Raw genomic sequence first — 72,089 nt, 5'->3', positions numbered from 1 at the left:
CTGTGACATCACTGTGTGTATTATCTCTGTACTGTGACGTCATTGTGTGTATTATCTCTGTACTGTGAAATCACTGTGTGTATTATCCCTGTACTGTGACATCACTGTGTGTATTATCCCTGTACTGTGACATTACTGTGTGTATTATCTCTGTACTGTGACATCACTGTGTGTATTATCCCTGTACTGTGACATCAATGTGTATATTATCTCTGTACTGTGACATCACTGTGTTCATTATCCCTGTACTGTGACATCACTGTGTATATTATCCCTGTACTGTGACATCACTGTGTGTATTATCCCTTTACTGTGACATCAATGTGTATATTATCTCTGTACTGTGACATAACTGTGTGTATTATCCCTGTACTGTGACATCAATGTGTATATTATCTCTGTACCGTAACATCAATGTGTATATTATCTCTGTACTGCGACATCACTGTGTGTATTATCCCTGTACTGGGACATCACTGTGTGCATTATCCCTGTACTGTGACATCACTGTGTGTATTATCTCTGTACTGTGACATCACTGTGTGTATTATCCCTGTACTGTGACATCACTGTGTGTATTATCCCTGTACTGTTACATCACTGTGTATATTATCCCTGTACTGTGACATCACTGTGTGCATTATTCCTGTACTGTTACACCTTATGAATAAAACACTAGCACAATTCCTACCATTTATGTATCTGGGAAGGTATGAGCACATATGATGTTATTGGCACCGATCTCCTCATGATTGCAGTGGTACTTGAGAGCGGATGTCTGAATACCGTCACTGTACTCCTCAGGCACATAAGTGTGAACGCGCCTGTCACCTCCTATAGGAGCCTCTGTTTCTGGCATGTACAGATGGGCCCTTTACATGCTCTGCTATTGGACTGACATCTGTAACATCTAATAAGGGTATGCAGACTGTGCAGGAGAAGCCAAAAAGGCAATCAATGGCCGAATAAACGTTTGTTTCACCAGTTGTCTATTTTGCACCTTCTGTAGCCATTCCGGCTGCAGCCCGCCTCCTGCTCAGCACCCAGCTATGGTTAGCAGCTCTCCTCTCATTTTATTTTTAGACCTTCAGCAGGTTCCTCACCGTCTATGACAATATCCTTCTCCCCTTGACATAACCATAATATCATCAATTCATGCCTTAAGCAAAGAAGCATTTTTCAGCAGCATTCACACACAGGCACAACGTTACAGGCACATCCCGCACCCACACACCAGAAATGCTCACAATTTGATGCTTTCAGATTAGACCAAATTGCTGCAGCTCAACTAAGCGAAGAAACACGGCACCAGAATGTTAAAAGAATCCCGTCCAGACCGTAAACTTTCAACATTTTATTGGCCTTGAGCCTCGCAGCGTTACCAGGTGATTTCAACTTTTATGGCAAAACATTAAAATTACGACTATTAAAAATAATTGGAGGCAAATGGCAAGGAAAAAAATATATAAAAAAATTAGATAAAATCCGAGCAGCTCTGAAAAATTATATTCAAAACAGACAATTTGGTCGTTGAAACAAAAGGGTTATAACTTAGTTGCCTTAGGAAGCTCCTGCTCATGTGTCCTTAAATCAAAGAAGTCCCCAGGTCAAGACCCTCAACTATTAGGTAAAGGAGAGAGTAGTTACAAAAAGTGTTTCTTAGTGGGAAAGGTTGAGTGGATTTTTCAGTAGTTCAAGTGAATAAAAATATGTTTATAATGTATCTTATCAGAGAAATGTTGCTTTTTCTTGTTTTTATCTATCTTAAACAGAACCCATCACCAGGTTAAAAGTCCCCAGTTTTTGCTCTTTTTTTGTTCCTACTGTTCTCACAAGTTTTCCATTTTTTGTTTCATTAAAATCCACCATATGGTTCCAGAGATATGGGCCTCTTTACTTAGTTCTTAATGCTGTACTTACAGGGTAAATATGCAAGCAGCCTAAGGGCATGCCCCAGAGGACCCTAAGTGGAGATGGGCGAACCTGAACAGTAAAGTTTGGCCTACGTACTGAACGCCAAGTGTTCGGGGAAGGACACCAAACCTGGACTTCACCAGGAAGTCCATGCTACTGTTCGGGTTCGGCTCCCGGGACACTGGGTGTTTGTCGTGCTGTCACAGAATGCCGTGGTTCCCACACTGTCAAATTACTGACGTTGGCTGAAAGGATTACTGCTTCCATCAGGAAGTCCATGCTACTGTTCGGGTTCGGCTCCCGGAACACTGGGTGTTTGTCGTGCTGTCACAGAATGCCGTGGTTCCCACACTGTCAAATTACTGACGTTGGCTGAAAGGATTACTGCTTCCATCAGGAAGTCCATGCTACTTTTCGGGTTCGGCTCCCGGAACACTGGGTGTTTGTCGTGCTGTCACAGAATGCTGTGGTTCCCACACTGTCAAATTACTGACGTTGGTTGAAAGGATTACTGCTTCCATCAGCTGACGCCTGCTGCCTCTTATAACAGCAAGAGCAGGAGCGGCTGACAGTATTCATCAGCCAGCGTAAGTAAATAATTGAAAAAAAAAATGGCCTGAGTTCCCCTATATTTTTGATAACCAAGCAGGCAAAACTCACAGCTGCGGCTGCAACCCCTCAGCTATCAGCTATAGCAAAGCTGGTTATCAAGAATAGAGCAAAAATGCCTTTTCTGGGTGGCTGAAGGCTGCTATTTTTAGGCTGAGGGGGCAATATCCATGGCAGTGATGCAGCAGCAAAAAAGGCAAATGCAATTCTAGGATGTATTAACAGAAGCATACAGTCTAGATCACGTGAAGTCATTATTTCCCTCTACTCCTCTTTGGTCAGACCTCATCTGGAATATTGTGTCCAGTTTTGGGCACCACATTTTAAAAAAGACATCAACAAACTGGAGCAAGTTCAGAAAAGAGCGACCAGAATGGTGACCGGTCTGCAAACCCTGTCTTATGAGGAAAGGTTGCAGGATTTGGGAATGTTTAGTTTGCAAAAGAGAAGACTGAGAGGAGACTTAATAGCTGTCTACAAATATCTAAAGGGCTGTCACATTGTAGAAGGATCAACTTTATTCTCATTTGCACAAGGAAAGACTAGAAGCAATGGGATGAAACTGAATGGGAAGAGACACAGATTAGATATTAGAAAAAACTTTTTGACAGTTAGAGTGATCAATGAGTGGAACAGGCTGCCACGAGAAGTGGTGAGTTCTCCTTCAATGGAAGTCTTCAAACAGAGGCTGGACAGACATCTGACTGGGATGATTTAGCGAATCCTGCTTTGAGCAGGGGGTTGGACCAGATGGCCCAGGAGGTCCCTTCCAACTCTACGATTCTATGATTCTATGATTCTATGAATTATTTATATTGCTATAAGCCATCCATTAGCTGTTTTGATTGCTTATGCTTACGCAGCCTTTGTTCCTTGCCCTTCATGCTGCTTTACATGTTGTCATTAGTTTATATGGTTTATTTCCTTTCTTATTTTCTATTGATACTTTCTTCATCATCCTATTTTGAGACTTTTCTATCTCAACCATCTATATAAGTATCTCTATTGTCTCCTCTCAGGAAACAAGACCTCACACAGCTACATCAAAGACAAATGCAAAGTTATGGCACCTGGAAAGTGACAAAGAAAAAAATGCAGGGTAAATTAGGTCCTTAAGTGGTTAAATAGCAACTAGGGGTTATAGATTAGGTTATGATTAGGAGAAATAGAAGTATTTATTATCCATTGTCCTATGTGGAGGATGAAAAAAAAACATGCTTTATTGATACTCTGTCGGGAGATGTTTATGTCATGTTTCTTATATGTCGCCACCTAAGTGTTTTTTTATGTAAATTTCAGCCTATCAAGAGTTTTGTTATCAAGTTTTGGTAATATATTGATCTTGTGATGTGTTACATTGGCAGGTAATGGTAGACAACATTTGTTACCCTATAAGGGAGCGATTTGTTTTTGATTTTTCGAAATAATCTAGTTCTGTCAGCATGCAACAATCCCAAAGGGAAGTCAACTGATTATAGACTTTTGCAGTTTTATTGAAATCAATGAGAGCAGTAAAAACCTGTATGAAGCTCCTTCTCCTAATGACAAAAGGCATTGTGACTACAGTAGCTAGCAGGCAAGCGGTTTAGTGCGGGCCCCCTCTTTTAGTACAAAACCAATAATGATCATCTAATGCAATAAACAGAGAACCCTTCAACACAAGGTACCATAAACTTATAGAGATATAGATGGAAATACACGATCAGAAATAGTAAAATATAACAATTTTATTAGATATATCATATAAAAATACAGTATGTATCACATATAAATACATATATATAAGAAATATATATTCCAAACAGATGTATAAAGTAAGACAGGGGTACGGTATACGCTGTCACTCGTGGAACATGTAAACAGTGACAGAAAAATAAAACATGAGACCATTACATCAAGAGAGAATAATAACTTAAATGGCTCTATGAATGTACTGTATATCTCAGCATATCAATGCATAGCAAAAATAGTCACCAGTTAAATGCTGAAAAATTCATTCATAGATATATATACTCTCTCAATGGCAATAACATGTGAACAGTTATCCACAGTATTGTCTGTAGTATAGGTATAAAAGTTATAAACTAAAGTGGCACATTAAGACCGAAACACTTTGGAGTAAGCGGTGAGTTACCTGTAGCCATGATATAAAAAGATGTATGGTCCGTGACTGCACCTCGATGCGCGTTTCGCCGCCTCTGCAGTTTCTTCAGGACCATATAAGGTGTACCGTGATTAGCAGCATGGAAGGTAAAAAAAATCCAGCATCGGGAGGCAATATTCATATACAATTGATATATAGAGGTGGCAATGTATCTTGTAGTTTCAGCCCAGATCGTGAAGCAATGGCGTTACTGTGTTTAGAGAAAAGGGTGTTTCAGCTGTACACGCACGGTTCCCCGGCCGGTGGCATGACCTGTGTTTTTACGGTTCTGTGTATCCTAGATCTCGATTTATATTAAACTAGCTGAAGAGCCCGGCGTTGCCTAGGCATAGTAACCAACTGTGGTTAGTTATAACAAATTATAATGATTATATTGCACATAAAAACCGTGCATCTAATCCTATCCTGTGTGATACTGACTGCTGAGTCGTGTATCTAATCCTATCCTGTGTGATACTGACTGCTGAGTCGTGTATCTAATCCTATCCTGTGTGATACTGACTGCTGAGTCGTGTATCTAATCCTATCCTGTGTGATACTGTCTGCTGAGCCGTGTATCTAATCCTATCCTGTGTGATACCATCTGCTGAGCCGTGTATCTAATCCTATCCTGTGTGATACTGACTGCTGAGCTGTGTATCTAATCCTATCCTGTGTGATACTGACTGCTGAGCTGCATATATAATCCTACCCTGTGTGATACTGACTGCTGAGCTGTGTATCTAATCCAATCCTGTGTTATACTGACTGCTGAGTCGTGTATCTAATCCTATCCTGTGTGATACTGACTGCTGAGCTGTGTATTTAATCCTATCCTGTGTGATACTGACTACTGAGCCGTGTATCTAATCCTATCCTGTGTGATACTGTCTGCTGAGCCGTGTATCTAATCCTATCCTGTATGATACTGACTGCTGAGCTGTGTATCTAATCCTATTCTGTGTGATACTGACTGCTGAGCTGTGTATCAAATCCTATCCTGTGTGATACTGTCTTCTGAGCTGCATATCTAATCCTATCCTGTGTGATACTGTCTGCTGAGCCGTGAATCTAATCCTATTCTGTGTGTTACTGACTGCTGAGCCGTGTATCTAATCCTATTCTGTGTGATACTGACTGCTGAGCTGTGTATCTAACCCTATCCTGTGTGATACTGTGTGCTGAGCTGCATATCTAATCCTATCCTGTGTGATACTGTCTGCTGATCCGTGTATCTAATCCTATTCTGTGTGTTACTGATTGCTGAGCCGTGTATCTAATCCTATTCTGTGTGATACTGACTGCTGAGCTGCATATCTAATCCTATCCTGTGTGCTACTGACTGCTGAGCTGTGTATCTAATCCTATCCTGTGTGATGCTTACTGCTGAGCTATGTATCTAATCCTCTCCTGTGTGATACTGTCTGCTGAGCTGTGTATCTAATCCTATCCTGTGTGATACTGACTGCTGAGCTGTGTATCTAATCCTATCCTGTGTGATACTGACTGCTGAGCCGTTTATCTAATACTATTCTGTGTGATACTGTGTGCTGAGCTGTGTATCTATTCCTATCCTGTGTGATACTGACTGCTGAGCTGTGTATCTAATCCTATCCTGTGTGATACTTACTGGTGAGCTATGTATTTAATCCTCTCCTGTGTGATACTGTCTGCTGAGCTGTGTATCTAATCCTATCCGGTGTGATACTTACTGCTGAGCTATGTATCTAATCCTCTCATGTGTGATACTGTCTGCTGAGCTGTGTATCTAATCCTATCCTGTGTGATACTTACTGCTGAGCTATGTATCTAATCCTCTCCTGTGTGATACTGTCTGCTGAGCTGTGTATCTAATCCTATCCTGTGTGATACTGACTGCTGAGCTGTGTATCTAATCCTATCCTGTGTGATACTGACTGCTGAGCCGTTTATCTAATACTATTCTGTGTGATACTGTGTGCTGAGCTGTGTATCTATTCCTATCCTGTGTGATACTGACTGCTGAGCTGTGTATCTAATCCTATCCTGTGTGATACTTACTGGTGAGCTATGTATTTAATCCTCTCCTGTGTGATACTGTCTGCTGAGCTGTGTATCTAATCCTATCCGGTGTGATACTTACTGCTGAGCTATGTATCTAATCCTCTCGTGTGTGATACTGTCTGCTGAGCTCTGTATCTAATCCTATCCTGTGTGATACTTACTGCTGAGCTATGTATCTAATCCTCTCCTGTGTGATACTGTCTGCTGAGCTGTGTATCTAATCCTCTCCTGTGTGATACTGACTGCTGAGCTATGTATCTAATCCTATCCTGTGTGATACTGACTGCTGAGCCATGTATCTAATCCTATCCTGTGTGATACTGGGCTCCCCCTGCAGGCTGTGTCAGAGGGTGGTCTGTGTTGGCACGGTAATAAATTGTGTTATTTCCAGCTTTACAGAAGGGTGATTACACCATAGAAATGATAAGAATAATAGGCCTCAGTTACCACAACTGTCTACAAAGAAAACTGTTGCTGATAGCGACCAATCACAGCTCAGCTTTCATCTTTTAAACAGCTCTGGGACAGCGTGGCGAGTTTTGAGTGGCGACTTTTGTGTTTCGACTTTTGTGTGGCGAGGTTGGTGTATGTGTGGTGAGATGTGTGCTGAGGGTGGTATATGTGGTGAAGCACGTGGTAGTGTGTGGCGCATTTTGTGTGTGTGTTCATATCCCCATGTGTGGTGAGTATCCCATGTCAGGCCCCCACCTTAGCAACTGTACGGTATATACTCTTTGGCGACAGCGCTCTCATTCTTTAAGTCCCCCTTGTTCACATCGGGCAGCTGTCAATTTGCCTCCAACACGTTTCCTTTCTCTTTTTCCCCATTATGTAGATAGGGGCAAAATTGTTTGGTGAATTGGAACACGCAGGGTTAAAATTTCATCTCACAATATAGCTTAGGATGCTCTCGGGGTCCAGACGTGTGACTGTGCCAAATTTTGTGGCTGTAGCTGCGACGGTGCAGATGCCAATCCCGGACATACATACATACATACACACATACACACATTCAGCTTTATATATTAGATTGCACATTGTCTATATTAGTGCTACATTCCCTAACCGTCCCATTATCGGCTCTAGTGAGGCGCGAATTATACAGATTATTTATATCTCTAACTAGACAAATGGTGGCATCTGCCTTTATTTGCTGCTCGTAGAACCTTAGATACGAGCGCCACTGTGTCACCTACATCTCCAATTTTATACCATGATAAATTCGCAAAAATTACATCCAAAGTTGAAGTATATGAGATGAAACCAAGGCTTGTCTTCCTTCTTACTACTGCCATAGGGGATACAGCATTTGGCCATTATTTTAAGCCTATGTGCTATAAATTCGATATCTTGATGAACTGTAACTTGCTGGTGAGACTCCTGTGTTTAGAAAGTAGGTTACGTTGACTCTTGGGCTCCCGTGTCGTAGTTTGCTTACTGAACGTTACCGTCTAGTCTAGTTGTTCTCATGAAGGTTTAACGTTTATCTTGCACCCCAGGAGTATTCCAGTTACTGCGCAGCAGGCTCATCCATCACCGTTGTGCCGGAGAATGATGCCTCATTTATTACTGACCTCACACGTTACAACTCCTTTGCTGCAAATCCAAGCATGGCTGCCGTGTCAGCATGAAATCTCCTCCTAATTTACAGACTTAAAGGTCTCCCAATCTAAGTAACTATAATGAGCAATTCACTCAGATTCTCTTCCAGTAAAGAACAGAGCCGGGGATATTCTTCATTTATCCTTGTCATGTCATACACATGTACTGCGACGTGGATTATAACATGTTAAATTGTATACATTGCACAAGATACATGGAAGGTAATTAGGGAAGGACGGTGGTGGGCCATCGCAGAAGCTTCCGCTGCATGTTATAGCTGACACCCACCGCTGTTGGCACAAGCCCAGCGTCAGATGTCGATTTCCAATGAAGCCCACCCGTCCATCACGCCAATGTAAACCATGGAATAGAAGGGTATAACAAATGCCCTAGATTAAGCTCCAGCAGTGGGAATATGGTGTGTGGGAAGAGGAAACTATTTGGAAATGTTGATAATACAAATTGTGCTTAGATTAGCTCATTGCTTGCGGTGAATCAAGCATTTTGCAGGGCAATTCATTGCCAATCCACCAAAATGGCTGCCTACTCGATTAAAAAATAGCAAGGAGGGGTTCAAGAAAAATAATAAAACTAACCTTTACCATCACCTTGTCTGCACAGGTCCCCTCTTGATTATTTGGCCTTCATGCACAGATAACTAATTTTCTTCATGATAAAGCATCCTGGTCAGGACTTTCGCACCTTTGGTGTCCAGTAGACTTTGTAATGTCATAAAGTTGTGGTTCGACACACATAATTACATTGTATGAGGCCTGTCAATCTAGACAGAACACAATATCCCCTATGCTGCTGCTGTTATTGGGCATGTTTCACTTCTCTATATCCCCTATCCATACCTAACAGACCGGACATTCAGCGTCTCCCACTCACACACCACCTCCTCACCTCGCCCCCTATCTGTCGGAGTCCCACAAGGTTCAGTCCTTGGGCCCCTGCTGTTCTCTATTTACACCTTTGGCCTGGGACAGCTCATAGAATCTCATGGCTTTCAGTATCATCTTTATGCTGATGACACACAGATCTACATCTCTGGACCAGATATCACCTCCCTACTAACCAGAATCCCTCAATGTCTGTCCACTATTTCATCCTTCTTGTCCACTAGATATCTGAAACTCAACATGGACAAAACAGAATTCATCATCTTTCCCCCATCTCACGTGACCCCCCCTACGAACCTATCAATTACAGTAAATGACTGCCCACTCTCCCCAGTCCCACAAGCTCGCTGCCTCGGAGTAATCCTTGACGCTGATCTCTCCTTCAAACCACATATCCAAACCCTTTCCACTTCCTGCCAACTTCAACTCAAAAATATTTCACGCATCCGTTCATTCCTCACCCAAGAATCTGCAAAAACCCTAGTCCATGCCCTCATCATCTCTCGCCTTGACTACTGCAACCTCATGCTCTGTGGCCTCCCCTCAAACACTCTCGCACCCCTCCAATCTATTCTAAACTCTGCTGCCTGACTAATCCACCTGTCCCCCCGCTATTCCCCAGCTTCTCCCCTCTGTCAATCCCTTCACTGGCTCCCAATTGCCCAGAGACTCCATTACAAAACCCTAACCATGACATACAAAGCCATCCACAACTTGTCTCCTCCATACATCTGTGACCTCGTCTCCCGGTACTTTCCTGCACGCAACCTCCGATCCTCACAAGATCTCCTTCTCTACTCCCGTCTTATCTCCTCTTCCCACAATCGCATACAAGATTTCTCTCGCGCATCACCCCTACTCTGGAACTCTCTACCACATATCAGACTCTCACCTACCATCGAAACCTTCAAAAAGAGCCTGAAGACCCACCTCTTCCGACAAGCCTATAACCTGCAGTAACCACCGATCGACCAAACCGCTGCACGACCAGCTCTACCCTCGCCTACTGTATTATCACCCATCCCTTGAAGATTGTGAGCCCTCGCGGGCAGGGTCCTCTCTCCTCCTGTACCAGTTATGACTTGTATTGTTTAAGATTATTGTACTTGTTTTTATGTATACCGCTCCTCACATGTAAAGCGCCATGGAATAAATGGCGCTAGAACAATAAATAATAATAATAATAATAATAATAATAATAATAATCCCCGCTTCTCTATGTCCAAGATTTCCACTTCTCTATATCCAGGATCTCCACTTCTCTAAATTCAGGATCTCCACTTTTCTAAATTCAGGATCGCCACTTCTCTATGTCCAGGATCTATACTTCTCTATGTTCCGGATCTCTATCTCTGTCTCTGGGATCTCCCCTAATCTATGTCTGGAATCTCCACTTCTCTGTGTCTCAGATATCCCTTTATTTACGTCTGGGGTCTTTATATCTCTGTTTCTGGGATCTCCACTTTCCTATATCTGCGATCTCCACTCCTCTATGTCTGGGATATTCACATCTCTATATCCAGGATCACAACTTCTCAAAGTTTGGGATCTTCACATCTCTATGTCCAGGATCTCCACTCCTCTGTATCCATAATATTCACATCTCTATGTCCAGGATCTCCACTAGTCTGTATCCATGAAGTTCACATCTCTATATCCAGGATCTCAATTTCTCCATGTTCGGGATCTCCACTTCTCTATGTCCAAGATCTTCACATCTCAATGCCTGGGATCTCCACTTCTCTGTGTCCGAGATCTCCCCTTCTCGATGTCCAAGATCTTCACATCTCAATGTCTGGGATCTCCACTTCTCTATGCCCAGAATCTCCACTTCCCTGTGTTCGAGATCTTCACATCTCAATGTCTGGGATCTCCACTTCTCTATGCCCAGAATCTCCACTTCCCTGTGTTCGAGATTTTCACATCTCAATGTATGGGATCTCCACTTCTCTATGCCAAGGATCTCCACTTCCCTGTGTTCAAGATCATCACATCTCAATGTATGGGATCTCCACTTCTCTATGCCCAGGATCTCCACTTCCCTGTGTTCAAGATCATCACATCTCAATGTATGGGATCTCCACTTCTCTATGCCCAGGATCTCCACTTCCCTGTGTTCAAGATCATCACATCTCAATGTATGGGATCTCCACTTCCCTATGCCAAGGATCTCCACTTCCCTGTGTTCAAGATCTTAAAATCTCTATGTCCTGGATCTCCACTTCTTTATGTCTGTGATCTCCACTTTTCTGTGTCAGTCATATCCACTTCTCTGTGTCCAGCAGGTAAGAAAATTTGCTTCATCTAGTCTCCACTCCTGAGTTTAGGGAAATCTGAGAATTACAGCTTTTAAACATTTATTGTAAAATGACTCAGGAGTTATAACTTCCTTCAGGCCGTGTCCTTAAGGAACTGTGCAAATGCACAAATGGTGAACCAATAGGTATCAATGTCAAGTCTCCATGTTTTCTCTGACTACTTGAGTTGATACACTTTACGACAACTACATAAGACAAAGACCCCTCCATGCTAAGGGAATAATATCCACATAAATGCCTGCATAGCGAATGAGAGCCGACAAGTTACCTTCCCCATCACGGAATGCAATTTTTACATGAAAATTAGTCCTTTATGGCTTCTCCTAAAGCAGTAAAACTTTGGAAAATTACCAGTGATCAAATTAGCACGTCTCAAGTAAAGAATAAAAGAAAACATGTAACGAAAAGTTTGGTAGGAAAAATAAAAAAAAATTCAGATGAGAGGCAAACATTCATTTCTAAAATACGATCCCCGGCCATTCGGGCAGCCGTAAAGTAATTTTTACAACTTGAACTTGGTTACCTAGTGAATTAATATATATCACCTGTGTTCCCCAGAATTACATCATTATATGTCTCTCAGGATCTGAGTTGACTGGATCATGGAATCTAACCTCAAAATGAATCCACCATCTGCCCTTAATGCCATAAAGTTGACTTCCTTCGTTCGATAACCCAATGACAGTTTAAGAAATAAGTAAGACGAAGATACATAAGTGCCCTACAGCCTGTCTTCCTCTTTCAAATCCAAAACACGCACACCCTAAAGACAATATGCTGTCAAATAACAATTCAATTAAATGGGCAAGTCATCTATCATCAGAGCCCTGTGATTAAAATGTCGTCTGTTATCAACGCTATCATCCATTAGTGAAGAGTCAGGCTACATTTCAACGCGGCATCTCAGCAAAATGAGGTGTGGCAAGTCTGATTAATCAGATCTTATTTACTCAAATCTGGCAGAACGCTTCAAAACAAGAGCAAACTAGCATGACAACGCAGAGATGAGAAAAATGAGAGGCCGACCGGCGGCGGGGAGGTGCGCTATCAGGTGGTAGAGGTGACATTTGAAATCCACAGGCGTCTGCTTTGGGTATTAACCTTTTCATATCGTTTAGACGCCTCTCACATCTTTATGTCTAACGAGAGATAAAATTTAGAAGTTTTTGCTTTTCCTTAGAACTGCGCAAGCGATTTAACGAGTAAAGCAAATTAGATACCGGATCTTCACTCCTCAAAACTCTGTATGGCGGCAAGAAAAAGTTTTATAATGTTCCATAAATTCATTCTCTTTCTTTCTTCTTCATCATCCTTTCTCCTCTCCCCTCCTGTTTCTTCTTCCTCCTTCTTTATTCTTTTCACTTCCTTTTCTTTATTTTTCTTCTATTTCTTTCTTTCTTATTTTCTTTCTTTCTTTCTTCTTCGTCATCCTTTTTCCTCTCCTCTCCTTCTTTCTTCTCTTTACTTCTTTTTCTTTCTATTTCCTCTTCTATTTCTTTTTATTCATTCTTCTTTGTTTTCCTTCTTTTCTCTTCTTCTTCTTCACTTTTTCTTTCTTCTTATATCCTTTTTCTTATTTTTTTATCTTCCTTTCTCCTTCTCCACTTCATTCCTTGTTCATTCCTCTTTTTTCATTATTTTCTTGTTCTTCTACCTTCTTTATCTTCTCTTTTCTTCTTCCCTTCCTCTTTCTTACTTCTTCTTTTCCATTCTTCTTTTACATTCTTATTTTTCTTATCTTAATTGTTCTCCTACCTTCCTCATCCCTGTTTCTTTATTACCTTTATTCTTGGCAATAATTGTCCATTCGGTCCCCAGTTATCCCTGTATCACCATCCTGTTGATCATTGTCAATCCTGCAATAAATATATGAGGTGAATGGGCAATAGACATGATGTTATCACTTTAGGACTGGAGCGTCTGCGCTGGAGCAGCTGTGCTGGAGCGGTGGGGATTGTATAGGTAAGAAATATATATATTTTTTTTTTATTTCAACCCATCATAAAATTCATGGACAACCCTAAAGAGAAGAAATGGAAAACAAGTCAACATCAAGAATTTCAGACACCAGAACTGGAGATGGCAGTGGTCTTGCTCCGTCATTGGATTTAGATTGACTACTCTAAACCACCACGACCAAACTATTTCCAAATAGCTTATCTTCTTTGGAAAAGATGTTTTAATTTTTATCAGAAATTTGTAAATTTTACAAGAATATACAGTATTTGTCTGATTTTCTCAAATCGATTAGCTGTCTGTATAAGTTTGGTGCGAATCAAAAGAGCTCAAAAAAGGCGTTATTATACTTTGAGATCTCTCCAGACCACAAAGTATAAAAAAATGAAGAAGAGGGTTAAAAAATATAAAATAAAATTGCACTAACCTTTCCTAGTTACACCCTTTTCCTGTTCTGCCATCACAGGTCCTAGCCTGGCCCATGACTTGATCCATCCAGTCTTGATATAAATGAAGTGTGCAGCGCCTTGGTTAGCACTGGAAGATCTGAAGAGGAAATGAAGCAGAGCGCCTGGTGAAAAAAATCCCAAAAATACTGGATTCTATTGATGCTGGAATTTTGGGGAAAACTGTATAAACTTATGTGAAAATGTTTAGGATTACATAGAAAATTGAATTCAAGAACCTCATCTAGTAGCCAGATTGTCAACTACAAAGAGCGTTTATTCCCTAAGATGACCTGGAATGTCCATCCATCACATGGACATCCATTTGTTTCAATGATGGGTGCATGCACTTTTTAATCTCCTCTGCGGGGGGGACTGCAGAAGAAATAACACCTGATGATGCTGATCATAGCAGTGGACCTTCTTCAGAAGTATGTGAGAGCCTTAGTTTGGTAAAAGTTGACTCGACCTTTAATGAGTATTTTTCTCCTAAGATGACCTGGCATGTCCATCCATCACATGGACATCCATTTGTTTCAATAGGCGCATGCACTTTTTAATCTCCCCTGTGGGGGGGGTGCTCCAGAAGAAATAACACTTGATGATACTGATCATAGCAGTGGACCTTCTTCAGAAGATTGTGAGAGGCTTAGTTTGGTAAAAGTTGACTCCCCCTTTAATGAGTATTTTTCTCCTAAGATGACCTGGCATGTCCATCCATCACATGGACATCCATTTGTGTCAATGGGCGCATGCACTTTTTAATCTCCCCTATGGGGGGGGGCGCTCCAGAAGAAATAACACTTGATAATGCTCATCATAACAGTGGACCTTCTTCAGAAGATTGTGAGAGTCTTGGTTTGTCAAAAGATGACTACTAATTTAATGATAGAAATAACATATCCAGATCTCCTGAAGAGTTTTCATGTCGTTTGACAAAAATTAAGAAGTTCTAGATTTCACTCTAATTTTTTTTCTCCCTAAAGACAATGAATATTTGCATCTATTTAAAGTAAGAAGCAATTTCCAAAATAAATGTTTGCGAGAACCTTCCCCTCTGTGTCGAATGTTCTCATTGTTACTTCCGCTAACAAATTATGGCTGGTAATTGAGCTCGGTGCGAAGACGTGAAACTTTACTTGATGCACACTTCAAACATCCACCCAGCAGCTAAAACACATGGGAAGCTGGAGGCTTCATTGTGCCAGCTCTGCCGGCGCGAACGTAAATGTGTTTCAAGGAGATTTTTGTGCTCTCATGAGCTATAAGTAATGACAGAAAAGTAACAATTACTTCTTGGGGAAAAAGGAAGAAAACATTATGGCTCGGCTATATAAATCTGTACTCTCTGCCTGCGAGGGATAGTATTTAACGGCCTCTCACCTCACTATCTCATCTGGCCAGGAGGCCAATTTCTAATAACTGCTTTCTACATCATTTTTCCTAGATTTTGTTTTTAACCCAAAGGCTGCAGAATTGCCTGTAGTAAAATAAATAGTTGTCATGTGATGTCAAGGCAAAATTAAAGGTAAAGAATGGTTGCAGCTAACTTCTGGGGAAGGAACATGGAGCAGCTACTTTCTGATACTTGGGTGTTAGGCACTATGGAAGCTTCATACACATTAAAGATTACTATTTTTATTAGTGGCAGTCCTAGACAAATTCACAAATAATATTTTTTTTGCAATGTGTGGATCAAAAAGGCAAACGCCTGAAGGTGCAATGAAGTCTTTACTTTTTCTTACCAAGAAACAGAAGGATTCTCAATGATTATGGCTCACCGGAGCACAAAGGTTGGCAGTCAGCTCAGGTGGTGGCACAGTGCAGCTCTACGGCCAGTCTTGGCTTCCAGCTCTTGGTTTGGAACCAGGTTGGAAGTTCACTGGGGTAGACACAACATTGGTGTAAGCTGTACAACTTCATAGGGACCCATTTCCGCCTCCAAAGGAAAAAGAAACTTCTGTCAGAAACACATAAAAGGGCCCTTGTACTGATCTTGCACAGGGGTCCTATTCGGTCTGTGTCCGACTCTTATCAGTGACCTGGTTGGAAGTATGGTGGTGGCTGTTCTGGTTCAGTTTGAAGAGAGTTTCTCTGTGACTTTTTGACTCTGAGCTATCCAAGCGCTTCGACGAGTCATCCCGGGTGACCCGTCAAAGCGCTTGGATAGCGCGAAACGATCGTTGTCAGCTCCCTCTGCACTCCTGTTGTCACTCCCCCGGCCCGACATGTGTAACATGTGCCAATAAATCAAGCAATATCTTCACCAGCTCGTTGAGTGCGGCCTCATTTCTATTTGGATATGTCAATGTATACATTTGATAGTCTACTGGTTGATCCAATATTGGTTCGTTTGGCCAGCCAATACGTTCATCTTTCAACTTTCATCTCAAGTGAATGGGGGCTTCTTCTCTGTTTGATGGAATGTTGCACAAGAAATGACTTACACCCAACTGGCTCTACAACAATTGGCCAACTTAATTATCACTTCTCTTTGTCCAACTCACCAGAACATCGTGGTGTTTGCATAAAGTGCCACTTCATTCACAAAAAGACCACCATAAGTTTCCCAGTGTAGATGACCTTGTGGGTGACCAACATCCTCCAAAATGATCCAAATGAGAAAAGTGAGCTACACATAAGAGACACCTTAAACTGTTCCGCCAAAAACATCATATTCCCCCGTATAACTCATTCCCAAAGATATACTTACCTGATCCCATCACATGCTTCCCACAGGTGCAGGCCATTTACCGATAAAGCTCATATACAAATTAGATTAATTTAGTAATAGTTGAAGAATCTAATGTGCATGGGGCCTCATGACAGATGATGTTAGGAGACAGAAGGATCAGCGCATTGGAGTTCGAATGGCCAAACCTTTTCATTCTTTTGTTGCACCAAAATAAGCCTGGCAGTGGATGTCTCATAGAGAGCACAGAAGTCCTTGGTCAAGCCGAGTATTTCTGCATAATGGGGAGTTGGAGAAGATAGCTGCTGAAAGATCATTAGATTGCCAACTATCTAATGTGTATGGGGGCCTCTTGACAGATGATGCTGAAAGAGAGATAAATTGGCATATTAGAGTTCCAATGGAGGATCCTTTTGTTGCGCCAAAATAAGCCCCTGTCAATGGAGTTTGGCAGTGGCTCTTTCACATAGAGGTTTTTGGTCATGCCGAGCATTTCTGCGTTTGGGGAGTCGAGGAAGACAGTTATCTGCAGAAAAGTCTATCAACTGACAGCTATCTAATGTGTATGGGTGATTAGACCGTCTGAAAACAAAAGTGGGCAGTTACCATGAAGAGAAGAACCTTTCGGCTGGAATGGGCACCTCAACTCTTGGCAAAAAGTATATTTTGAGAGATTGCCTAATGGACCACTAATGCAATTTACCGAGCAATCTCCAATCATCAATGGAAATTGTATCCCTATAGAGTAACAAAATGAAAAATTAAACGTTTTTACCACTTAAATATGGAATGCAAATTCTTCTTTTGTGATATTAGGGTTAAGTGTTTTGTTACAGCAAAGAAATCCACCGGCCAAGTTTTATGGAAGAGGACAAAGAGCGCCTCTTACAATGACATTTTTTTTCTTGGTGATATTAATCATTTATAATGCTGGAACTTATAAGGCAGCCAAAGTCAGAATCAGGATGTGGCGGGATTAGGTTATCTCGAAAGTCATTTCTGAGAGAATGAAACAGTCTCGTCTCTCCATCAGCAGAGGAAATTAAAGACATAAGGTATGATACATCGTGAGGACGTCATCTGGAACTTACTCGCCCATCTCTGTCTCCCATTTATCTTGTCTTGTATCGCAAGATTTATCTTCCATTTTGCTCATTTTCGATTACAGCTCCCGTTCTTCCTCTCTCTACTGCATGGATGGCGTCTAAATGAACATTATGCTATATTGACATCAGCTATTATGTAACAGATATTTTTTTTTTCACTGAAAGATCAGAATCATCATTCTATAGAGCCAAAATTTACCTCGACACAGAGAAGGATCCTACAGATCTGTCCTTACCAAACCGCAAATTTGTGTAGACACGTGATTCAAATACTAGAATATATCAAAATGTTTTTGCAAAACACATAAACAGACTGCAGTTCACATCAATACCACTGGGTGGCCAAATGTTGACACATATAGCACAAATGTCACCCGACAGAGTATCACAAATTTATTTTTTTCAAAGCTGGTAATCTCATATTATACTTCTTGGGACATGTCAAGTTAAGAGGGATTTGCCTAACTTGAATGTTGACGGATCCGATCATTTCCAGTGGTCACCCAGTGATTGTGATGGGGGTTTTAGTCTGTATGGGGTTTGGTAACATGGTGAGATAACGTATTTAGTTTATATCACCAGGAAGAAACTAAACTTTTGTGAAATTTGCCAAAAGGTAAAGCCTAAACATCAAGCGGGCAGAATTTTGGTGCAGCGTTTCGCTCTACCTCTTGCGGTTAGCACCGGCTCCATTCCAGCATTGTAAAATCCCAGTGGGGTCTCTCTCTCTGCTTTTTGATTTTTGCTCCTCACCTTTCAAGAGCTACATCTTTTTTTTTTTTAATTTTTAGTTCTATAGGATTGTACAAGGGCTTCTTTTTTTTTTTACGGTATAAGCTGTAGCTTTTATCGTTACGATTTTGAAGCTCTAATGACTTTTTGTTCTTTTTTGTTTTATTTTTTCATAAGGTGACGTGACACGACCAAAACATTGTGATTTTGTCATTTTGATTTTTTTTTTTTGTAATTTGGGCGTTCACAGTATGAAATATATATTATAATATTTTGCTAGGTTAGATGGGAACATCAGTGGTGAAACAAGCCACATACTTTATGTTATGTTGGATTTTTTTATTTTTTTGGTTAACATTTTTTTTAGGTCCCCAAAGTCGGAACCTGCAATCCCTGGTACAATACTGTAATATTGATGGGTATCGTAACATTACTGATCTCCTAGCCAAGCCACAGATAACCAGGTAAAAAAAAAATATGGCAGACATGGAGGTCTTCATCAGCCCCCTGGCTGCAATGACAATGCCATTGATAACCCTTCTGTGATTCCTTAACTGTCACTGTCACAATTGACAGCAGCATCTTATTGCATTAAATTCCTGCAAACTGAGCTAGCTTCAATCTCAGCGGTTAGGCTCAGGTGCCGACTACTGGGGTTTAAACTGCTGTAATAATAGCTCTTGTGCCAGCTGTGCAACACAGCTGGCATCCATGCTGCATAGAACTTAGCTACTGAACCTAGTCAATGCATACTGTGAGCACAGGGCTGAATGGACCCCTCCGGATGCAATGGGTCCTGTTCTGCCCATTCATGTGCAGCAAGAAATTTCTTAAGCGCATAGTTGTCCTCTCTTCCTATTCATGGATGTAGAAGCCTTTCCCTTTAATAGTTGTTCTGTTTAGAACCACCCCTTCATCTTTCCCAGGCTAGGGAAGTTGTAGCCATTTTCTCCCCGGATCTCTGAGCTACACACACGTCCTGCTCTCTGCAAATCACTGCTTCTCTCAAGCGGATTCCGGTGAGGGTTTAATACAATTATGTGTTGTGCTATGTATCTGTGTTAGCTAGCCATAAAGCAGTCCCCATGATATGTGCAATGTATTTCCAATTCATTGTAATGTTCTTGCACTGCATATAGTTAGATACAGACCTGTTCAGGTAGTGCAATGCTGGCAGCCTAAGTTGCTTAGATATCTCTCTTCACTGCATTGTGTGTTGTATTACTCAACCTCTACAATAATGCTTGCTACTGATATAATAGCACTCTGTATCATTGCCTTTACTGATGTAATAGCACCCTGTGTAACTGCTGTTGTTGTTATCTGCCAGTACTGATATACTGTACTGTCTATTTTCTTTGTAGTTTTTACCCGATATCATCCACTATATCATCCAATCTCATCCACCATTGTATTCACTGTTATCATCTACCATTGTTATTCTCTGTTACTAAGTTCATCATCATCTCAATAAACATAGACTTAAGCACCCTGTGGAGGAATGCACACAGACCCGTTCCTCCCACGTCACCACCGTGACGTAACTACACAGGCACAGCTCTCCAGCGCCCCCTTTGTCTCTCAGGTCAGTAAGGGAACTGCACCTAGAGCAAATGGTCGCCGGGGAGGAGGTCCTGTTACCCGCTGGGGGTTCTAAGATTCGTGATCAGAGTAAAAGCATCAGCCCAAGATTAAGTTTATAGTTTAATTGCCTTAAGGGCGCACTAGATAATTACAGAAATATACAGTAAATTTGAAGTCAGAGAAAAGATATAACAATAAGGGTACAAGACTTAAGATATTAAGCTGGAGGTCAATTTACCAGATTGTAGGGTCATGTGGGTGCTGGGGAGCTCTGCAGTCCACAGGTACAAGAATCTTAGTTGCCGGACAGACCCCCAAAGCATGGGCCGCTGCTCCCCTCGGCAGGTCTGTCCCCAGGTCCTTCTTAGATCGTCATCATCTGGATCTTCTGTGTGAAAGAATGAATATCTGCCAGGGGCTGCTAGTCCTTAAACATGCTAGGTTCCTCCCCCTGTTTCAGAGGGTGGGCTAATAATCTCCACCCTTTTAGCTCTCTACACTTTCTACAGCATGATCGGATCAGAACATGAGAGGTACCAGTGAATGCGGTTTGTTTTGCCTGTCGTGTGGAGTGGTAACATGGCCCCATTGGGTCACTGTAGAGGGCCAATCTCTATATCTCAGGATTCAGTGCTCTAATCGACTCGGGAGTCACACTGCCAGATGCACAATTTCCTCGGGGTCACCCGGATATTTTTATGTGTCCATAACTCGAAAGATGAGTTCATAATCCATGCTCCTAGGATGGAGCCAAAGCGTCTGGGACACACAAAGGACGTATATTCCCGCGTCTGCTAGCAGGTACATTCTAATTGAAGCCCTAGGCTTTTTTCCAGCCCCCTGCTGGCACAGCTCCGTACCTGAGCTTTGAAGCTCTGTTTTGGGCCTATCCTCATTATCACACCAATGGCCCTGGCTATTTAGCATTGGAACACTAAATCCTGCATGTATTTACTAAGTACACAGCACCTGGGGGTATAGAAGCCATTAGCTGCCTGTAATTCCTGTAATGTGGCCCCATATCTAAGATGGCGGCTGCTCCTTCATCACACACCCATACAGTCTTTTTACTGGGAGTGCATGAAGGGTTTAGCCGTATGCTGGAATCCACACAGCGTCATATGTGGAAGAAGGCAGAACAGGTCCTTCGCACCTTCCGGATTTCACCTGGGCACTGACTGTGTAATACAGTTGAGTTTAACTCCCCACTGAGCCAACATCTACATAGATTTTTATGCTCCCAGTGTACCTATTAGTTTTCTCTTAAACCCAATATGGCAATATATAATCGATGTAAAAATTCTTACAAATTGCTAATTTTTGACATTGACAAATGACAGATTAACTGCGAACCTCCGAGCTGTGAAACAATGTAGCCCCAGTGAAAACATTTAAGCATTAGACAAAAAATTACCATATGATGAATATGACATATCAGCTCTTTTCTTCAACCTCCCAAGTGTAAACCAGATATAGGCAAGCAAAAAAAAAAAGTGTTACAATTGAACATATTCAAATAATATTTGTCTAGATTAATGCATTAAAAATGTGAATAATGCATCGGACCGTTATAAGAAGAGATTACTGCGACATTACAGAATAGAATAAGTGCCATGTCCTTTTAGTGTTCCATCCTGAGGATTTGTTTGAAGATCCAGTGTGGATTTAATTAGAATTGTCGATACTTTTAGTGTCAATAAACATAGCAGCAGATCCAGATTATCAGACTGAGCTGCAGCTGTAATGCTGTGACAATGATGACTATCGTTGGTATTAATGCAGAAATCGGAAGCTGAAGGCATTATCTGCGAGGACAGCACAATGCTACGGCGGCTCCGCACAGTTTTTCACATGGAATTAGGATTGAATTAAATTCAGTTCTTGAAAAGTTCAACACGTGTATCCTAGAGGAGGAGAAAGACACGAAAACAACAGCTTTATTCGATATTATGTCTTTTTGGTTGGATTAAAAAATATATATATATTTTTTTTAAATTAACATGTTAGGAAAATTGATGTTTAATAAAAAAAAAAACAATCATAATACTCCTTTAAGAAATGTTTGGAACTATTGGGAAGACTGAATGCAGTTTCTTTTTTTTTCGGGACTTTCCATGTGTCATGCTCCTGGGTTCGGACCCTTGATACTGTGTTTTGTGGTCGGCTTCTCTGGCTGCAGAGCAACAGCAGATACACCTTTTCTCTGAGTATTTAGGTTCTGTACTTCTGGTTCTAGTCTGTTTAGCATAACACAGGTGTTTTCATTTATTTGCCCTATCGTCTTGTGGGTGCGGCTTTATATTCTTTCCCCATGCTAGCATTTCCTGCTGGTGATAGTTTTCATGTGGATGTTCAGCCATTCTGCTGTAAGTTAAAAACAACCAGAAAAATTCCAGCTAGAATTTATCTCTTTGCTATTTCTATACTTTATGCTGCACCTACCTACTGTTTCTTTTTAGGAAGTAGGCGGCATGTAATCTAACAGTATGTACTGTATACTCTATTACTCACTCTGGGAACTTTCCTTTTTTTCAGCACGCTTTCTCTTCTGTAGGTAATTCACACTCTATTCTCCCCACTGGGAGGACCATGAATCCCTCAACTGCTTTTCAGGCAAGATAGGGCCAAGCTGCCATCTCCTAGTATGTGGTTTGGGCTATCTCTGCTCAAGCAGGAACCTTTAGTGACTGTGGGTCAGGATCTCTAGTCTGCACAGAAACCGGCAGGGTCAGTTTGTTTTTCCCAAGTGAGTTATTACAGAATCATAACATCATGCTGTGAGAGAGGAGGAAAAAGCTGTAATATTAAAGAGTTACTCACGAAATATCAAATTATCCCCCATGCACAGAATAGGAGATAATTTATTGATCACTGGGGGTTCTGTCTGCTTGGATGCCTAGTAAGGGAAGAATTAGATGGCTGTATAACTCGAATGATAATTGCAACGTAATGCTTCGACTGGCCATTGACTTTCCCGACCGAAGTGTGACAGCTGCATAGAAATACATGCTGTCACCGAAAAATGATGTGTCAGGAGTGCTGAGCACAGCATTACCAAGGGTTTTATGGGTAGCAGGAGGTCTTAAAAAAATAAAAACTGGCCATAGATCTCCAGCCCTTTACCACCTAGTGATTTTTCATATTTGCATTTTAATTTTTTCTCCACTTTCATGAAGAGCAATCACTTTTTTTTATCAACTCGTGTTTGCCTCCACTCCATTTAATGTCAGCAAGCAGTTAATCCTGAATGCTATATATGTCTTTTCAACTATGCAAGCTTATATCTGGTATATAGTTATTTCAACTTACTCAGCTTGTCCCCTTATGTTGTGAGATCAAGACACTTTTCAAAGTGGTTTATGATGCATGTAGGCCAGGACACTGGTTATCTGACCACTAAATTTATTGGGCCCTGCTGTCTTAGTTTCATTTGATTAACGAGAAGAGAGAGAGAGAGAATAAAAAAAAGAGATCTAAGCATCAGCCTCCTATATATTCAGACATAGCTTGGGGAAGGCATTTATGCAGGGGGCATTTATGCACATTTAATCGAAGTACATTTGATCAAAGTATGAGGCAGTTATAACATGGCAGTTAGATAGGGCAGGAGACAGGTAAGACATTTATATACATCTATTCCCTGTACTTCTGGATTACAACAAATATATACCATATGCATTTGTGTAATTTATGACCTGGCCGCTGCATTCACACACATCCACCGCCATGGCTTTAACTCTCTACACTCCATCCATATCAGCCCCTCACTCCTTTCCTCTCCTATGTATAGCACTCATGCTCTTTTCACATTGATAAATTGCACAGAACCAATCAGTCCCACCATTCAACATCAGAGACGTTCTCACAAATCACTTAACCATCTGCTCACTCTTTCCATCCTCCTCCTAGTTGCAGGGGATACTGCTCCCAACCCTGGTCCCCCTTGTTATAGAGAGTCAAACCTCCCAACTGCTACACTCAGAATCCCCTCTAATCTTATTAATATTCCCTGCAAGCCTTCTGTCTCTCTTAATTGTGCCCTTTGGAATTCTCGCTCAGTGTGTAATAAACTCTCCTTCATCCATGACTTCGTCCTTTCAAATTCTCTGAAGCTTCTGGCTCTTACTGAAACCTGGATCCAGCAGTCAGACACTACCACTGCTGCTGCTCTTTCATATGGGGACTACACTTTTCTCATACCCCAAGATCAGACAAAAGAGCAGGTCGAGGCGTTGGTCTGCTCCTATCACCAAAATGTACCTTTCAGGTTATCCCTCAACTACCCTCATGTTGTGAGTTCATTTTTCCCTTCACCATTGAGGTCTGATGGACTCCCTCCTCTAGTGAAGGAAGGTAGTGAGACTGATTACCAAACACCTGGGCAGCTAGATGATGACTGGGTGGCTAGAATTGAGGACTGGATATAAGGCTGCCGACGCTCTTCTTCCTGGCTGGTGATTTTCCTGCTGGATTCTTGGAGACCAGTCTGATTCCTGCATCTCAAAGCTAAGTTTTTCTGCGCTGCTTTGTACTCTTCAGTTTTGTTTTTGTTTTGCCTTGTTTTTTGGGAGTTCTGCCATCCCCATTTTTGTCTCTGATCTGTTGATCTTTTGCTCTGTCTTCAGAATATACCTGAGTGCTGATATAGTCTTTTGAAGCCTAGCGACTTCAGGGCCTGTTTTTCCTATCAGTCGGTTGGCTCATTTTGATAGGGTTTTTGCGGATGGCAGGCAGCAGCTTTCCTATCCTGTCCTATGTAGTTAGCTTGGGCCCCATCATTTGCTCAACCTATCTTTCTATCTGTGTTAGTGTTTTCATCTTGCTTCACCGTCATTATATGTTGGGGGCTGCCTATTGCTTTGGGGTCTGCTCTGGGGCAGTTTAGTTTTTCCCCTTTCTGTCTTTAGGCTATGTAGTTCTCCGGCTGTGATCGAGGGGTCTAGGGCACCGTAGGAACCCCCCACGGCTACTGCTAGTTGTTGTGGATAGGTTCAGGGGTCTGCAATCCGATAGCTGCCAACCTCTCTGGTTTTTCTGGACTTAGCAGGTATTTTGTTTTTTCCTCCTTCGGTGACTCATCATAACACCCTCACTTGTCTTCCCTTCTTTTGAGGTCCATGCTGTCAGTCTCTACACCCCCTTCTCCATGCGAGTGGCGGTGGTGTATCATCCTCCCGGCCCCTCCCATCATGTCCTGGATCATTTTGTCACTTGGCTTCCACATTTTCTCTCCTGTGACATCCCCACCCTCATCATGGGTGATTTCAACATCCCCATTGCTCTTCCCCTCTCCCCATCTGCTACTCACCTTTTATCTCTAACCTCCTTTCACAGCTTACTAATTCTCCAGCACATGAAGACAGAAACTCCCTCGACTTGGTCTTCTCTCGGCTTTGGGCAGTGGATGATTTCACAAACTCCCCTCTCCCGCTCTCTGACCACAACCTTCTTTCATTCTCTATCAAGAACTGCCACTCAGGTCACCCCCACTGTCCATATTTATAGAAACATACAGGCCATTAACACCCAGAAACTTATGAAGACCTTGCAGTCAGCATTGGCCCCTATCTCCTCCCTCTCATGTCCTGATTCTGCACTGAAGCATTACAATGAAACACTTCAAAGTGCCCTGGATGCATTTGCATCTCCTTAATAATAATATTAATCTTTATTTTTGTATAGCGCTAACATATTCCGCAGCGCTTTACAGTTTTGCACACATTTTCATCACTGTCCCCGATGGGGCTCACAATCTAAATTCCCTATCAGTATGTCTTTGGAGTGTGGGAGGAAACCGGAGTGCCCGGAGGAAACCCACGCAAACACGGGGAGAACATACAAACTCCTTGCAGATGTTGTCCTTGGTGGGATTCGAACCCAGGACCCCAGCGCTGCAAGGCTGCAGCGCTAACCACTGAGCCACCGTGCTGCCCATATCACATAGAACAACACAACACACCATGCAAACACGTTTCTGGCAGCGGTGCTCCAGGTGCGCCGAATGTCTGTGGAGAAAATCTAGTCTACACGAAGATTTCATCCATTATAAGTTTATGCTTAGAACATACAGTACAACACTGCCCTTCACCTCTCCAAACAAACCTATTTCAACACCCTCTTCACCTCACTATCCAATAACCCTAAACGTCTCTTTGACACTTTTCATTCCCTGCTCAACCCAAGAGTGCAGGCCCCTACCAGGGAGCTTCGAGCCGACGATCTGGCCAATTACTTCAAAGAAAAAATTGACCAGATCCGACAGGAAATTATCTCCCAATCCCCTCATACCATGCACTGTCCTCCCTCCCCCCACTGCATCTAGCTCACTCTCTGAATTTGAACCAGTCACTGAAGAAGAAGTAAGCAGGCTCCTTGCATCTTCTCGCCCAACCACTTGCACCAGTGACCCATTTCCGTCACATCTCCTCCAGTCCCTTTCCCCTGCTGTCACCACTCACCTAACTAAAATATTTAACCTCTCTCTCTCTTCTGGTATCTTTCCCTCCTCATTTAAGCATGCCATCATACATCCACTACTTAAAAAACCATCCCTCGACCAAAACTGTGCCGTTAACTATAGACCTGTCTCTAATCTTCCCTTCATCTCTAAACTCCTGGAATGCCTGGTCCACTCCCGTCTTATCCGCTATCTCTTTGATAACTCTCTTCTCGACCCTCTCCAATCCGGTATCCGCTCTTTACACTCTACTGAAACTGCCCTCACTAAAGTCTCTAATGATCTACTAACAGCTAAATCTAATGGTCACTACTCCATGCTAATTCTCTTGGATCTCTCTGCAGCATTTGACACTGTGGATCATCAGCTCCTCCTCACCATGTTCCGCTCCATCGGCATCAAGGACACAGTTCTCTCCTGGTTCTCCTCCTATCTCTCCGACCGCTCCTTTACTGTATCTTTTTCTGGTTCCTACTCCTCTCATCTACCACTTACTGTTGGGGTTCCTCAAGGATCACTCCTAGGCCCCCTCCTCTTCTCCTTGTACACTGCCCCTATTGGTCAAACAATCAGCATATTTGGGTTCCAGTACCATCTCTGTGCTGATGACACCCAATTATACACTTCTCCTGATATCACGCCAGCCTTTCTAGAAAACACCAGCGATTGTCTAAACGCTGTGTCTAACATCATGTCCTCACTATATCTGAAACTGAACCTGTCAAAGACTGAACTCCTTGTGTTTCCTCCCGCTACTAATGTACCTATACCCGACATTGCCATTTCTGTGTGTGGTTCCTCTATTACTCCCCAGCAACATGCCTGCTGTCTTGGTGTCATACTTGACTCCGAGCTTTCCTTTGCCCCCCACATCCGATCACTGGCTCGCTCTTGTTATCTGCACCTCAAAAACATTTCTAGAATTCGACCTTTTCTTACTTTTGATTCCGCAAAAACTCTTACTGTTTCTCTTATTCATTCTCGTCTTGACTATTGTAACTCTCTTCTAATTGGTCTCCCTCTTACCAAACTCTCCCCCCTCCAATCTGTCTTGAATGCCGCAGCCAGGATCATATTCCTCACCAATCGTTACACCGATACCTCTACCTTGTGTCAACTAACAATGTAGTACAAAAACTTGGCACTCCTTTATTGTAAAAGGCATCCAGTTAAATATACTTCTTTTACTTCATTAACCCCTTAACGACCGCCGATACGCCTTTTAACGGCGGTAATTAAGGGTACTAAAACCACAGCGCCGTTAATTCACGGCGCTGTGATTTAAGTGAATAGCGCCCCCCAGTGTCGGATTTTCTCCGGGGTCTCGGCTGCCAGGGGTAGCCGAGACCCCAGAGAACATGAATTGGTCGGTTTTTACTGACCACCGCTTTTGCGATCGCCGTTATTAACCCTATAACGGCGACCGCAAAAAAAAAAAAGCCGCGATTTTACATTTAATTTCTCTCTCCTCTGATGTGATCGCACATCAGAGGAGAGAGAAATAGGGTCCCCGATCCCCCCCGGTACCTCTCCGTGGCCCTCCGTCCCCTCCCGGTGGTCCCACGTCCTGCCGGCATCCTCCGATGGGCGCCGCCATCTTGAAAATGGCGGGCGCATGCGCAGTGCGCCCGCCGGGAATCTGCCGGCTCCGGCTGGCAGATTCCATTCATTATTTTGATCACTATGATAAACGATCATAGTGATCAAAATAAAAAAAATAGTACATAACCCCCCCGTTTATCACTCCCTTATATAGGCCAATATAATGAAATAAAGAAAATATTTTTTTTTTCAGTTTTCCATTAGGGGTAGGGTTAGGACTAGGGTTAGGGTTAGGGTTAGGGTAGGGTTAGGGCTAGGGTTAGGGCTAGGGTTAGGGTAGGGTTAGGGCTAGGGTAGGGTTAGGGCTAGGGTTAGGGTTAGGGTTAGGGTTGGGCTAGGGTTAGGGTTGGGCTAGGGTTAGGGTTGGGCTAGGGTTGGGCTAGGGTTAGGGTTGGGCTAGGGTTAGGGTTAGGGCTAGGGTTAGGCTAGGGTTAGGGTTGTGCTAGGGCTAGGGCTGGGCTAGGGTTAGGGCTCAGGTCACGACTAGGGTTAGAATTAGGGTTAGGGCGAACTAGAATTAGGGTTAGAATTAGGATTAGGGATTAGGGTTGGGATTAGGGTTAGGGTTGAGATTAGGGTTAGGGGTGTGTTGGGGTTAGGGTTGGAGCAAGAATTGAGGGGTTTCCACTATTTGCCAACTTTGGGGGTCTAAAAATTGGGGTCTAAAAATCACTTTTGTGGAAATAAAAAAAGACTTTTTATTTTCACGGCTCTGCGTTTATAAACTTTTGTGAAGCGCTTGGGGGTTCAAAGTGCTCACCACACATCTAGATAAGTTCCTTAGGGGGTCTAATTTCCAAAATGGGGTCACTTGTGGGGGGTTTCCACTGTTTAGGCCCATCAGGGGCTCTGCAAGTGCAACATGATGCCCGCAGACCATTCCATCAAAGTCTGCAGTCCAAAATGGCACTCCTTCCCTTCCGAGCTCTACCATGCGCCCAAACAGTGGTTCCCCCCCACATATGGGGTATCGGCGTACTCAGGACAAATCGCATAACAACTGTGCGGGTATGATTTCTCCTGTTACCCTTGTAAAAATGAATATTTGGGGGCGAAAAGATCATTTTTGTGGAAAAAAAATGGATTTTTTATTTTCACGGCTCTACGTTATAAACTTCTGTGAAGCACTTGAAGGTTCAAAGTGCTCACCACACATCTAGATAAGTTCCTTAATGGGTCTAGTTTCCAAAATGGGGTCACTTGTTGGAGGTTTCAACTGTTTAGGCACATTAAGGGCTCTCCGAACGCAACATGGCATCCGATCTCAATTCCAGCCAATTCTGCGTTGAAAAAGTGAAACGGCGCTCCATCCCTTGCGAGCTCTGCCGTGTGCTGAAAAAGTGGTTTACCCCCACATATAGGGTATCAGCGTATTCAGGAGAAATTGTTCAACAAATTGTGTGGTTGATTTTCTCTTTTAACACTTGTGAAAATAAAAAAAATTGGTTCTGAAGTAAATTTTTTGCAAAAAAAAGTTAAATGTTAATTTTTTCCTTCCACATTGCTTTAGTTCCTGTGAAGCACTTAAAGGGTTAATAAACTTCTTGAATGTGGTTTTGAGCACTTTGAGGGGTCTAGTGTTTAGAATGGTGCCACTTTTGGGTATTTTCTGACATGTACACCCCTCAAAATGACTTTAAATATGATGTGGTCCCTAAAAAAAATGGTTTTGTAAATTTTGTTGTAAAAATGAGAAATCGCTGGTCAACTTTTAACCCTTATAACTTCCTAACAAAAAAAAATTTTGCTTCCAAAATTGTGCTGATGTAAAGTAGACATGTGGAAAATGTTGTTTATTAAGAAATTTGTGTGACACATCTCTCTGATTTGAGGGCATAAAAATTTAAAGTTTTAAAATTGCAACATTTTCCAAATTTTCGCCATATTTCCGTTTTTTTCATAAATAAACACAAGACTTATCGAAGAAATTTTACCACTATCATGAAGTACAATATGTCACGAAAAAACAGTCTTAGAATCAGCGGGATCCATTAAAGCGTTCCAGAGTTATAACCTCATAAAGGGACAGTGGTCAGAATTGTAAAAATTGGCCCGGTCACTAAGCTGCAAACTGGCTCTGTCGCTAAGGGGTTAAACGCTTTCGGTCATACGCATGTGCTGCTGGTATGAGAGCGTCTCTCATACCAGCAGCACATGCGTCCAGCCACAGACCAAGTGCTATTCCTCTGCACCCTCAGTGCTTCTCCTGAACAGCGCGCTCGCTCTCCCTGTGACACACTTGCCTCCCTGGGCAGGACAGACCATTTGGATAATCACAGCACCCAGTTGTGGACATTCATGCCTGTCACAAACAATACAGGATAGTTTCATGAATATATTACAGTACAAATTTCTGGACACCCACACCAATTATTGGATCTACTGGTCCCTGTATAACCTAAGGTGTCAAACCCGTGGGTCTGGTGATTTCCTTCATGAATGTTGTCCTTTCATCCTCAGTAGCTGCTGCCTCTCAGACATCTGTTTCTCCACATTATTAATGAATATACCCAGTTAAAACCAACTGTGAAAAAATTCTATTTCTGATGAAGGTCAATTGTATGACCGAAAACGTTTAAAGAAGTAAAAGAAGTATATTTAACTGGATGCCTTTTACAATAAAGGAACTGTCAAATCAATTTTTCTTTTGAGTGCCAAGTTTTTGTACTACATTGTTAGTTGGCTGGATACCCGACTTGTGCACCTCTCTCCACACTGAGTGCCGTGTTTTTCTATTCTACCTTGTGTCAGTCCTTACACTGGCTACCCATCCACTCCAGAATCCAGTATAAACTTATTACCCTCACCCACAAAGCTCTCCATGGCTCAGCACCACCCTACACCTCCTCCCTTGTTTCAGTATACCACCCTACCCGCGCCCTCCGTTCTGCTGATGACCTGAGATTAGCATCCGCAATAGTCAGAACCTCCCACTCCCGTTTCCAAGACTTTACACGTGCTGCGCCAATTCTTTGGAATGCACTCCCCAGGTCAATACGATTAGTCCCGAATCCCTACAATTTTAAGCGTGCCCTGAAAACGCATTTATTCAGACTGGCCTACCGCCTCAACACATTAACCTAATCTATCCCTGTGTGGCACAGCCAAAAATTTTACCATAACCAGGTTCCCCGCATCATGTTTCCACATGCTTTATGCATCCATTAGCCCTCTGTGTCTGTACTGTTACACACTTAACATTATGGCTGGTCCATACAATCGGGGCAACTGTTACCACCCACCTTTCGTGTCTCCCTCTTTCCTCATAGACTGTAAGCTTGCGAGCAGGGCCCTCACTCCTCTTGGTATTTGTTATAATCTATGTGATTATTGTTATGCTGTAATGTCTATTGTCTGTACAAATCCCCTCTGAAATGTAAAGTGCTGGGGAATATGTCGGCGCTATAGAAATAAAATTTATTATTATTATATTATTATTATCAACATCGACATATGCGGGTTGCTTTTTTTCCATATAATGTACTGAAAAGCGAGAAAAAGCATCAATGATGAAAATGACATGTGCTGCTCACCATGTGACCACCATTAATTATCATTAATATGTGTTGCACCTCATGTCATGGCTTCTGCCGTGGTGAAAAATAGCAGCACTGGAGGCTTTAAAAGAGAAGACAGAAGACATATAGGAGCTGTTCGGAAGTCTGACAATGGCAGGAGAGGTATGGGAAGAACAAAGGAGAGGTGTGCACACCATATGACCACATTGGGTGAAATGCAAAACTTTAATAACTGTTGCATCCGCTTTGATGACATGTGTCCAAGAGAAAAATTGCAGCTCCGGAGGACTCAAAAGAGAAGAGAAACGATAGGAGCAGATTAGAGGACTAGCAACGGCAGGAGAAGCACAGTAAGGATAGATGAGAGGTGTGCGCACCACATGACCACATGCATATCATTAATATCCATTTCCCCCTATGGGATGGCATGTGTACAAGTGAAAAATTGCAGCTCTGGAGGCCTCAAAATAAAAGAGAGAGGACATGGGACTGGAAATGGCAGGAGAGGTACGGGAAGAAAAGTGGAGAGGTGTGTGCACCACATGATCATATGTGGTGCAATGAAAATCATTAATGACGGTTGTACGCTATATTACAATCAAACAAAAAAGGAAGCACACTGTAGCGCCATAGCATGCAAACATGAAATATGAATTGCATTACTGCATTAGAAATATGAAAAATTTAGAAAGCTTAGCGCACAAAATGGCCAATTTATGTGTACCTGGAAGCCACGGTAAGGCGTTTCTCATATTCCAGGACCCTAACCTAATGCCAATCCTCACTTAGACTAAAGTCTTCTTCTGTATGGGAACCTAATGTAAATCCTTTCCTTAGACTATGTTACGGCAAGTGTCCAAGTGAAAAAGTGCAGCTCTGGAGGCCTCAAAAGAGAGAAAAGTAGAGAAGAGATAAGATAGGAGTCGATCGGAATGCTAGTAACGGCACGAGAGGGACTGGGAGGACATAGGAAAGGTGAATATAATTTTGTTTATTAACTTCTTCCCTGTCCTCAGAATTCGTGAAATTGGCAGCAAACCGGTTACCATTATACTGGAATTAAAGTAAAATTGCTAAATAAATTGGATTCTGTTGAATCTGAATTTTTCCAGGAAATTTGTTACAAACTCGATTTGCTACGAATTCATTCACTCATCTCTAACGAATCCCTTTCAGTTAAATCTTTCGCATTGCTCTTTAAATGACAGATCCCTCTCTACTTCATCCTTAGCCGGTAACGTGGTTTTCATCGCTTGATTAGAACGTGCATACAATGCCATTCCTCCAGCTTGTTAGGCAAGTATGTCTCTTGTCTCTTTGGAAACCCTAACACTTAGTACACTCCAGCTCCGTAATTACGACGTCCGCACAGATCTCTTGATCAGTGGCTTTTTGAAGACATCATCTAATTAGAACAAAGAACATGTTATACTCGATATCAGCACGGCGTGTTCTGCTCGTTGGCACTGCCCGCGAATGTGGCTCGGTAGGTGATGCACTGCCCTCTAGGGATTCCCGACTTGAAAACAAAGAAATCCGCCAGAAACAACTTAATTACCTACTTATTGCAAAAGTCCAAAACTGTTTAATATTCGTTTTGTGTTGACGCTGTTGTCTGATCATTAATCATGTTTAGTTGCACCTGCAATTATTTCTTTTTTTTTTTCATATCTTTAATACGCCAATTTTACTGCGGCTCCGTCTCTCCGGAGGTTTGTAAGTGATTAAGCCTTGTTAATTGTTGCATGTATTTTCAGATTGTTTCAAAGTCAGCGTGATCAAAGCAGAAACCAAGGTTATTTCTCGAAGTCGATATAGTTGTGATACGTTTACAAAACCTTGGCAAACATCGCATCCTGGTGTAAATTACTCCTCCAAGCTTCGGTACCTTCAAACAAGGCCGTTGACATTTTAATTAATGCCGAGCTGATAAGCTGACCAAAATGGTCACCTCCTTGATAAAAAAAAGAGGCTGTGATTTGTCGCCGGCCATTAGGCAAGCTAATTCGCGATGCCCCATGTCAATAGGAAGACTTAGTTGGGTATTTTGGATGTAATTTTGAAATGGTGATGTCCTTTCATGTAGCATATCTTGTATATACTGGAGATCTTGGTTTGGCATGGGTGCTGTAATGTGACACATGGAGTTGCTATGCTTGGGTATAGTGATTGACGTTGGAGAGGTAGCAGACGCCTCCAAACTCTGGTGCTTTAGGGGTCCAAAAATACTAGATTAATAACGGTACATCGTAGGTGAATGCCCCGGTTATAAATTTTGCACTGGAGAACAGAAGCTTTATGCTTCAAATTTCTTCTGATGGCTCCATGCTATGGACTGTAAATGGCGCCTAAGTGAAGCATCGTACTTTACACAATAGCAATGTCCTTGGGGAAACGAAGTCTGGATAATGTCATGATTGTTTTTCTCATGTCTCCATGGAATTTCATTGGTGCCGTAATGTAAATCCACTACCGCGTAGATCCGTAGCATGACCAAGGATCATGGACAGTTAATCAACATATCTAAGGACTTTATCATAACACTTGTTCAATAAGATATGGTGGCAATATTATTTTTTTTTTTCATATCTTCCATAATATGTGGTGGGCTAAACTCGAATTGAGAACTCTGCTATGCTATTGAGAACTCTGCTATTAGAAGTGGAAAGGAAGAACAGGAAGAACAAAGACAAAAGAATCTAATTAATAAAAATATTGGAGAAAGAGAAACCAATCACAAACTAAAATGTTTCTATACTAATGCACAAAGCATGGGCAACAAACAAGGAGAATTGGAACTACTAACGCAGGAAAAGAAATATGATGTCATTGGAATCACTGAAACTTGGTGGGACAATACACATGATTGGAATACAAGACTAGAAGAATACAACTTATTTGCAAGAAACAGACTTGATAAACGAGGAGGAGGTGTCGCATTGTATGTTAGAAACGCGTATATCTGCACAGAGATTGAAGCTTCAGAGACTGGGAGTTCTGTGGAAACTGTTTGGGTAAGAATACAAGGACAGAACAATGGAAAGGACACCATTGTAGGCATTTACTACAGGCCGCCTGTGCAAGCTGAAGATATGGATGAACTCTTTATGCATCAAATGGCCAAGTTCTCCCAAAAATATGACATAATTGTCATGGGAGATTTCAACTATCCAGACATTTGTTGGGAATCTCTCTCAGGCAAAACTAACAGGTCAAGGAAATTCTTATCCTCTCTTGCTGACAACTTTATCTTCCAAAAGGTAGGGGAGAAAACAAGGGGAACTACTACCTTGGATCTAATCCTTATAAACAGGGAGGAAATGGTTGAGGAGGTAAAAGTGGCTGGGACCCTAGGAGGTAGCGACCATGCTATTTTAGAATTTTGGATAACTAGAGGCGGAAGACCTGTGAAGACTCAGACGTCAAGGTTAGATTTCAGAAAGGCAGATTTTAAGGGATTCAGAAAGAGAATTGGAGGGATTCAATGGCTGGATATCCTTAAAGACAAAAATGTCCAGGAAGGATGGGAAATCTTGAAAAATGAAATTCTCAAAGCACAATTGTTAACAATTCCAAAAAGAGGGAAGAATAGGAAGCATTTAAGGAAGCCAGGATGGATGAACACAGAACTTAAGCACATGCTAAAAAGGAAGAAAAAAATGTTTATAAAATGGAAAGAGGGAGGCATATCTAAAGAAGAATATAATGCTGTCTGCAGAACCTGCAGGGCACAAATCAGATTATCTAAAGCTGACAATGAATTGAGGCTTGCAAGAGATGTCAAAAGCAATAATAAAGGATTTTGGGGATATGTCAAAAGTAAAAGAAAAGTCAAAGATGCTATAGGATTTTTACAGGATGAAAATGATGAAATGGTAAGACAGGATGTTGAGAAGGCCGAACTTTTAAATTCCTATTTTGCATCTGTTTTCTCTCAGAAAGGAAATGTGACATCAACTGTTCTTCACTGTCCTATTAAGGGAATAGAAGAATCCAGGATATCTATAAACAGAAAGATAGTGAGGAAACACTTAGCTAACCTAAATGAATTCAAGTCTCCAGGTCCAGATGAATTACACCCCAGAGTACTGAAGGAGATAGCAGAAGAAATTTTTGAACCCCTCTCCATAATATTTGAAAATTCTTGGAGAACAGGAGAAGTCCCAGAAGACTGGAGAAGAGCAAATGTTGTTCCTATCTTCAAAAAGGGGAAGAAGGTGGACCCAGGCAACTATAGGCCGGTGAGTCTGACTTCTATACCAGGAAAGATCTTTGAACAAATTATTAAACAACATGTATGTCAGTACCTGGATAAGAATGAAGTGATTAAACAGAGTCAGCATGGGTTTGTAACTAATAAGTCATGTCAGACTAACTTAATTTCCTTCTATGATGGAATCACTGATTGGGTGGATCAGGGAAATGCTGTAGATATAGTATATCTTGACTTCAGCAAAGCATTTGACAAAGTCTCTCATACAATCCTTATTGAAAAAATGACTAAGTATGGAATGGACAAGGCAACTGTTAGGTGGATTCATAACTGGCTTAGTGATCGGACCCAAATAGTGGTCGTAAATGGCTGCACATCCAGTTGGAAGAATGTCTCAAGTGGGGTACCACAGGGCTCTGTCCTGGGCCCCTTATTGTTCAACATCTTTATCAACGATTTAGATGAAGGAATTGAGGGTAAACTGATTAAATTTGCTGATGACACAAAGCTAGGAGGGATAGCTAATACTAGAGAAGAGAGAGAGAGGATTCAAAAAGATATAAATAAACTGGAGAAGTGGGCAGCAACTAACAGAATGGTTTTTAACAGGGAAAAGAAGAGGTTCATAGCCAACCAATGTGGCCACTGGACCAGGGTTCTTTGAATTGACTTGCTCATCTCTTGTTGCAACAGACTTAGTATAAGCTAACCTTGAGTGGAGAACACTTGCACCCTGATTCTCATCCTTCAGCCCCTTTACAGGGTTCTGGACTTCTCTGAATGGTTTCGCAACATAATGTCATGGGTGTGTCAGAGGCTGCAGACTGTCGCTCTGCATCTGACTGCAGAAGGTCTCAGCAGTTTCTGAGTCTCAGCAGTTTGCTTTGCAGACTTCTAACTGGGCCTTCTGGCTCTAGGACCCAGTGGCAACCTTCCACCAGCTCTAGTTGATACACCTGGATCGGGGTGTTAATAACTCCCAGCTTGCTGCTGGAAGTTGAAGTTGATATTTCTATTTCCAGTTCCCAGTTGTGGCTTGGAGCTATTTAAGATGGCTATCTTCCTCCTTGGTGTTGCTCGAGGATGTCTGTGTTTCTCTCTGAGTCTACTTAAGCTAAGTGTTCCCTCTTGTTTGTGTATCCCATTTGTCTTTAGTTGCAGTGGTGATTGACTAGCACTTATCCTGTCCTTCCTGCTGCAGGGCTTATCACCAGGGTCAGGCAGGGATTAGGTATCCTGCTTGTCGATAGGTGCAAAACCTATATAGGGATAATATGGCAGACAGGGAGATGTTAGATCTGTCTCCACTTCCTCCTTCCCTAGCATTTGATTACCTTTCCTTTATCTCTTCAAGTTGCACTTAGTCTTTCCTACACGTTGCGTCACACATAACTTCTCTGAGAAGTCGCCATTACCAATAGAAAGAAGGCAATGGAATCTGAAATAGGAGGCCAAGACAAAGCAAAATCAGACCGTCAGAAGAACAGGGCAGAAGTCAAGGGGAAGACCAAAATCAAAAACAGTATACAACTGTATAATACCAGACAGGAATTTTAGAACTTTATATAAGGTAAAAATAAAACTTGGCAACTTGTTGCAGGATCAGCTGGAGTTTTAGCAGTAGGGTTCTTTTTTGGTTTTGTAAGCTCAGTATCAGCTGGAAGAGCAATAATTGCAAGAAGGCAAGGCTAAATCACAACTAAAGTCAAGTAGCCGAGTTGCCTAAAATTCTTGCTCAGTTGAGTAACCAGATTGGAAACAGTTAGGAGCATGGTGGTGAATCTGGAAACAAGACCTAAATTGCTCTTTCCATAGGTGGTGAAGTACATAGAAAAGAGAAACCCCATCGCAAAGATAACACTGGATCTCCATAATGGTGGTGGGCCTTACGTCTCAAGACATTACGGTGATAGGTCATGCTACTTTAGACATAATGCTGGTGGGTCTTGCTAATGAACAAGGTGGCGGTGGTGGGTCTTGGCCATCAAGACAATATGGTTATGGGTCTTGCCACTTAAGACATGATGGTCGTGGGTCTTGACACAAGAGATACAGGCCCTTCACTAACTTTTCGTCATCCTTGGGTCAATAATGGACTTTTGTGTTTACTATTAATGCAACACAGGAGAGGAGAGTCAACCACACGCTCTCTCCACTCAATAGGGATTATTCAAATTGACGAGACCAATCATGGCTTAGTCTCCAAGCTGCATATTTAGCCTCTGTGGTATAGACGCCATTGCTCTTGGGACCCATCATATTTTTGACACCAAACGTCTTTCGTAGGTATGGGCCTGCTGCTCCCCGAGTGTTCGTACAAGAACTGAGTCACCTCATGGACTATTGTTCGTTCGTCTGTGATGTTCTATACAATTTCTTCTCGGCATCCACCAAAGGAAACAAAAGGCGGTATACTTTGGAATTTCTGTGAGTGTTAAGCACCAGCAAATAAAAGCAGGATCGAAAGTCGATAGTCCAGTGTATTCACCCAATCCAATCCCTTACTCATTTGTATTAATGGCTCGCTCGCATTTTTAGTCATGTTTCAGCTGTGAAATGCTTAACTCTTCGGTTTGACACGCATTAGCAGATGGATATTTTTGGACTCTGATTAAATTTTGCGCAGAGTGAAGCATTAGAGGAGCTTGGAGCGGAGCCAGCTTCAACAAGACACAAAGAGAAGAATGTAGCCGCGCTGAAAGCCTTTATCAATGGCCAAAATTACATTTCGACGTTTGCACCCAGGTATTCAATTACAGAGTATTTCTTATCCAAAGTAGTAAAAATACACAACAAAATGACAGTAATGATATTTTCTGGAGTTGTCCTTTTTTTGTTGTTGATGGGAAAGATGGCTGTCAATTATTAAACGATATGGGAAACTGGGACATAAATGTCCTGGGCCCCAAGGAGAAATCTGGGACAGGGCCTAGGAGTCTATGGTTTGGGTGCAAATGCAACGTCTGCACCGTCTATGTCCAAAGTATCACCATTAGATATGAGCGAACCGTTGGAAGTTCGGGATTTTTAGTCCAAAGTTTAGTCTGTTACCAGAAGTGTACTGGAACCAGAACCCGAACCCCATTGATCCTCATATCACTCTCCCTCTCGCCTTTCGAGATAATACACATCACTGCTGCTGCAGAACATCATAATACACCTCAGCTACTGCAGAAACTCATACTACACCTCAGCTACTGTAGAAACTCATACTACACCTCAGCTGCTGCAGAACATCATAACACACCTCTGTTGCTACAGAGCATCATAAAACAACTCAGCTGCTGCAGAAACTCATAATACACATCAGCTGCTGCAGAACATCACTGGAGAACTTTGCATGTGAGGTTCTGCAGCAGTTGAGGTGTGTATTATGAAGTTCTGCAGCAGCTGAGGTGTATTATGAGGTTCTGCAGCAGCTGAGGTGTGTGTTATGATGTTCTGCAGCAGCTGAGGTGTGTGTTATGATGTTCTGCAGCAGCTGAGGTGTATTATGAGGTTCTGCAGCAGCTGAGGTGTATTATGATGTTCTGCAGCAGCTGAGGTGTGTGTTATGATGTTCTGCAGCAGCTGAGGTGTATTATGAGGTTCTGCAGCAGCTGAGGTGTATTATGAGGTTCTGCAGCAGCTGAGGTGTGTGTTATGATGTTCTGCAGCAGCTGAGGTTTATTATGAGGTTCTGCAGCAGCTGTGGTGTGTGTTATGATGTTCTGCAGCAGCTGAGGTGTATTACGAGGTTCTGCAGCAGCTGAGGTGTATTATGAGGTTCTGCAGCAGCTGTGGTGTGTGTTATGATGTTCTGCAGCAGCTGAGGTGTATTTTCAGGTTCTGCAGCAGCTGAGGTGTATTATGAGGTTCTGCAGCAGCTGTGGTGTGTGTTATGATGTTCTGCAGCAGCTGAGGTGTATTATGAGGTTCTGCAGCAGCTGAGGTGTGTGTTATGATGTTCTGCAGCAGCTGAGGTTTATTATGAGGTTCTGCAGCAGCTGTGGTGTGTGTTACGATGTTCTGCAGCAGCTGAGGTGTATTATGAGGTTCTGCAGCAGCTGAGGTGTATTATGAGGTTCTGCAGCAGCTGAGGTGTATGTTATGATGTTCCACATCCCATCTGCCTCTGCACGGTGACATTTCCCCTCCAGAACATGAGATTAGCTGAACACTCCATCATTACCCCGCAGTCTCCAGTATGTCGGTGAGCCACGTGCAGGAGCGGCAGACAGTGATCTATGGCTTCCCATAAGTGGGATTACAGTTCTGGTGAAGGACGTGTGGAGCATTTCTCCGCTCTGCTGTACTGACATATTTCCTGTCCGGCTAGATGAACTTTTCCCGCCTCCATTTCTATATTACATTTACATGGAGCACTAAATCACATATTTCCGTGTGTATAAAACAGAAGAATCCAGAGAAACACTGGAACTTCCATTTTTTCCCGGGCGTCTTGATCTGCAGAAGCCGCAGACCGTGATCGCCAGGCTCCGTGATCGCCGGGCTCCGTGATCGCCAGGCTCTGTGATCGCCAGGCTCCGTGAATGCCGGGCTCCATGATCGCCGGGCTCCGTGATCGCCGGGCTCCGTGAACGCCGGACTCCGTGATCGCCGGGCTCCGTGATCGCCGGGCTCCGTGATCGCCAGGCTCCGTGAATGCCGGGCTCCGTGATTGCCGGGCTCCGTGATCGCCAGGCTCCGTGAACGCCGGGCTCCGTGATCGCCGGGCTCCGTGAACGCCGGACTCCGTGATCGCCGGGCTCCGTGATCGCCGGGCTCCGTGATCGCCAGGCTCCGTGAATGCCGGGCTCCGTGATTGCCGGGCTCCGTGAACGCCGGGCTCCGTGAACGCCGGGCTCCGTGATCGCCAGGCTGCATGATCGCCGGGCTCCGTGATCCCCAGACTCCGTGAACGCCGGACTCCGTGATCGTCGGACTCCGTGATCGCCGGGCTCTGTGATCGCCGGGCTCCGTGATCACCGGGCTCCATGATCGCCGGGCTCCGTGATCGCACCTGCAGATGAACAAACAATGGAAGCCGCTCACGCATGTAACACATTTCTTTCATCGCCTCCAAAATATCTTCAGATGGCAAAACGACGGTCCAGGACATCGCGTTTCATCATTTCACGGCCGGCGGAAGCGGTCCGCGGAAATGGAGGCCGATCAGATGGCAGAAAGTCTGGAGGAGGAAGAGGGAGACTTTTCTTACTTTATAAAATGTATCAGATTGTCAAAATGTCACATCCTGTACTGAAAGCTTTCTGCGGTCGCAAAGATGATCAGTGGCCAGAAGCCACCAAAGATGGGCGGCAGCGTGACGGGTGGCCACTCACAAAGCCACAGCTGGGGGCACGGAAAGCGTGCGGGTCATGGGGCACATGAGGGTCTCTGGGGTTCCTTATTAAAAGGGAAGGTGTCGTCAGAAAAGGATCAGTATCGCAAACAAGACTTTAATGTTAAATGATTTTCTTTTATTTATAATTTATCATATTGCAATCTATATAAAAAAATAGAAATCTTACAATTTTCACACTTATCAATAAAACCTAATAATACCATCAAGAATCCTATTGTTTCCAACAGTTACATGAAGATTGATTGCAATAGACTGACCTGACCCTATTGTGAATGGTGGACCCAGTGATATCTACTGTATATAGAGGTGTTATCAGTCATTTTACAGGAGGAGGAGGTGAGCTGTGATATCTCCTATAGTGAATGGTGGACCCTGTGTTATCTGCTGTATATAGAGGTGTTATCAGTCATTGTAGAGGAGGAGGAGGTGAGCTGTGACATCATCTATTGTGAATGGTGGATCCTGTGCTATCTACTGTATATAGAGGTGATATCAGTCATTGTACAGGAGGAAGAGGTGAGCTGTGACATCATCTATTGTGAATGGTGGATCCTGTGTTATCTACTGTATATAGAGTTATCAGTCATTCTACAGGAGGAGGAGGAGGTGAGCTGTGATATCACCTATTGTGAATAATGGATCATGTGCTATCTACTGTATATAGAGGCGATATCAGTCATTGTACAGGAGGAAGAGGTGAGCTGTGACATCACCTATTGTGAATGGTGTATCCTGTGTTATCTACTGTATATAGAGGTGTTATCAGTCACTGTACAGGAGGAGGAGGTGAGCTGTGACATCCCCTATTGTGAATTGTGGATCCTGTGTTATCTACTGTATATAGAGGTGTTATCAGTCATTGTACAGGAGGAGGAGGTGAGCTGTGACATCACCTATTGTGAATGGTGGATCCTGTGTTATCTACTATATAGAGGTGTTATCAGTCATTGTAATTCTGCTTATAAATATAAAGACTGTAGAAGAAGAAGTCAGACTCGCTATGGTCTATTAGGCCGCATTTTAGGTCCACTTTCTGTATACATATAGTATGGCAGCCTTTCTGGTTTGGTCTTGATGATCAGGGGCTTCTACTCTTCTACCGCTACTCACTGTCTATTCCTCTTAGTCCAGTGCATTTCATTCCAGGAATTAAACCCAAGGCCTCACCTAGGCATCTGAAGCTCGCTGGAGGTGTCTACCTTCCCACAGAGACAGAAATTTATTTCCAAATCAAGAAATCAGTTCCCATGTCATAGGTGTTAACATTCTAAACAAGAAGAAGAAGGACTTCGGGTGTTAACCATTTTCAGATGCCCTATTTTCATTTTATACCCAAGATTCACAAGAGTTTATCACATCCCCCTGGGTGTCGGATTTATTTGGGCGTTAGATCTATCACGGCCAACTTGTTCTACTATATTCACTTATTTCTACAGAAATATGTCACACAACTCGATTCCCACACTCGGGATTTGACCCATTCGATAGTGGAGCTTAAAAATCTTCCATTTGTCAAACACTTTTTTTTTTCACGCTGGATGTGAGATCGTTATACTCCGATATTGATCACCTATTGGGTTTGGCTGCGGAAGAAATTTGTGGGTCAGGATATTGATATTCTCGATTACCAGAGTGAATTCCTAATAAGGGGTATTGATGTCATACTTAACCATAACATCTTTTGTTTTAAGGTTGCAACTTACCGGCAAACCAGGGGCTGCGCCATGGGGACGAGATTCGCGCCAAGCTATGCAGACCTATTCATGGGGTGATTCGTTCGCGCCAAGCTATGCAGACCTATTCATGGGGTGATTCGAGCCCCTTCACATTGGGCGGTCCCTCCTGCCGGTGGGCCGCTTACTCTTGGGCTGAGGATCAAATCTTCATAGACAATTAGAATAAAACCACATGGGGGGCTTGAATTCATCTCCACATTTGCAGAAGACAATATTGAGTTCCTGGATCTAATCATGTACAAAAACGGCAATGGGGAGATGGACACGTCCACGTATTTCAAAAAGGTGGACGTGAATAAATATCAAGGCTACACAGGCGGGCATCTCCCCAAGTGGGTAAAAAATGTGCCATACGGACAATGCTGACGCATTCGAAAAAAACCGTACAAGAGATGAGGATGTCATTCATCTTCAATAGGAAACGCAGGGAGAAAAGGTACCGTAAGGGGGTACTGTAGGATGCCTATGAGAGAACGAAAAATCACCAAATTGATGGACTAAACAAAATTGCGGATAAGAAGATGGAAAAAAAAATGTGTCTCAAAAGTCTGTTAAGGACAATAAGTATAGGTACAGCCTTGTAACCACGGTCAGTAGATCCCATACGGCTGTTAGGAATCTATTTAAAAAATATTGGTTCATCCCAAGGAATGATCCTGTCCTCTCGGTAGATCTACCTAAGAACCCCACTACATGTGGTGTTGTTTAATAATGCATTATATCTTGTGCTCCAGACAAAGGTGGATCCCCAAGGGGATTCCATCTGGTGGTTGTTTACGTCTGTTGTATCTTTTCTTTTATTTGACCTCTTTTAAGGGATTTTTATCTCTATCAATTTATGCATGTTTTAACTATTTCACAGATTTGATTAATCGACCAATCACATCAGTGCTGGCTTATTTAAAGCCTTTATCCTATACTCCACTGATGAAGGGGACGGATCGTCCCAGAAATGCGTTGTGACGAATAAATCTTCATGTTTACTGATCCGGCTCGTCTCCTGCATCTGAGCGTGGCAACCCAGGAAAATCCGTCTACTACTCCCATCATCTCTCCTCTGATTCTACCATTGTCACCGGGTGGCGAATATCCATCACAGCCATTCTCTATGAGTGACCATTTGGTCATAAATGTAAGTGCTTGCTCCATTTAGCGACGCACCTTTATGCACCTAAAGGCCCTGGAAGTGTTAATGCATATCGCAGAGGTAAATAAATAATTAAAAAAATAAAAAATAAAAAAATAAAAGATCAAGCAAAGTTTTTGTTCATCTTCCGCTGCCTCTTTCCCGTGATCTGGTCTTTTTTTTGATGGGCAGCAGCGGTGATGTCACTTCTGCAGCCAATCACTGAGCTCAGCAGCTCGTGACATCAGCAGCGGCATGGGTAACGTGCATGGTCCAAAATAAACTTCCTTGGAAAGTGAAGTCTTCATTTGATGTGAAAACTTCAATTCCGCCGTTCTGCAGGCCTTTTGGGTGTCGCGCAGGCGGGTGAATGTTCTATGTGAAATATGTGCACTTTTTTCAAGCTTATTTGGAAGAGAAATGGCACTTTGTGAACAACGATGTATCCATCTTTCATCGAGCCGTGTTTATTAAGATGCATTATAATAGCGGAGCGAGCATCAAATCAACATAAAAAGCCAAGATTTTGCCACGATTCCATGGTCTACTACAGAACGAGGCTGAGAAGCCATGAATCCTTTCAGCAACAAGGCCGCGGACGAAAGGTTTATGAGGCTATAAAGTCAAGCGACCTGCTTCAAGGAAGCGATGAAAGGTCCTTTAATGAAAATGTGTTTTATGCACCCGACAACTGCACCGGAAAATGTGATAAGTATTGACAAGCGGAGTCCGTGACATGGCCTGGAGGAATGATTCCTAAAGGGGCGTCAAAGGCAAAATCCGGATCCGCGGTGGGATTCAGCTTTTTTGTTTTTAGAAGTTTTTAAAAAAACTTTCATTTTTAGAATCAGTCTCTGTACGTACTGTAATATCTATGCGATTTGGGATTTTGAGGTTGATACAAGAAGTTATTATTATTACTATCGGCAATTTTTATGTCCTTATCTAATATTATTATTTATTTATATAGCGCCATTAATTCCATGGTGCTGTACATGAGAAGGGGGGGTTACATACAAATTACAGATATCTATTGGGATTGATAGATTTTCTATCCCAACGATAAAGGAAGAAGCTTAAATAAATGTCTTTATTATTAATGCCCAGCTTATGTATATAATCACAAGCCCACCAGGAAGTCAATGCCGTCAAGGAATTGCCATATATACTGTATGGACAGGATTGTGCCCCACCCACATGACTATACCAGGAGCGGCTCTGACCTCCCATTCTACATCATCATCCATAGACATTAATAAGGTGCCAGCACTTATCATGCAGCAGTAACGGCTCCTGTTCTTCTAGAAAGGATTTTATGCAACATTTTGGATAAGTCTGTGTGAATTTTTGTCCATTCATCCAGAAGAGCATTTGTAAGATCAGTCCCTGATAATGAGGGGAGGTCAGGCCACAATCTCCATTATAGCATGAAGCTGATGTCCGGGGTCTGTGCGGCCGCTCATGTTCTCTTCCATGTCTGTATGGAGCTTGTGCACTGGGCACAGTCATGGGGGGCAGATAAGGGTCTTCCCCAAACTGTTCCCACAAAGCGGAAGATACAATTGTCCACAATGTCTTGTGCTGAAGATGAAGATTTCCCATCACTGGAGCGGAGGGTCCGAGGCCGCCCCCTGATAACAGCCCATAGCATTATCCTCCTCCACCATCTGTACAGGGGGCACAGTGCAGTCAGGGGGTAACGTCCCCCTGGAGTCACCAAACCCAGACTCCATCAGACGCAGATAGAGAAGTGCGATCCGTCACTGCACAGAACACGTCTCCTCCAGAGTCCAGTGGTGGCGGCTTTACACTACTCCATCCAACGCTCGGCATTGTGCTTGGTGATATACGGCTGCATGCAGCTGCTTGGTCATGAAGCTACCAGCGGGGGCTCCGTGTTTGTGCTGATACCAGAGGAGGTCTGGACTCTGCAGTTATGGGGTCAGCAGTGCGGTGGTGACTTTTCTGTCCTCTGCTCCTCGGTGCTCGCCCCTCTCCCACTTTGTAACACTACTGGATCTGAGTTTCTTCGGTTCCTCCCACTTCTCATTAATATCACTCACAGGTGATGGGGAAGATCCAGGAGGAAGAAATGTCATGGACGGGTTACCCCGGGGGCTCCTATTACAGGACTGCGCTGGTATCAGAGAGCTCTGCACTACCTGCCGTTGTCACATGGTAGAAAACGCAGATGGCATGGCGGGGGCCGGACATTATACACGAGAACAATGAGAGTAAAGTAAAAAATTGAATTCAGTGGTTTAGATGTACGTAACAATACTTTTTTCCATAGTATATATACTGAGCCAATAAATATAGAGTTCTGTGTCTGGCAAGAGGGTCAGTGAGCAAACACATGGGACCAGTAGACATCTAGTCTTGAGCCTCCATCGGAGTCACAGGTTGGAAGGATCCTTCGATGAATACATCCGGCATAAGACTTCATGTTTCTCACTATATAATCGGGATACGTCACTCAGACTCTCATTGTAATAACACCATGTGCCGTTTTATGCTTTTATTTTAATGTGTCCATCTGGACAGAATCACCAGAAGTAGCCAATAACGCATTCTTTTTCCAACCGGACAAGATACTGCCGAGAGTGATGAGCGGCACAAAATAACAAAACGTTTTTCCCACAATTCCATATATTTTTTTTTTCTTTTAAATTTGCCCTATGGTTCCCGAGATGTGAAACTTTATATTTTGTGCTATTTTTTCTGGTCTTTAAGAAAAGAGGAAGCGAGTGTTTATACTCGCGAAACGCGCGCCGGGTTTGCAGATCGTGGACAAGAGGAGACACAATATGGGTAATTAATTAACCCTTGATTTATTGATGGATATTTTATGCTACTTATGCTTGATACATTGTAATGGGTTTTAGCATTGCATGTTAGCGCTAAACATGGTGATTTTATAGGTGGAACTGATTAGTCTTGGTACTATCAAGTGACTAACTGATTGTTCTACCTGCTTATGTTACATTGTTTATATGCATTGCTTTCCACATGTACATGTAATTCTTTAGCATAATATGTCATCCTGACCCACCCTGTGACTGTTACTCAATTTTTTTGGGGGGATCACACTATTTTATTGTATTTGTATTTAGTCTATGTGGCAAATATCTACCTTTAATAAAATATTTATATTTTGAGATACATTACGACTGAAGTTCTCCTCATATTTAATTGATCTCTTTGAGTCTGTATTTTTTGATATTTTTGATTGTATATACTGGTGACCTATATGCTCACATAATCATATAGAACATCATAAGGACACGCCCCAGAGGAACCGGATAGCCACTCCCCCAAAGAGCCACTCCCCCAAAGACCATTAAAGTTAGAATTAAATTAAAAAAAAGGCTAATATTTTTTAAACAGAATAGTGGATTGAAGAAAAATTGAAATATACATATGAAAAAAAACTGGTCAATTTTGACTTGGTGACAGGCCCACTTTACATAGTCAATTCATCTTCATTTTAACCCCAGGTGTCCCTTTTTACAATAGGTCACAGATGGATGTGCACAATCTGCAGCGATTGCCTAACATACAAGACCAGAGATGTCCATCAAGCCGCAGTCCGGCCCACGCTGAGCTGATTTTACTTTACTACTACATTTTCTCGTGCATTTTTTTAATGGACAACCTCTTTAAGACAAGCGATAATTGCAGTAGGGCATCAGTCTCACGTTCTGGCACATAACGGCAGATTAGTGCACCTGTTATCAGGTTGGATTTGACCAAATTAAATAGTTTTGAAACGGTTGCTCGTCTTAAGCGGAAAAAAAAAAGAAAGGTTTTCCATTCCATGACAAATATACTATAATAGATCTTCCAATCAATTAACAAGATGGCATGGAGCCGGATTTCATTGCCCATGTTGAGATTAATTTAACTCGGAGTTTGTCATGCTTCAGTCAACAAAAGCACTTCATAGGAGGTGGAATATAAAAAAGGCAAAAAAAAAAAAAAAGCAAAAACGAAAAAAATAAAATAAAAACGCATTAGCATGAAAGAGCTGTGATAGGTTTCACACTGTGATCACTTGGATGTGTAAAGCTTTCACAGACACACACACACATATTCCAATTTCTTCCACTCCGAAGACTTCTATCTTGTACATTATTCATGTACACATTCTACAGCCGCCGAGCCGGCCGCCTAGCGATCTAATGACGGCTACGAAGACTGGAATACTTAACAAAACTTAACATTGGGGTTATGCAATGTTCCCTATATTAAAGCTGGGAAGAATGCTATATCCTAGGTAGGGATTAGCCGTACATCGGTTTCATTCACCTGTTTAGCTCAGCGGTTGAGTTTCAGTGAAATGCAAAAGCTGCAAAACTGAGGACTGTAGTTTGTAAAAGTTGTGACGGTTTCAAAAAGTTCTAGAGAACTTTTTGGAAACTGCCAAGTCCTTCAATGTCAGGCGTATACTTTAAATGGAGCAATGTCCATAATATTTGAGGAGGAAAAGGATATTCCTTTTTTTCATAGGACAAGTGATGAGCGAACGTTCTCTGATAAGGTGTTATCGAAGCATGGTCATGTGCTAACTGAGTGTCTTCAGCGTGCTCAAGTAATATGTTTGAGTCCCCGTGCAGGGATTGCCTAACAAACAGGTAACAAACTGTCGAACAGCCGCGAGACATGCAACCGCGCCGACTAGAACCTATTTTTCGAGCACGCCGAATTCACTCAATAGCACCCGAACATGCGTGGGTAACACATTATCCCAGCATATTTGCTCCTCACTAAATAGGAAAGGGTTCTTTACAGTTAGAGTATTAAGACTACACCAAGTAATTACAGATTCGACATCAGCAATTAAAAATGGTCTGGATGCTTTATTTTTGTGATAACCAATGGTATCGTGCTTATAAATAATCTTTAATTCGAACTGGTCGAATAAGGTTGAACTTGAAGGACGCATGACTTTTTTTCAATCTACGTGGCTATGTAAGAAGATACAGCATGTATAGCATTCTCATAACAAGTGAAGCAGATCTCTTTCCCTCTCTCGTAGTAGGAAGTCCAAGCAGGTTTACATCCAGCTACAAAACCTTGTCTCTCTTTGTCCTTCAAGCTTTAGCAGGTGACAAGTATTTCTCGAATGGAAAAAAAAAACTATGACATTGATTGACATGACCTGAGCATTTTAGTATTGCTTTCATCTCCTAATGACCCGTGCCGTACATTCTTGTCACAATTCACACAGGGCTATATGCAGCAGGCTCAGGATCTGAGCTCGATCCATATCAGGAAGATACATAGAAAGGGGGGATCGGTAAGGGAAGCGATCAATCTAAGGCTACTTTCACACATCAGGTTTTCGGCGTCAGGCGCGATCCGGCGTCGTGCCGGAATGCCGGATCCGGCAAATGTTTTGTAAAACCTGAAGTGCCGGATCCGGTTTTCTGCCGGATCCGTCTTGTTCTTGACAGACAAAACCGGATCCGTCTCATCCGGTTCATCCGTTTTTCTATCCGTTTTTATATCCATTTTTCGACGGATTACGCCGGATCCGGTTTTTAAAATTTACCCTTGTGGCCTTCCGAACGGGATTGGCTACTGGAAAACTAGATATAGCATGTTCCTACAGCCCTTCTTTGACAGGTTGTAGAGAAGAAAGTGCAGGTTGGAGAGAAGAGCAAGTTACTGGGGAAGATGGATGTTGTCATTGGAAATATTACCACTAGAAGTTCTGTGACGGTTTCAGGGACAATTTTGCACTATACTTTATGTCACCTCAAGGCAGAGTACACTGGGATGACAGAGTGTGAGAGATTTGTGCCCTAAACTTGTGTACCTTCTGTACCAACAGTATATACCTTTGCTAACCAAAGTTGGCTATCTTGTCATGGTCTCTATTTTTACCTTCAGGCCACAGGTGTGTACCTGGTTGTGTTTTATGCAAAGTATTTCACCTTTTAACAAAAGTTGTGTACATTGTTAGGAAATCACCAACAATAAACACAACTTTTTAGGTGAAATACTTTGCTTCAAACACAACCAGGAACACAACTGTGGCAAAAAGCTAAAATTTACCCACAGTTATATACCTGGTTTTGAATACCTTTTTACCTTTGAAATACCCTGTATTTAACCTTTTTTTAAAACATAGTTCGCCGCAGAAAGAAATGACAGACAACCAGTGTAAACGATAATTTAACTTTTATTTAAATTTTTTTTTTTTTTTGTAAAATGTTTTTAAAGTGCAAAAAACTTTTTTAATAAAGGTTTTAAACCCAATGGGCATTTTTATTACAAAAAACACACATTACAAATCTGTGTACTGTGGGGTGGAAATACTGCTGGAGGGGCTGCGGGACACTTCGACACTGGGTGTGTGGAGAGAGGACTGGGATCGTGGTGGGGAAGGAACAGTTAGAGGTGAAGGTGTGGAAAAAGCTACAGAATGGGTGGACATGTGGGAGGCAGAAGAGGTGGTGGGCGGTGGAGTGGAGGGTTGGGCAGGGACTGTAGGAGCAGATGATGTTGATGGAAAGTTGTATGGGGAAGGAGTTTGGTACGGGGAAGGAGTTTGGTACGGGGAAGGAGTTTGGTACGGGGAAGGAGTTTGGTACGGGGAAGGAGTTTGGTACGGGGAAGGAGTTTGGTACGGGGCAGGTTGCTGGAAGTGGGGAGATGTCTGGTACTGGGGAGGCTGCTGGTACTGGTGAGGTTGCTGGTATGTAATAGGAGGGGGAGGATGGAAAGTGGCTGGAGGGGGTGCAGATGTAATAGGAGGGGGAGGATGGAAAGTGGCTGGAGGGGGTGCAGGTGGAGGAACTACAGTGGTGGGAGGTGGAGGTTGGGAGGTAACCTGCTGGAGAGCAGCGTGGCATGAATGCATTACATGCATCTGCTGGGTAGGAGATAGCGTTTCCATGCGCTCCACAACAGACCTGAAAAAGGTGTGGTTTGGCGAAGATCTTGCTTCTGAATGCATGGTTTGCAGAAGTGTCTTCACCTCCAGAATGCTGGAGTTGATCTGCTGAAAGCCTGCGGAGATTTGCTCTGACAAGACTTTTAGACAGTTCTGGAAAGATGCATTCAGATGCAAGAACTCTTGCGCATAACTCTTTTCCTGACCCCTCTGCCGCTGCCGCCCAGTACCCGCAGGTGTACTAGAGGTGGCAGGGGCAGAAGGGTGGGGTAAAGGGAAAGCGATCTCCTCACCAGCAGCTTCATGTAATGTAGGCGGCCACGATGCTCCTGTGCTGGTGGATGGGACAGATGGGTCGAATGTGTGGGAAGGCTGGGAAGGTGCAGATGTACCGGGGGGGTCGAAGTGTCCCTCGGTGCCGGTCTCCTCAGGGATCGCCTCAGAAGGGTCCAATCGTGCAGGCTCCCGAGTGCTGCTCACCGTGCTGTGGAATAAAGAGAAAAAAAAACAATTAAAATACTGACATGGTATGGCCCTGGCTGAAAAAAAAAAGTTACATCTAACATTCTTTTCACATGTGGTGTGTAATATTTACCTTCTGGTGAGCATTGTTTCCCGGAGGAACGACAGGGCTTGTGCGTACTTGTACTTGCTCCTGCGTCCTCCAGATCCACTCGGGGCCCGCATCTCTTTATTGAACTCCTTCTTGAAACGATCCCTCACAGACCGCCACCGATTCACAATTCTGTTCCCTGAAGCGAGAAAGGAGTGGTTAGTATACAACATCAGTGTTTCCCAAACTCCAGTCCTCATGGTCCCCAGGGGTCATGTTTTCAGGATTTCCATAGTAAATAGAAATCCTGAACACATGATCCGTGGGGACCACGAGGACTGGAGTTCGGGAAACACTGGTTTACATCAAGCAACCGGTACTGTATATACTTACGCTCTGTAATCTGGGCCCGAACATCGAGGTCCTCCCAGCGTCCCACAAGGAGCGAACAGATTTCCTCCCAGAGTCGTCGGGTAACGATAAGGTCAGCGTGGCGGCGGTCAGCCATATTCCAGAGCGGCTCCCTTTCTCTGACGAGATCGATGAGGCGGTCCACATCAATCCCTCCATCCTCACCGTCAGAGTCGGGAGCACGCTGTGAAGGCTGTTAAAGAAAAAGACAAAAATAACATAATTAGCCTCCACAAAAGAAATGAAATAAAAAGTGCAAAAAAACAAAGCAAAAATATTTATACTTACACGCTGGTGACCGCCGCGTTGCTGTCGCCGACGACCCTGGGAGGCACTGCGAGGACCTCTTGGCCGAGCACCAGATTGGGAAGACTAGAGAAGAAAACAAAAAATGTTATGTCTTTGGATGTAGGCATTTGTTTGCTGTGTGTGGTCTGCAGAACATTGTTTTCTATGTGTTGTGTGTAGTGTGATGTTGTGTTTCTGCGTTTGATGCAAAAAACTTACCAATTGTGAGCCCACTCCAGGTGTCTGTCCACCCCTTCCTTCTTCTTCTGGGAGCTCCTCTTCATCTTGTGATTCCTGTTTTGAAATAAAAGTCAATGAATAGACATATATTACAGAGATGATGGATTTTGGAAATAAAAACTTACCGTCAAACGCTGACGATGCGAGGGAGGGCTCCCAGAAGAAGATGTCCTGTTGATGGCCAGACTCCATGGCTGTGGGTATTGCTGCTGCTGTTGCTGCTGCCAGTGATGCCATTTCTGCTGCTGCTGCTGCATCTCTTTGGCGGCTGTTGAATAAAGAGAAACAAAGGGCCAATGAATATCTTGATATTCCATGGCCCTAGTTTGGAGGAATGGGGGATTTGATAATTACCGTCTCTCATCTGCTTCTGGACTCCCCTCCTCAGCATGTTCCATTTGCTGCTCCATTTGGGGTGGTGGTGGTGCTGATGGTGCTGCAGATGTCTGCTGCCTTCTCCTGGTTCTTGGCTTGGGTGGCATGTTGGGTGTGGCTGTGGGTCCCACTGTCTTGCTTTTATATATGTCTTGTGGGCAGAGCTACTGAGCATGCTCAGACCAAAAAAAACGGATCCGGCCACCGGATCCGGCTTTCGCCGGATCCGGCGCATTGCGGCGCTCATAGGCTTTCATTGTGTGAAAAAGCCGGACGCGCCGGATCCGGCGTGTCCGGCTTTTTTGCCGGAGACAAAAAACGTTACAGTAGACGTTTTTTCCAGACGCCGGATCGCGACACATTGCCGGATCCGGCGAAAACCGGATGAAACGCATGGCCACCCAGCGCGATCCGGCGCGATCCGGCGCAAATGCAAGTCAATGGGGGGGAAACCGGATCCGGCATTGCATTTCGCCGGATCCGGTTTCTGTCAAAAGCGCCGGATCGCGCCTGACGGCGAAAACCTGATGTGTGAAAGAGGCCTAAGCCTGACCTTAAATTATGGTAGTGGCATGTATGCAACTTTAGTAAGGGGGTTGTCCAGAACTAAGATGTTGATAACTACTGATTGGCTATTGGTAAATCCGTGGTCAATACCTGTGGTTATATTTTCTTCCGGCAGCCATGGGACCTTAGGAGCTGATCGGTTGGGGCCTCGTGTGTCAGATATCAATTACATCCCAAGGACTGGGGTTACAAGAGCTTAGGTTCTCTGATTCGAGAGAATCGGGTCGATTACGCAAATCAGTCTATGATCAGAGGGTGATCCAATTCTCTCAGATGAGGAAAAGATGGGGACTCGGTGGAAATCAGACCGCAGTTAACCAAGTGCAGTGAAATTATTTCCACAGACTCAATGACTTGCATGGCTGAGTGCGATCCGAATATTGTATGCAGAGATTTCTGTTCCCCTCCAGACCTTCTCTGGACATGCGCACGACTCTGTAGAATAACGTTGACCTTAGGGTGCGATCCATTGTCCCTAACCCTAAGGTCATTTTCAGGAGCCCTAAAGATAAGTAACTTTTATCTTAGACCTTGATGAAATCTTTGCTCCCTTAACATGCGTCAACCATGAGCTCGTCACCATCATAAACTACGAAAAGGCAAAACTCTACAAGAAAAACTTTGCCAGAGTTGTGTTTTCTCGGCACGAATCTTTAAAGCTGACTGAGCCAGCGAAAGTGAAATCATGCAGATGTGCAGGAGGGAGCGGATACATCAGTAGAGATATTAAGCGAGCAGATGAAAATCGCAAAATGCCATGTTTGCCTCCATCCTTAAAATAAGCTGTCAAGATACTATGAACGTCACCAGTGTTATATTCCAAACCATCAATGTGATGATTGTTTCTCGTCTCCCCGGCGCTTACAAGGTTATGTCTGTTATAAGCCGACCACAGATTCCATTGTTCTTTTCACTTTTTCCTTTCCAATCTCCTCCCTTCGCGGAGAGACAATCTGTCATCACCAATGTCTTCATTCCAACAACTATAATCATCACTCGGAGCAAATATCTTTACAGAAAGCAGTTACTAGAAGTGTAATGAGAATCTGTCTATAAATGCCGCTCTCTCGCTTTTGTTAAAAAACATCACCTCTAAATATAAGCCCTTGAGTCGTTCTCTTCTTCGAACTTTTATCAATTTGCATTCAGACACATTTTGATTATTTGTCAGTGATGTCTAATCTGACGGAATTACAATTGAAGGATCTGCTTGAATTTGGACAGGAAATTCAAGTTACATCATATTTCATTTCAATGTGAATCTCAAGATCTTAGAACATAATGAACATGTCACGGTCACGTGTGTGTGGACGCAGCGAGTACCGCAAGGCGAACCCATAAGACACCCGTGACCCTGGATACAGCGCCTCCAGTGGGGCGAATTTAAATAATAAAACGTGCAGCTGGATACGCCGCCTCCAACTGGTGAATTTAGTATTACACGTTATACATACAGTAGTCTGGAAACCCCGCCTCCAGTAAGGCGAATTTAAATAATAAAGGGGGAACCTGGGTAACATTAACAATGGTGGGCCCTGCAATAGGGAATAGGGAAGTGGAGACCTCCTGAACTCCCCTGAGCTAGTGTCCCTGCACTCCTAACGTTCCCTATGTTGGTTCCGCACCGGGCGACGCACAGGAACTTAAAAACCCTAGCTCGCCCTGAACCTAAACCCTCACTAGGGAATTGGTCGGTGCGGAAACTAATCCCACCACTGCACTAAACACACATGAGGGAAAATGACAATACAGGGGAAACCCCACTTAGCTTTGCTCTGTTGCGTACGTTCCTAGCAACAGAGCCCACCACCTGTGTGCATCTTCTCCTCCACCCGGATCCATCACCAAACTGGATCCTTCACCATAGTGCAGCCTTGGAGCAGAGTCCACCACCAATTGCAGAAGTGCAGTAACAGAGTCCCAAAGATGAGTTCAGCTCCTGCTCAAAAAGTCAAGCATGCTTGAGTCCAGCTCTCAGCAACCAAGTCCCGCATGCTGAGTGCAACTCTCTCCATAGTCGTCTCTCCACCAAGCCATGCAAGCACTTCCTGCCGACAACATAAACTGTGACTCCACCATGCCATGCCAGCCCTTCTTGCAGACCACATAGCTGCCACTCGTCCCCTCTGGCTGGGCTGCGCAGGACTCATGTTCAGCTCCTTCATCACCCAGGCTTGCTTCCCAAATGACGAACAAACAATATCACCCACAGTGATTGAACACACCTGGCTCTCTTTTATAGAGCCTCACACCTGAATTATAATTACGTGCACTAAACCAAAGAAACTAAAGTGCACTACCACTCACCACCACCGGGGAAACTTAGAATGAACGACACCACGTGTAATAATTCTAATGGCCACCGGGGGCAATCACATCACTTTGGCACCTAGCCAAAGGAAAAAAAGTTCACTTATCCATTTAATCTGTCAGATCCACGCTGGATCATGACAGAACATATGTAAAAGAAAAAAATATATCGTATTCAACCGACCCTCACCTGTTGCTCCACCAAGACCTGCTCCGGTTTGGTCATCTTCTTTTTTCCCGTAACCGGTGCACCTTTCAATGGGATGTCTTCAGTATCCACCGAGGCCCGTCATCGTTGGCATTCCTTGCGCTGATATTATGACACTCTGGGACATCATGACCTTGTTTCCAAGTGTAAAGAAGATGCCATTTCTTAATAGATGGCCCAAGCTTGCTTTGGTTCGATCATCTTCTTCGTTCCCCTCACTGATGCAGTCTTCCCTGGGCCATCTTCTGCATCTTCCAACGCCCAGCATCTCTGGCATCTCTTGGTTCATATAATCTTTTGCACTTCCGGAGCTAATATTATGACTCACCATGACATAATTACGGTGTTTCTTATTAAGAGCAAGAGATGCCATGTCCTTGAAGACGCTGAAGATCCTTGGCACCAGAAATATCATGATTCCTCCTCTGTGTCTGGGACTCAGTAATGGACAGCTCTGTCATCCTATCATGTGCTGGCCTGGGGTGTGCTGAGCTGTCCATGCTTTGATTGACAGCTTGGTGGAGCTGTCTGAGACTGGGAGGTACAGAGATTTCTACAGGTATTGCCTGTTCTTAGTAATTGCACTGCTTTTTAGGTGAGTTGTCTGGCCAAGATCACTGCCAATCAAAAGCTTAAGCTCTCCGGTGTGTGTTTGCCTCATCCCTATGCTGTAAGTTTTGATCTTTTGCTGCTGACCATTGGACCTTGCTCTGACTACCCATTTGTTATTGCCCCTTTGCTTCTGATCCTCTGTTGCTGACCTTTGGACCGTGTTCTGACTACCCATTTGTTATTGCCCCTTTGCTTCTGATCCTCTGTAGCTGACCTTTGGACCGTGTTCTGACTACCCGTTTGTTATTGTCCCTTTGCTTCGATCTTCAGTTGCATTCCTTTGGACCCGTGTTCTGGCTACCCATTTGTTATTGCCCCTTTGCTTTTCTGCTTTTTCTCTGGTGTTCTGAAACTGGAATGTGACCTAACTTACGACTTTGTATTTTCCCTTGGTTTACTACGTGCTCTTTTTGTATTGACCCTGGAACGTTTGACTTCGCTGACTCACAATCTGTTGGTTGTGACTAGCATCACAAGAAGATGTCAAAAATTGCCCCAGTGAACAGACAGAAGGTGAAAAGCGAGAGTCAAGTGAGTATTATATTTTTTATTATTTTTCAAACCCTTTCTGACCATTTTTATTCCAGGCAACCGGGCAATCATCTGCCACATTTGTGTGAATTGAACCGCAAAAAAACACAGATTCTGTCGAATTGGCTTTATTTCTATACAAGGTGAATTTGATTGTCTTTGAAGTGTTTTTCTCATCTCATCTGTTTGTGTTTCAAAAGCATATTAACAACCAACATACTGTAGCCACCATTCATTGCAATTTGCTAGTTTTTCTTTGGAGTGAATATGTACCATAGAAGTTGCACTTGTATCTACTATGGTCTCGTAACGCTCAAAAATGTCCAGTTGTCATGTGAATATGGATAGACCCAACCCAGTGTGCATTCAGAAAGTTATGAAAGTTTTTGGAAGCTCACATCCCACTTCCATATATTGGACAAGTGGCCACATGGTCCCAGGTTGGAGGTCCTAGGGCACATGCCTCATGAGTCCTCCCTATGATTTCATCCTATTTAGGACTCGATTTACAGTAGATTCTCATGAAAAGCAAGAATATATGGAGGAATATATGATCTTATTTCAAAAACAGTCCGACTCGCTCTAAAGTGAAAAAGAAACAAAACAAAGTACTTTATACTTATCTTACTAATTCCCCACCACTCCCAGCCACCCGCCGGTCTCTATGCTTCCTCTTCATTCAAGACAAACATGTGACCACCACAACCAATCACTGTCCAGAGTGTCACCGCTGTAACCTGTGATTGGCTGCAGCAGTCACATGTCCATAACACAGGAACAAGATAGGCAGAGACCGGCAAGGTGTCAGGGCAGCACCTGAAGAAGAGCAATGGGAGGATTGGTAAGTTGATAATACCTTATTAAATTGGGGCTTTTTTTTTTTTTTTATTAATGGTGGACAACGCCTTTAGGGGTCACGAAAAAGCTCAGTAACCTTCTGTCCTGCTTAAAAAAAACTCCAGTATAAAAAAAAATAACCGAAGCCCAAAACAAACAAGAGTTAATTTTAGGAGAGTATGAAGGTGGGCATAAATGTCCTACGATCTGCGAATTAACCCTTACATGACATCCACCGTATATGTACATGCTGTAGCATTGCTGTATACAGCACAAATGATCAGTTTCAAGTCCCCTAAGGGGAATAACAAAAACAGTAAAAAGTAAAAAAAAAAGTTAAAAAATAAAAAAATAAGAGTTCAAATCACTTACATTTTCCTCCACTAAAACTAGAGATATTAATAAATAAAATGTATACTCACATGTAACGCCGCTTTCAGAAAAGTCCAATCTATAAAAAATATAAGAACAGTTAACCCGATCGGTGAACACCATAAACAAAAAAAAAGAAAAAAGAAAGTCAAAATTACATTTTTTTTTTTTTGCTGTGATAAGTGATCAAAATATCACATTTGTTCCAAAATGGTATACAAAAAAGTCTCACCCCACAGAAAATGAGCCATCACATAACTCCATCAATCAAAAAATAAAGACGTTATGGATCTCGGAAAATGATGACAAAACCCCAACTTTTTTTTTTTTTTTTAAACTTCTGATTTTTTTTTCACCACTAAAATAATAATAAAAACCTGGATATGTTTGGTATTACCGCTATCACAGCGATGAGCAGAATCATGTTGCAAAATCACTTTTAGCGCAACATTTCCATCGTTAAAAAAAAAAAAAATTTCTCCTTAAAAATATCAGAATTGCATTTTTTAACAATTTCTCCCACTTGGGATTTTTTTTTTCCCCGTTTTCCAGTACACTATGTTGTAAAATGAACGGTGTCACTCCAACTCGTCCGGCCACGATTAGAAGAGCTCGAAAGGAGCCAATCTATTTGTAACAAGTCAAATTTACTATGAATTTCCCAAAATATTCACCGGATTTGATTTTTCTGAATTCTGTTGCATGGGTTGAGGCTTGTAATGCAGCTCAGCTTCAGTGAACCTGCAGTACCACGTCCAACCTACGGACAGGGGTGGCGCTGTTTCGGGAAAAAAAACATTGACATTTTTCACATCCTGTAGAACCTCTTGGGAAAGTAGGACCAGTGGGAGACATACTTACTCGGTCGGCAACTTATTGGACCCGCATTAAGTGACGAGCCGTAGAGATTACCGATGATTTTAACCCATGTCGTATGGAATATTCCAGTGAAGCAGATGATAATTCTCCGTGTGATTCATTTAATGCGTTCATGACTTACAATGAAGTGGGTAGACAAACAGCGAGGGAATGGTCGGTAAACACGCCTGATGTGGATTTTATCCTCTGCAGCCGCCATTAGTTCTCATTAATAATGATTTACATACGGACCCAGAAAAAAGGGGCAAATGCAAATACTCATAAAAAAGGGCTGAATGTCATCTTAAAGGCAAAGTGGTCTAATTAGGGCAATCAGAAGAGCATCAATGGCTGTCATTTACTACCATAAAAAAAACTTGAAAGTATATTCCTGCCGTGAAGCGAACGAAAACGATGTAGGGAAAACTGCTTTTAGCACACCATACGCTCAGAAAGTGTCACAATTCTCATATTCTTTCATTTGTCATCTATCATTATTTTCATAGATAGTTCTTCTTTATCATCATTCTGCCAGCACTATAGGTACTGGAACTTTATTTCCCTCACTTCCCAGTATGCATTGCTCCAACCAGTCTTGACTCCCTTGAACTGAAAGCCGACCTCTCTGTGTGACAGACAGGAGACAGAACAGGAGCTGATTGTAGTGGACCCGCTGTCACTTCTGTTGAGAGTCTTGTCTTCCTTTACCGTTGGAAGACAAGACTTTAATCTGTCTTGGTGTATCTGCTGCTAGAAATGGATTAGACTTGACAACAGGCAGTGAACAAGTTACACAGAAGGGAGACATAACAAGAGCGGAACTTTAACCTTTTCTGATATATGATGTACTAGTACGTCATATGCCGGCTCCCTGACTTTGGTGTTGGCTTGCAAGCAGAGCCCATGTATTTACCTGCAGATGATGGCTGTTATAAGCCATCATGTGCTTTTAACAGTCGCGGGTGGAGCTGAGACCTCTGTGCCTGTCATAATAGTACTCCTGCGAAAACCAGCCTGTAACTAGTGTTTATAGGAAACCTCCAGCACGTCTGCACAGGCTTCCCATAATTCCTTGCAGCTATCATAGAACATGCTATAGCCCAACCAATTATAAAGGAGTATGATAAGCCTGTATAAAAGCCAAGTCAGGGAATGCAGCAGCTTTGTAGTGAATCTGGATAGTGAAATGACATCACAGACTATCAGAATGTTCAGATATTGCTTTGATTATTGAAATCCCTACACAATCCTGCTTGCTGATGGTTTCCATAAAAAGGTAAATACTGCAATCCAGCCAACACTGATATTTTGCAATGATATAAAGTTGTCAACTTTGATGTTCACAATGTACCATATGGTCCTCAATCATAAACATCAGGAAATTTCTCTGACTTTCTCCATTTTTTTTATATTTCTATAGTTGTTAGCCAATAAAATGTTAATTAAAAGCAATCTGCAATTCAATCTATTGTTCCAAACCTCTCCATCTGTACAGCCGCAGCTCCATCGGAGAAATCCCGAGATTCGATACAATTTAATGATACAAAGTTACCAAAAATAGTAAAGTGGCAACTGGTAATTGCTATTGATCCTTTGCAGAGGATGAAGCCGGAGAGGGAAGGTACAAAGGCTGAATTATCTGAGAAGAATGTTTAGGAGCTTTTACTGGTGTCTTGAAGGAACACTCCGAGAAAAACACAGTCCTCACCATAGGAGCTTACACTCCATAGAGACCAGGGATGGATATATTGGATATGTGAGAAGTAAGGGAATGTTCACACTAAGGACTAGTGATGAGTGAACCCGAAATTAAAAGTTCGAAATCCGTACCATACAGTTAGTGCGCGGGTTTAAACACCGAACACGGACTTCTCCCGGAACTCCGTTGCAAAGTTCAGAGATTCGGGGAAGTCTGTTGCAGAGAGAGAATTTTTTTTCCCAGATCCAAAGTTCAGGTCTCCGTTGTTTTAATGGGATTCGAGTTCTTGTTCAAGTTTGGGTACAGCTCTGATACCCGAATCGAACTTTGGAATTAAGTTTGGGTTGTGTACCAGAATCCGAACTATCACAGGTCTTCTCATCCCTACTAAGAACTCGATTCATCAAGATGAAATTTTTCTCAGGCCATTCGTTGTGAGTAGGGATGAGCGAGTAGTGAAGTATTCGGACTCGCTGTATTCGTTACGAGTACCTCCTAATACTCGGGAACTCGTAACGAGTAGCGAGTCCAATGTAAGTCTATGGGAAATGCAAGTAATGGGCGGGAACTGTGCGAAGACTGTGCCGGGCTGTGCAGGACTGTGCCGGGCTGTGCGGGACTGTGCCGGGCTGTGCAGGACTGTGCCGGGCTGTGCAGGACTGCGCAGGACTGTGACGGGCTGTGCGGGGACTGTGCCGAGCTGTGCGAGAACTGTGCTGGTGTGTGCGGGTACTGTGCGGGGACTGTGCTTGGCTGTGCAGGTACTGTGCGGGGACTGTGCTGGCCTGTGAGGGACTGTGCTGGGCTGTGCAGGTACTGTGCAGGACTGTGCTGGGCTGTGCAGGTACTGTGCGGGACTGTGCTGGGCTGTGCAGGTACTGTGCGGGACTGTGCTGGGCTTTGCAGGTACTGTGCGGGGACTATGCCGGGGTGTGTGGGACTGTGCTGGGCTGTGCAGGTACTGTGCGGGGACTGTGCCGGGCTGTGCGGGGACTGTGCCGGGCTGCACGGGGACTCTGCCAGGCTGTGCGGGGACTGTGCCGGGCTGTGCGGGACTGTGCTGGGCTGTGCAGGACTGTGCGGGACTGTGACGGGCTGTGCGGGGACTGTGCCGGGCTGTGCGGGAACTGTGCTGGTGTGTGCGGGTACTGTGCGGGGACTGTGCTTGGCTGTGCAGGTACTGTGCGGGGACTGTGCTGGCCTGTGAGGGACTGGGCAGGACTGGGCTGGGCGGTGCAGGTACTGTGCGGGACTGTGCTGGGCTTTGCAGGTACTGTGCGGGGACTATACCGGGCTGTGTGTGACTGTGCTGGGCTGTGCAGGTACTGTGCGGGGACAGTCCAGGCTGTGAGGGACTGTGCGGAGACTGTGCTGACCTGCGCGGGAATGTGCTGGGCTGTGCAGGGACTGTGCGGTGACTGTGCTGGCCTGTGTGGGTACTGTGCGGGACTGTGCTGACCTGTGCGGATACTGTGCGGGGACTGTGCTGGCCTGTGCGGGACTGTGCTGGGCTGTGCAGGTACTGTGCGGGACTGTGCTGGGCTTTGCAGGTATGGTGCGGGGACTATGCCGGGCTGTGTGGGAGTCTGCTGGCCTGTGCAGGTACTGTGCGGGGACTGTGGCGGGATGTGCGGGACTTGGCTGGGCTGTGTGGGGACTGTGCGGGGACTGTGCTGGCCTGTGCGGGACTGTGCTGGGCTGTGCAGGTACTGTGCGGGACTGTGCTGGGCTTTGCAGGTATGGTGCGGGGACTATGCCGCACTGTGTGGGAGTCTGCTGGCCTGTGCAGGTACTGTGCGGGGACTGTGGCGGGATGTGCGGGACTTGGCTGGGCTGTGTGGGGACTGTGCAGGGACTGTATTGGGCTGTGCGGGGACTGTGTCGAATATTGCGAGGCGAGTAGTGAAATACTCATCAGGATTCGAGTACCGCATTACTCTCCGAGTACCGAATCCTAACGAGTATACTCGCTCATCCCTAGTTGTGAGGCAACTGCAAGGCTCATGATCAATTAAGAGGCGCATGCTTCTTAAAGAATCAGGCTTGGAGCGAAGTTGCATGCTTCTCCTTCTGCACCTTGCCAATCTGGAGTAAGATATGGGGATTAAGGAACACCACTACTTGTCAAAAATTTGTCAAGTGGGGGGTTGCCACACCTCATCATGCCCCGATCACTACCAAACTCTGCCTACTTAGTAACAACTGGGGGTAAAATGGAGCGAAGGTGGCAAAAGTCACAACATTTTTGTGTAGTTTTTAGAAAACATTTGCGACTTTTCAATGCCTTTGAATTGTGACATCAACGCTATAATGAATAAGCGTTGATGAGATTTCCTTTACTAAGAAAAAAAAACAGAGCAAAACCCCAAGTTTTTGCAGAGTTTTGAGGAGGGATTTGGAGAATTCTGTTAATTTTCTGCTCTAAAACTCAGCAAAAATATGGAGTGTGATGGTTTTTTTTTTAATTTTGTTTCCAAGAAGAATAAGTTTAAAGAATGGAGCGGTCATGTCTTCAAAAGCCTTCAACCTTGAAGTGGTTAAAAGAAGTGAAATTACACGGATCATTTCCACATTTTTTTTTTTTTAAGAGGTTTTTGTTTTCAACTTCAGCTTTTGAAAAATGCTTGTTGGAAAAAAATAAAAAAAAGAAGAAAGTACAAGTCACTCGTTTGAAGTGGATCCTGATGCAATCTGCTCAAAACTAGGAACTGACCAATCAGAAAGCTATAAAAATTAGTTTAGGAACAAAAAAAATTCCATAGCCATTGAAAAAATCTGCATCAATTAATAAAAATAAAAAAAACTCCCCTAAAACTTTTTTTCTTCTCTGTTTCTGCTCTGAAAAAGATCAACAAAAAGACTCTTAGTGTACCTACCCTTAAGATAGAGATAGAGTAATATAAAAAAAGAGTTAAAAATTGATCAAAGAACATTTGAAGAGGAAGAAACCTATAATGATAGATCAATTTATTTTTTTTTTAGATGGATCTACTCCATAAAAGCTGATCTAAAAACTGCTCCGAAAACTCAACAAAAAGACTCTATGTGCACATAGCCTTACAATAGAAACTAATGGAGTAATTCAAGCATTTTTTAATGAATTTTTCAGGCATGTTTTGTAGTGGACCTGTGCGCCAAGAAAAATAGTAATAAAACTCAGTGTTCACATAGCCTTAAAAAAAAAAAAAAGTAGAAGACAAAAAGTGGTGAAGGATAAGGCTCCGCTCGCAGTTACTTCTTTATTAAAGTCGAGGTCATGACAAGCTATTGGAGGACAGTATGGCCATGGTAGTCATTGTTATTAATTCTATTAGCTCTCTAGAATGTCGCATTATTTACGATCTATGAAGAATTTTTGACAGATGAGCGTTTTACCAGTGTGGTTCTTTATGATAACACGATGGGACTGAGTCATCACAATAAACCCGCAGATTTCCATTGTGACCGGAAAATCGGATGCAGGTATGGAGGTCACTGGTGAGCAGTGACTCATGATGGGATGGAGAGTAGCTAAAGACCACAAGGCTTTTCATAAAAAAATGGGGAAAAAAAGATCAACAGGAGTTCATAGACGGCCGCGGCATGTGCTGCCTAATCGGGGGGAGCCAAAGGAGTAACCAAAAACTATGGGAGGCCCAATGCAAAATCTTCGAAAAGACCCCCCCACCCGGTTATCATATTGCTGTCTTCCTATATGATACAGAGGTCATAAATATGGCCATAAAAAAGCATACATATAAAGCACTAAGCAGCCAGCTAATATTGCCCACCAAAGATTCAGCGCAACATCAACAACAACGTGCAAGCATTTGAATGGATAATCAGAAATAACTTAATAACACTTATTAATCTGACTCCAATCCTTCCCAACCTGTTTATATCAGCTCATAACTGTCTGCTTTACCTTAGCTGGTTATCAAAAAATAGGGGAACCCCAAGTAATTTTTTCAGTTGTATTTACTTATTAGGTTAATACAAGTACAGTAAACTAGAAACATATTTCACGGATAACTATCTATCTATTATCTATCTATTTATCTATCTATCATCTATCTATCTATTGTCTATCTATTATCTATGTATATATCATCTATTATCTATCTATCTATCTATCTATCTATCATCTATTATCTATCTATTATCTATCTATCTATTTATATATCTATCTATCATCTATCTATCTATTGTCTATCTATCATCTATTATCTATCTATTATCTATCTATCTATCTATCATCTATCTATCGTCTATCTATTATCTATCTATCTATCATCTATTATCTATCTATCTATCTATTATCTATCTATCTATTGTCTATCTATTATCTATCTATCTATCTATCATCTATTATCTATCTATCTATCTATCTATCTATTATCTATCTATCTATTGTCTATCTATTATGTTCTATCTATTTTTCTTTTCTCATCTAACCCAAAGAGAGACAAAATCACCAGTGAGCTGAGGTGCCGGATTTAGGTTGAATTTCAGCTTCATCAAAGCCTGATTAAGCACTGATCGTGGGGATTTACCCTTAATGTCCATTACATTTGCTGGAAATTAGTTACCAGTCTGACAAATAAGCAAAGATACGCTCCGGCTGTGACCACCGGACAAACAATCTTATCTCCCTCCCTTTAAGAGCAAAAGTTGATGATGAAAATGATAATGAAGATATTGAAGATACATTGTCATTAATAATGAAAGTAAGGCCGTTTCACATTTGCATTTCAGGGTGCAACAACGGCCTGCGCACGGCCGCCACTAAGCCCCGCCCCCTGCCGCGCCTCCCCCGGTAGCTCCACCTATCGGCGCATGACGCTGCATGCGTCCTGCGTCCCCTATCTTTATCATTGGGGACGCAGGCCGTGCGCAGTATGCGTTTGGCGGCACATGCGTCCTTTTGACGGTGCACCGAGCGCAACCAAATTGCAACAGGTTGCGTTTGGCGCTGGTCAGCGCACCATCAAAAGGACGCATGCGCCGCCAAACGCATACTGCGCACAGCCTGCGTCCCCAGTGATAAAGATAGGGGACGCAGGATGCATGCAGCGTCATGCTCCGATAGGCGGAGCTACCGGCGGAGGTGCGGCAGGGGCGGAGCTTAGCGGCGGCCGTGCGCAGGCCGTCGTTGCACCCTGAAACGCAAATATGAAACCGGCCTTATGATGATGATGAGGATGAAGATCTGATGATGATAATGAAAATAGTGAGGATAATGAGGTGGATATTGATGAAGATGATGATATGATAGTGTTGATGAGGAAGGTGAAGATGGGCCCAGTAGTGTTTTTCATAGTAATGATGATGATGATGATGAACATAGCGATGAGGAAGAGAAGGGTAAACATGCTGCTGCTGAAGGTGCAGGTGATGCTTTTGATGATGATGGTGACGAGGAAGGTGAAGTTAGTGATAGTGATGATGACGGTGATAAAGATGATTATTATGAAGATAGTGAAGATGATTTTGATGATGACTGTGCAGACAGTGATGGTGATGATGATATTTTTCATGTTAATAGTGATGATGATGAACAAAGCGATGAGGGGGAGGAAGGTAAAGATGCTGCTGATGATGATGATTTTGATGATGATGATGACAAAGATGATGATTATGATGAAGATAGTGATGATGATGATGGATATTCATGAAGTTGTAGCAGTGGAATGGTTACGATGTCCCCCCCCGGCTGCTGTGTGCAGAATTGATGCTACACCAATTCCCAGTGATATTTGCTGCTGTTATCCAGATGGAGAGATGAAGTCTGTGCGGCTCCTGCTGCTGACAGGTGTAAAAGGCTTTTGTATATTTTCCCGGCACCCGATGTGACTGCAGGCCCCGTATCAAAAGAAACAAACATTGTTACATCTAAGGAAAGTCTCGATCAATATCTGCTTTCATGGGCAGCTATCAGTGCGCTGTATCCACTGACCGGCCTCTGGGAAAAGCCTTCATGTATGTTGGCAAATGTGAACTGTGGAATCAGGGAGTCAGGAGCCCGAGACACCAAGGAAGAGACCTCATCAAAAATTAACGGATACCCCGGATAAAGAGGAAGAGTATGGAAATGTGATACAAAATATACAGACAAGGAGGGGAACAGACAAAGTGTAACTAACAAGAAGGAAGAATGTTAACAAAGAAAGAGGAAGAAGAAAGAAAGAGAAGGAAAGAGAAAAAGAAGGAAAGAAAGAAAGAACAGAGAGAGAGAAGGAAAGAGAGAAAGAGAGAAGGAAAGAAAGAGAGAAAGAGAAGGAAAGAAAGAACAGAGAGAGAGAAGGAAAGAAAGAAAGAGAGAAAGAGAAGGAAAGAAAGAACAGTGAGAGAGAAGGAAAGAAAGAACAGTGAGAGAGAAGGAAAGAAAGAACAGAGAGAGAGAAGGAAAGAAAGAAAGAGAGAAAGAGAAGGAAAGAAAGAAATAACAGAGAGAGAGAGAAGGAAAGAGAAGAGAGAGAGAGAAGGAAAGAGAGAAGGAAAGAAAGAAAGAGAGAGAGAAAAAAATGAAGAAAAAAGTAAAGAAAAAAAGGAAGAGAGAGAAGAAGAAAGAAAATGTGATAGATAAAAAGAAAAAAAGAGAAAGAAAGAAAGAAAGAAAGAAGGAAAGAACGAAGGAAATAGAAGAATAAAAGCAGCTATTTTCATGCATAGATGGATACAAAGCCCCCAATGTTATCACCAAAACCTTTTGTATATGAAAACTCCAAACGGTAGGTACAGCGCCCCAACGTAAGATGATGGGATGCATGGACTAATTAAAATCTGTTTTCCCATCATCTGAGTTTGGAGCGTTGTCCTGACTTTGGAGGTTTTTTATCCTTAGATATAAAGATACTGTAGATAGATAGAAGATAGACAGATAGATAGATGATAGATGAATATAGATAGATAGATAGATAATAGATAGATAATAGACAAGATATATAGATAGATAATAGGTATATAGAGGATAATAGATAATTAATAGATAGATAATAGAAAGATATATGATAGATAGATAATAGATAGATAATTTTTGCCTGAGCTGTATCTAAGAGACCACCACATCAAATCCCTGTCATGGGCAGCCCAATCTCCAGACCTGAACCCCACTGAAAATCTCTGGAATGTAATCAAGAGGATGATGGATAGTCACAAGCCATCAGACAAAGACGAACTGCTTCAATTCTTGTACCAGGAGCGGCATAAGGTCACCCAAAAGCCGAGTGACAGACTGGTGGAAAGCAGCCAAGACGCAGGAAAGCTGGGATTAACAATCATGGTTATTCCACAAAATATTGATTTCTGAACTCTTCCTGAGTTAAAACATTAGTATTGTTGTTTCTAAATGACTATGAACTTGTTTCCTTAGCATTATTTGAGCTCTGAAAGCGCTGGGTTTTTATTTTCATTTTGACCATTTCTCCTATTCAGAAAAAAAACTAAATTTATTGCTTGGAAATTCGGAGACACGTCGTCAGTAGTTTATAGATTAAAAGAGCAATTTACATTTTACTCAAAAATATAAAGAGAAAAATCAGACAAACTGAACATCTTAAAGTGTTCTCTTAATTTTTACCAGAGCTGTAGATAGATAGACAGATACTATAGATAGATGCTATAGATAGATACAGTAGATAGATAGATGATAGATAGATCCAGTGTCTGATGCGTGCTGCCAGTTGTTCATACAGGGTGTATCAGCTGTCAGGTTCCCTTAGCGGGATGTGATATAACAACCATGCCCTTGCCTTGTAGCCTGGATGGCGGCGCGCTGTGTTCCTTCGGTGCCGGCTGACCCTCCCCATAGATGGCTCTCTCCTACAGGGGATGTTCCACCACACAGCTGAGTTTTGGCTTTTTATCACCTTATTTTTGGTTTCTGTACACTCTCCGAGCACAGATAGCGTCCTGTCTGTGGGATTCTCACGGCGGTCACTTTCGGAATTGTCCTCCTAGCCGCACGCTGAGTCGATCCTTCATGAGTTAATATCTGCCTCTGTGCTCCGTATCTGGCGACGCTTGTGTTGTGGTTGCGGCCATCTCTCTTTCATCTGTCTGGTGGGAAACGTACATAATATTTCATTCCTAAACTGACACTTTAATTTATCACCTTTCAATCAGAAATAACGTCACGTAGGAATGTGCGGATCTGTACTAAACCCGAACTAGACCTGCACCACGCCGGAATGAAATGCAAATGGTGGCGATCGCTGTGTCTGCAAAATATGAAGGTGTAAAGGGGCCTGTAATGCATGGCCGTATATCTCCTCAGTCTTATTTACCCCATACCTCCATTGCTTCCATTTGGAATCGTTATGTGTCATTACTTATTGAGGTCACATTTGCTCTTTATGGTCTGGTCCACTATCTACTAGAGTCCTGCTTTACGTCACCCAAAAATTCTCTATATTGATCCGAATTTCAAGTTTTCTGCCCCCTTTCACACAACCATGGTTGTAAATGATAACATTGTGCTATCCTACAGTCACCACTAGAAGGAGTTTCCTACATAGGGCAGTTTTCACCCATCATTAAAGTGGGCCTGTTATCAGATCGAAAGTGGTCCGATGCTCCCGGAGAATTTAGGTTGTTTTTTTTATTTAAATCTGCCGTACGGTTCAACAAATATGGACTTTTTATTCATTACCTATTTTTATGATTTTAACTCAGAGTAATTATGCAAAGCAGACTAAAGACACACCCCTGAGGATCCTGGGAGTCACGCCCCCAAGGTATACGCCATAAAAATTTGCACTAAACAAAGCCTCATATCTTTGGAACCATATGGCGGATTTTGAAAAAGCAAAAAATGCATTACCTTGAGGAGCAGCGGGAATAAAGTAGAAGCAATAAAGTAGGAGCAAAAAACTGACAAACTTTTGACCTGGTGACAGATCCTCTATAAATTCTTTATTTTAGCTGTAGAGTTAAACTAATAAAACATTTCACAAATAATTTTGCCAGACGGGGGTCAGACAAAGCCTTTACTTAAAAACAAATTCATAAAACCAGGTAACATGCCAGGTAAATAATCACCGGACCCTTAACTCAACCAATAATCATCTACCGCCGGCTGTGACTTGTCATATGTCACAGATCAAAATATCAATCAGAAAGAAGTAACACTAAGCGCATATACAGTATGAGCAGTAAAAGAATATATGACCAAACATAAAAAAAAAGAAATTTCAATAACGCCAGGAGGACAGGCGGCACCAGAAAAGAGAAGAAGCAGCTGAAAGTATGCATGAGGCTTAAAGGGATTGTTCACTACTGGACAGTCCAAGCTTAATCAAGACCTAAATTAAAATGGAAACAGTGTATACTCCTCTCCTGCAGCTGCTTCGTTCCAGCGTTGTCGGCGCCTCTATTCACGGCGCCTGCTCGTCAGCTGCAGCCTTTACTATTTCAATCAGAGTGGGCGTCTGCTCAGACAAAATACAGCAGGAAAAGAGAGGAGAGGACTATTAAAGTGCCAGTGCATCAAGGTAAGTGTGGTCTACCTGCTAACACCCTCGCACCTCTGCAGTCCTTCCTTAACTCTGTAGCCCGACTAATTCATCTCTCTCCTCGCTACTCCTCCACTTCTCCCCTCTGCAAATCTCTTCACTGGCTCCCATTCCCTCAGCGTATCCAGTTCAAATTACTAATACTGACCTACAAGGCCATCTACAACCTGTCTCCCCCATATGTCTCTGAACTAATCTCCCGATACCTTCCCTCACGTAATCTCCGGTCTTTCCAAGACCTTCTTCTCTCCTCCACACTTATTCGCTCGTCACCCAATCGTCTCCAAGACTTCTCCCGAATAGCCCCCATCCTCTGGAATTCTTTGCCCCAAAATGTCCGACTATCAACCACACTTGGATCCTTCAGACGGAACCTGAAAACCCACCTCTTCAAGAAAGCCTACAGCCTGCAATGATCCCCACTGCCCCCTCACCACTACCGGAGATATCACCTCAACCAACAACGGAACTGCTGCAACCCCCTAACCTACTGTCTCCTTCCCCACCATCCTGTAGCATGTAAGCCCGAAAGGGCAGGGTCCTCTCTCTCCTCTGTATCAGTCTGTCATTGTTAGTTTGTTTACTGTAAGTGATATCTGTAATTTGTATGTAACCCCTTCTCATGTACAGCACCATGGAACCAATGGTGCTATATAAATAATAATAATAATTTTATTTAAATCGGGTGACAATAGAAAGAAAACAAAGCAATGTCATATACATAGAGATTAAAACAATATATAAAAATATATTATAAAAACAAGGGGCACACACCCAGGGAATTAAATCGACCAATGTCCAGAGGGAAATAATTTTTGTAGTCAAACAGAATAATATAATAAAGTCTATGTCTACGAAGCTAATGGAAATTGTACAATAAACATCCCATATATGTATAATGTATAGATAATACTAAGATAAGGGATTATATATATATATATATGTGCTAGTGCAGAAACCATAGACCCATGGTTAGTAATATATAAATCAATGGTATATAAAGTGCTAGTGCATAGTAGTGTTGGTACATATCGGGTCTAGTGCAAGACAATTAATATCATAGAAACAAACTGATGCCATTATCAAATATATATAGTTGTGAAGCTAAGAAGACATATTCATAAATGTATGAACAAGACATATTACAATATTCAATACTAATTAGGCCATCATAATCAATCTCCATAATTACACATAGATCACAACTGTCAAGCATAGGTTAGTGTCTACATTTTACAATGCTCACCATCCTATGGATAAAGATAGTTTACGAACTTGCAGCTGCAAAGATACTCCCTCACCCGAGTGATGTCCACCCCGACGCGCGTTTCAGAAACCACATTCGTCAAGGGGTCAGACAAAATATTGATGAGATTCAGCCATTAGCCGAGGTAGATATGTAAGACAAAAAGTCACAGCAATGACAAAATGGCTGGAACAGAGGAGTTGCAGGAGGTGAGTACACATTGTGTTTATATTAATATGTGTCCGGAACTGATTGAGCTGTGGTTGTCCAAAATGGTCAGTCCTGTGAAATTAATATGGGTGGAACTACCAGATACATTGCATGAGATACATAGTCATCTGCTGGACAAAATGAGCAATGTGAGATTAGACCTGGATCCTGCAGTCAGTGACACTTGCCCTAAACAGTGTGGTGCCAGTCATAGACTGCAGATTCCTTGGTTGTCCATGTGAACACAGAGGTATCACACATGACACATATGCGGATCAGCAATGAGATGATCAGGTGGATGTTTCCTAGACTTGTAAGCATTTACCTAAATCCA

This window comes from Dendrobates tinctorius, unplaced genomic scaffold (assembly GCF_039654945.1).
Source record: "Dendrobates tinctorius isolate UK_male_01 unplaced genomic scaffold, ASM3965494v1 ptg000059l, whole genome shotgun sequence".
Lineage (NCBI taxonomy): Eukaryota > Metazoa > Chordata > Amphibia > Anura > Dendrobatidae > Dendrobates > Dendrobates tinctorius.
This window is presented reverse-complemented; position numbering follows the sequence as displayed.